A 72,089-nucleotide genomic window follows, 5' to 3' on the forward strand; every position below is an offset into this window, starting at 1 on the left:
ACACACAATCCTATCTTCTTCCCGGAGCCGGTGTTTTTAGTGGAACAGACAGGCAAATATAGACCAGCCAGGCCATGAGGACGTTGAGGCTTCCTCTAAGGGCAGTGACAGAATCCAGCAGGGGAGGTGACTCAGCGGTTAACTGAGGCTGGCCGTGTTCGTCAGGGTCCTCAGGACAGCCCTCTCGGAGCCGCCGGGTAACGAGTGAGCCCTGTGCAGAGAGAATGAGGCGTGTGCGTGGGAGACGAATTGCGGGAGGCCAGGTCATTCATCCTCGCTGTCCACGGCGCCGTGTGTGGGGTTCAGTCCACCCTGCAGGGGGCTGCGGAAGCGCTCCAGCAGGGAAGAGAATCCGGATAATTCACATTTACGAAAGGCCACTCTCACCGACGTCCGGGCAGGGGAAAGCTCGGGCTCCCAGGGGACCAGATCAGAAGGCGAGGACCGCGATCCAGGCCAGAGACGGCGCGGCCCGGGGCTGACGTGGGGGCCGTGGAGAGGAGAACAGGGCATAGAGGGACGATGTTTTGAAGTGAATCAGTGGATCTGGAAATAAAAATGTGTAGAAACGGTTGAGGAGAAAAAGGTAGTTATGATGACGCCCGTGAGTTTTGCTCGAGCAACTGACGAGTGGGTGATGAGATGTACACAGAGGGGTGAAGGCCAGAGGAGGGTCAGGAATGTCGGGCCATCGGGCCTGCTCTTCCGACTCTGTTCCCTGGGGTCCCTCCAGAGCTGCAAACGGCAGTGCCAGGTGGGGGCCTGGCCTGCGGGCTGTGCACTCGGGAAAACACAGGAAGCCGCAGCCGGAACATCTGGAGTCATCCGTGCACAGGTGCTCCTAAGCCGTGGGGGCGGCTGAAATCACCTGTGGAAAGCCTGTCACCCAGGGACGACGCAGGAGGCCCTGCAGGACTAAACCGAAGATGAGCTAACCCTTAGAGGTCAGGTCAAACCGGAGCTCTGAGGACAGGGACCGAGGAGTGGTCCGTGGGGAGGGCGGACGCCAAGGCGAGGGTCTGCAGAATCCCTACGGGAGAGACGGTCAAGGAGGGAGTGCGGAAGGCCGAGACTGTGACCATTGGATTCAGCCGCATCGTGAGTTTTATCAGGAAAAGAAAAAAAAATTGTGGCGTCATCACTCTGAAAACGGGTTGGAATTGACTGACAGGAGAACCGGGATTGAGAGAGCGCAGAAAGAACACATGAAAAGTCCCCGGAGAAACCGTGTTGTGAACGGGAAGAGGAGGAGGGGGTCAGATACGGGGTGAAACGATGCGTCTGCATGTATGAGGTGTGCGTGTGTATGTAAGTGGTATCGTTGTTACATACATGTAACGCACTTGAGCATGTTCATACAAGGATGGGCTTTCACCATCACTTCAAAACTGGGAGACTTGTGCTGGGAGTGGAAGAGGAGGTAAATAAAGTAGCAGAGTCTTAAAAAAAAATGATAAGAGGGCATTTAGAAGCAAGAGGATGTGTTTCAAGTTATAAAACTAGAGAGGGATCTCAAGTGAGGCAAGACTACCCGTCTCTTGATTTGCAGAAGAAAATCTATTATACTGGAAAGAGCCTTGAGATCAGTGGAGCCCGCACTTGCATCCCTCTCTGACACTCGGGAAGTTATTTGACATCTCTTAGTTCCCGTCTCTCTACCGCGAAAGGAGGACAGTGATACAGGCCTGGTCCTGTGAACACGTTCCCACGATTCTTCTACTCCTCTGTGTCCGGGCGACCGAGGGCTTACAACATTATTTTGCTCTTAAGTTACTTTGCAAATTGCACCATCCCTCTGTTTCCCACCGTGCTTGTCTCAGCAGAGGCTCAAAATTCTAGAAGTGATGTCAGCTTGGTCAAGAGATTCCACGTTGTCTGGCCTTGTGACTCCACTTTCTATAGCAACAACTTCATATCATTACATGACATTTCTAATCAAACATGCAATTATTTGAGACAATTATCTCCTAACTCAAAGCTCCTGGGTGATATCTTTGTATCACTCCCTGGGTTTGTCAGCACATGGAATTAGCTTAATGAATAAGTAACAGACCTGAGAAGAAAGGAGAGGCTCGAGCTGGGTCACGTAGCTGTTTGAACACTGAGTAGCTTTCCCGTTCATTTCAAACACCCTCATCAGCTGCCCGTGACCTTCTGCGGGGTGGCTTCTGCCTTCCGCACCTCCCGACAGCCTTTGCTTCAGCGTGGCCAAGCCCAGACAGTGCCGGACAGCCTGCTGTCTCTCACAACCCCCGAGCTCTCAGGACACGGATCACTTGTGCAGAAATGTCCCCTTTTTCCTCTGCTGACTTAACTAAAATCCATTATCTTTTAAAACAGCATAGAAACTGGCCTGACCTGTGGTGGTGCAGTGGATAAAGCATTGACCTGCGAATGCTGAGGTCGCCGGTTCAAAACCCTGTGCCTGCCTGGTCAAGGCACATATGGGAGTTGAAGCTTCCTGCTCCTCCCCCCTTCTCTCTCTCTCTCTCTCTCTCTCTCTCTCTCTCTCTCCTCTAAAATGAATAAATAAATAAAAATAATTTAAAAAATAAACAGCATAGAAACCACTGCGTCTGAGAGGCTTCGTGTTTTAGTGTCACCTCAGGTCACAAAGAGGATTTGGGGGCGACCTTCCTGAGTCTCCCGTCGTCTTTGAACGTGGAACAAAATAATGTATATGAATCGAGGAGAATCCTCTACATGAAAGAAAACTGTTTATTGAAGTTAGAGCTGAGGCTGACAGGGGGAGCAGACTGGCAGGAAGAATTGGGGGAGGGGTGGGATTATTTTTATCTCGAGTTTGGTGAGGGGGACACACTCGATGCGTTTTTCAGATCTTCTAGAACTGGACAATGAAAGGTGTTTGTCAAATATCATAGAACTATTCAAGCAATAGCATACATTTTATCATTAAGTAAATTATACCTCAATCTGCCTATTATAAAAAAGTCAACTGTAAAGTTTTCGGTTTACGTGTGGGTTACGAAGATGCTCTCTGCATGCTGACTTTACGGGGCAGAAGAAAGACTTCCTGGATCCCTTCCCCTGACCTGTGCCCGGACACATAATTATATAATTATAATAATAGAGGAATACTCTACGCTCATTGGTTAAGAATATAACAGGAACTACTAGAATTAACAGTTAACAGCCAACCGTACATACTGAAGGTGACTCCTCTGTGAAACAATTTCTGGGGGTACAGTAGAGGGGGCTCTTTGAGTTCCATCATTCTGGTACAGTTTTGGATTCTGAAACTATGTTTATTGCATGGCATTAAAAATAATAATAATTAGCCTGACCAGGCGGTGGCGCAGTGGATAGAGTGTCGGACTGGGATGCAGAGGACCCAGGTTCGAGACCCCGAGGTCGCCAGCTTGAGCGCCGGCTCATCTGGTTCAAGCAAAAGCCCACCAGCTTGAACCCAAGGTCACTGGCTCCAGCAAGGGGTTGCTCGGTCTGCTGAAGGCCCGCGGTCAAGGCACATATGAGAGAGCAATCAATGAACAACTGGGGTGTTGCAACGCGCAATGAAAAACTAATGATTGATGCTTCTCATCTCTTTCTGTTCCTGTCTGTCTGTCCCTGTCTATCCCTCTCTCTGACTCACTCTCTGTCTCTGTAAAAAAAAAAATAAATAAAAGTATATATTTAAAAAAAATAATAATAATAATTAAAAAAAAGTATGGATGGTGAAAATAAAAGTCAGGTAACTAAAGTATCCTGATACCACACCGGCCAGTGCTTGTTAACTGCTTTCTCATTTTCCCCTTTTGTGAAGTCTTTGAGGCAGGGACCCTGTCATCTTGACCTTTTGTGGCCACAGGCCTTGAACGCAACTGACGTGAGCACAAGCTCAGATGTGCCTCTTTGCTTTTTAAACAAATAACATGAAAGAAAGAATGAATGGTTTGTGGCCATTGTGCTCTTTCCTGTGTCTCAAGATTCGTTTTGTTTGTGTTTGTTTATTTGTTTGTTTTAACAATAGCTTCTTTCCATGAAAGCGTGAACAACTGTGTGATATGTGGCCCGATATGGGGCTATCAACTGGTCACTGGCCTTGGAAAACATTTTTTTCTCTTCCGTCTAAAAACCTATCTTAAGTAAAATGTGTGTGAATTGCTATCATGCCCCACAGCCCTTGCACTGATGAACATACTCCCCCCCATGTTCTTATCCCCAATAGCCATATAAAAGTAAGGTTATTACTTTACAGATGAGAATGCTGAAATGGAAAGATGTACAGTGACTTGTCCGGGGTCCCATGTTCTTAAGTGGCATATACAAGATTTACAGCTGTTAAAACAAGACAGCAGGCCCAAAGTGGAGCTGCTCATGCTAAGCCTCCTCATCACCAAACCGACACTTAACTTATAGTTTGGCTCTCCCAGAAATGAAGTCTCGAACCGAACCGGTCAGTAGGGAGCCATCTGCTCAGCACTAAGCTGGGTCATCTGCCTGCCACCCCCTGCCACCCCCTACAGAGGAATCTTGCAATGATCAACTTGCCTTTTTTGCCTGTTTACCTCCTTGTTCCCAATCTCTTCTGTCCATAAAAGTCTTTCGTTGTGTACAGCTCCTTGGTTGGAGCTCCTTCCTGTCCACCAGATTGGATGCTGGCCGATTCAAATTGACTTTTGCTCAAATAAAGTCCTAACACTTTTAACATGCCTCCGTTCACCTTTTAAGAAACTTTACCTCATTGGTCAATTTTTTCCACAGTCTGAGGAAAATTTTTAACTATCATTTCCTTTTTAGTAACTCATGGTACATTGCCTAAATAGATAGCTAGAAGAAGAAAAAAAAAGAATAAAAATCAGTTTTATTCTGCTAATTTTCATCCGTTATCTATCCACGAGCCTCCCCCCACAAACCTATCTACCAGTGTTGGGCAAACAGCAAACAGCCTTCATTAGACATTTTGAACTCTAGCGTGGATCTCAAAATATGTGATATGACCTTGGAAAGTCTAATGTATCATGGTTTTTATTTCTGACTTTTACCGGCCTAAAAAAAGAAATCCTCATATAAAAATAAGCATTTGGGGTCATTGAAACCCTCCTCTTATGATTAGCTATAAAAATATGCCCATTTCAAATATACCCTGAAATAGTAACAGAATCAGCATGTCGTTAAGTTCCAAGAATGCCAAGGGTGTTTTGCTCCTTTCATTAAAATGCACTGCAATGAGGAGATTATGTGAATATCATTTAAAGCTTTACAAGGAAGCTCTTTAAAATTGATGATTATAAGTGTTTACAATACAAATTCAAGGTGATTACATGGTGATTAGCACTTGCTTATATGTCTCTTAAGAAACCACACAATCCGATTCCAAACAGGGATCTCTTTGAATACTTGACCTTGATGAGCTGGATGCAGATGATGGTGACAGAACTTTTAAAATTAAGATTTTGTTATCATGCTGTGGCTTGGCACTAATGTTGAGGTGTCAGGGCGGCGATAGAACGCCTACCTACTGATAGCCTGATGGCTGGTTCTAGAGATTGAGTTGGTAATTTCAGAGGTACCAACAACACCTAAACATCTGTTGAGTGCTTAGTCGGTGCCAGACAATGCCAAGAAGCACTTTTGTTGGCATTGATGTTAGTAAATTCTGTACTTTTTCAATAGACGTAACTGTAGTGTTCTTTAAAAAAAAGGGGGGGGGGGAACCCACCTCGGATCAAAGTTTACTGATTGTTTTGATTTCTACACAATTCCTTGTATGTAAATTCCTCACTCCAACCTCTAGATGGAGCTCAAGTCCACTTCACCCAAAGGATGTAGAAATAGGATTTGGGTCAATAATTCATGTCCAGACTATGGAGGACAGTCATGGAGGACGCTCTGCTGGGGTCACTATTATTGAAAATGGCACCTGGTAAGAGGAATGAAGATTTCTTTGACACTTGTATATTGATTATTCTCTCTACTTACCCTATTTTGGCTCAACCATTAGAATCAAGGGGGACCAGGTTAAGGAGAAAAAGACCACAGGGACTATTTTTTTAATGCACAATGTAAACTGGTGGTGTACAACAGGTTTGGATTTGGATATGGTCCAGCTTATGTAACAACGTATTAGAGAGCGATATAGCTGCTAGTCTAGTCATCAAGTATTTGGTTCACACCTAAAATACACTCGCCCATCCCCCACGCATCCGTACGGAGAATCAGAGATTCCATTCAGTTGTGACATCAAGCCTGGCCCTCAGAAGGTCGTCTGTATATTGGGTGTGGTTGTGACTTTGCATTGTAGAGACCTGTGGCCTGCAGGGACCAGCTATCCCCATCGTGAAAACCCAGCAGTACCAGAGAGATAAGAGAACAGGAGTTGCGTAGCAATCCCATCCAGGAGGAGAACCATGGGAAACAGGGATCACATATCACTCGAGAAAATTACTCATTTCCCATTATCTGATTCCTCGGCCCCATCTGAAATGGGCATCAGAAAGTGTGGCTGATAAGCTTTCTTAGCTTGGTTCCCTACTTCAGAAAGGTTCAAGACACAGAAGAGCGGTTTTAATCTCCAATAATCTCTCTCTTTTTTAGCCCGGGCTGGCGACTCTTTGGGCAGTACCCACTCTCTCAGCAGTTAGCATTCTTCTTCCTGTGGCTGTTCTTTTTACTGCGTTTGAATCCTGTTCATTTCATACGGCAAAGATCACATGCCAAATTCTTTTGAGACCCAATTCTTGTATCTGTGATATTTATTTGTCCATTTGCTCCACTACTTGCCTTTGATTTTTCTATTCAATGACAGATACATTCTCAAGCCTCTCGGCTTTGGTAGGAAAACCATCCCCTCACACCTATGAGGATGGCTATTACCGAAAAGACAACAAGCAACAAGTGTTGGGGAGGATGTGGAGAAAAGGGAACTCTTGTGCACTCTTGGGGGGATTGTAAATTGGAAAAGGGTGGAAATTCCTTTTAAAAAAAAGGTTAATTAATTAATTAGTTAATTAATGAAAGAACTACCATACAATCCAGCAATTCCATTTCTGGGTATTTATCACAAGAAAACCGAAACGATAATTTGACAAGATATATGCACCCCGGTGTTCGCTGCAGCATTCTTTACAGCAGCTGACACACGGAGGCAGCCTGGGTGCCCATCAACGGACGAGCGGCAAAAGGAAATCTTGCCATTTGCGACAACACGGATGGACCCCGGGAGTATTGTGTTCGGTGAAATAGATTGGACGGAGAAAGAGAAATACCTTGATTTCACTTTTCTGCAGAATCTTAACAAATGAAGCAGGCTCACAGATACAGAGAACCACCTGGCGGTTGCCGGGGGTGGGCTCCCGTCCTCAGTCCCATCCACCCTGTCTCCTCCAGGGTGCCAGGTCCCTTTGTCTGATTCTTTCTCCCAAGTACAGAATAAGATTCATTAAAAGGGGCCCCCTGGGCGTCCTCGAAATCAGATGCAATTCTCCCTCAGCTCAATTTCCTCACAGTCCCTTTGACAGCCCTCTATCCCTCTCCAAGTGTCAGAGGATTCCAATTTCCTTGCTAATCAGAAGGGAGGTCTTTGATGGAACGGCTGTGTGTGGACTCTATGAATGGCAGGTAAACTTTTAATGGCCTCCCCTCATTTCAACTTTCCTTTCAACCACAGGCTCTTTGGCATTTCAACACTGTGTTTTCCTTCCTTCTCAAAATAGAATGTGGTCTTTCTGGATATTCAGAGTACTCAAATATAAATTAATGATCTTAAAGGAAGAGAAAAACTAAATTATAGAGAGAAAGTAGGAAGGTGGCTACAATTACACGATTTGAACATTTTCTGTAGAGCTGACATAAAGACTTCCCTACTGGGTTTACTGGAAAGTTACAGCCTGTTTTTTTCTTCTTATGAAACTCTTAATGCTTAGATATGACATGAATTTGAAATTCTTCTGTGATAATGATTCTTAAGAAATCTTTCCAGGATCATATGGATGTTGATTGATATCACTAAACTATGATATTTTTCAAGGACAAAAATACGTAATATTCTAGAGCAAAATTTTCAGGGTTAGGGTTACGGCTACGGTTATGGTTATCTGCAATAACCAAAACTATTGACCAGGTTTGCTGATAATCCCTGACCTATCCCCCTCCTTTATGTTCTCCCTCAGTCTGTTCATATTCTCTCCCATTAAGTTAAAAAAAAATAAATCCTTCCTTTATGCCTTTCTTTCATGGGGCTGCTCTATCTCTCTGCTCCTTCTGGCCACACGTCCAGGAAAAATAGTCTATTCTTTCTGATTCAATTTCCTTCCCAAGTTTTCTTAATAATAATGATCCTGTCTCGTTCATATTCCTAGCATGGAAAGTTACATGTGCTGAACCACAGCCAACACCCGCCCCCGTCCCTCCTGTGTGTCCTCTGTGGGACCGAGGCTGGGTGTCCGCGATGTGGCGGTGGTTCGTGGGCCAGCTGTGCGCCAAAGTGACTCCGAGGGCAGGAGTTCGAAGGGCCACAGCTTCTGCCACGTCTCACAGCAACTCCATCCTGGAACCTCTCCGCTTTCCAGAGGCAGCTATTGGTGCCACCTTCATGCTGTTGAGAAGCAGGGCCTGAGGCTGCCCTTGTGCTGGGGCAGGCCACAGGGGTGCAGGGCGGTGGAGTGCAGTGTGGATGTGGGTCCCCAGCAAGCAGCTCCAGGGACAGCATCCCAGTGGGGCCGACCTTCAGACCCTCAGGGACATGGCGGATCTCTCAGTAGCCCAATTCTAGGCTATATCTAGAGTCTGTTCTTCTTTTCCTCTTTTTTTTTTCTTTTTTCAGCCCTAACAATGGCTTCATAATCAATTTAATACTCTGCAATAAATCCTTTATGTTTAAAATATACTGCTCATGCCTGACCAGGCGGTGGCACAGTGGATAGAGCGTCAGACTGGGATGCGGAGGACCCAGGTTCCAAAACCCCAAGGTCGCCAGCTTGAGTGCGGGCTCATCTGGTTTGAGCAAAGCTCACCAACTTGGACCCAAGGTAGGTGGCTTGAGCAAGGGGTCACTCGCTCTGCTGGAGCCCCCCAATCAAGGCACATATGAGAAAGCAATCAATGAACAACTAAGGTACTGCAACAAAGAATTGATGCTTCTAATCTCTCTCCCTTCCTGTCTGTCCTTATCTGTCCCTCTCTCTGTCTCTGTCTCTGTCCCTGTCACAAAAAAAAATAAAAAATAAATAAAATATACTGCTCACAAAAATTAGGAGATATTTCAAAATAAATATGAAGCGATGAAAAAAAGAAGCATTTGATTTTTTTTTTTATTAAACAAGAACATTAGAAAAGCAAACAAGTCAAAGAAAGTTGATTGACTATGCAAATGAGATGCAAACCAAGTTGTATTTCATCATTTCATCAGTTAAAATGCTCTATGCAAAAGGCTGAAAGTCCCGGAGTACCTGCACGTTCCCTGGTCCCCTAATTTCTGTGAGCAGTGTAGTCAGAACGGATTCCTTCTCTGCAACTGAACTGTCACAAATTTGGTACCACTTTTTTTAAAATTTATTTTATCACCTGCCCTTATTCCTCAACCTTGTGTTTGAGTGCAAAATTTATACCTGTTTAATGTCATTATCATTTCTTCTCCCACAGCCTCACAAGAATCCAGTATCTTAGTCACAGAAGATGCTCCATGAATGTGGATCTGGTGTCAGGAAGATGCTCAGAAATAATGCAACAGATATCGTAGGCCCTGTAACAGCAATAAAACCTTACACCCCAGCCTGACCAGGCGGTGGCGCAGTGGATAGAGTGTCGGACTGGAATGCGGAGGACCCAGATTCGAGACCCGAGGTCACCAGCTTGAGCGTGGGCTCATCTGGTTTGAGCAAAGCTCACTAGCTCGGACCCAAGGTCGCTGGCTTGAGCAAGGGGTTACTTGGTCTGCTGAAGCCCCATGGTCAAGGCACATATGAGAAAGCAATCAATGAACAACTAAGGTGTCGCAACGAAAAACTAATGATTGCTGCTTCTCATCTCTCTCCATTCCTGTCTGTCCCTATCTGTCCCTCTCTCTGACTCTCTCTCTGTCTCTGTAAATAAATAAATAAATAAATAAATAAATAAATAAATACCTTACACCCCAAATCCCTACACCCTCCCCTAGAAAAGCGAGGGAACTCTTCTCCAAATATTACGTGGCAGGCGTGTCCATTGCTTTTATACTTTCCGTCTTCGTACAATTTTCCTACTCTCTCCCCTAGAGTTGTCTTTTGATTGAAATATGAATGAAAGAAGATATTTAACTTTCAAATAGAGATCCTTAATTCACAGGCCTGGTACGTGGTTAAAAGAGATTATACAAATAAGACTTTGAAACTAAATTTCTAGCTTGATCTCTCTCATGTTTCCTATTTCCATGTGAGTGAAACGGAAACATCGCCACTTGCCAAGTTTAGAAACTTCCAGATCATCAAAGACAATAGACTTAATGTGTTGTTTCCTTGCAACTGAAAAATTCAGGATTTAGAAAGATTAACTGCTATTTTCTGTAAAAAGCATTACAAGTAAAATCAAAATTTAATTCAAGCTTCTCATACAATGAATACATAATTAATGTTTTATTGTATATTTCCTTATATATAGTAAATTCATTTCTATTCATATTTATCTATGTGCAGACTCATATATATATTTATAAATATATTTTATTTAATAGCCTATGTGTAAGTAAATTTATTTATATGCAATAAATATTTATTATGTAATTTTTAATATTATCTATTTTATTGTCTCCTACCTATTTATATAATTTTATCTATCTGACATATATTTTTGGAAATATTTTGAATTTTTGGTAGAAATATTTGGCATTACTTTCAGGTATTTTTCCCTGCTTTATTGAGGAATAATGACATATAAAATCACAAGATATCTAAATACATCATACACTTTCAGTTTTAAATAGCAAGAACTATTAAACATACATCATGTATTTACCCATATCAAATTGACTTAGATATTTGTAGATCGTATTTTTGTTTCAGTATAATGATGCAAATCATATTTGACTTGGTTATGATTATGAAAGCCTACCTAAAAGGCATCCTTTGGAAAAATCAGCTGTGAACATGTTAATGTTAAATGGAAAACTGAAGGTCAGAAGGAGTTAATTACTATATGATCCAATGAGGGTAAAGAGGTCAAACACCTGGTGAGGGAAGGAGATTAGACCTCAGGTGGAAAGCAGAAGAATACAGCGTGCAGACGTTGTGCTACAAAATTACACACCTGAAATTCATGGGATGTTACTAATCCATGTTGCTCTTACAAATTTAATGAAAATAAAAGTCAAAATAAAGTTTTATAGTTTTAGCTCTTACAAAAATGACGTAATAAAAATGGAACTGAAGTCATCACAGATCCAACAGCAAAAAAGACAATAAACAAAAGAAGGAAAATTGTACCAAGCATTTTTTTTTTCTCTTTAAAATTATGAGTCCCGCTTTACCTTATCGTAGCTTGATCCCACTTGGCCATTAATCAGATGTTTAAGGAAACTGTTTTCTAAAGAGAAGGGGGTTTTTTGGATCTCATTAGAGCAAACACTAGTTTAAAGAGAGTACACTGTAAGACTACATACAATTTCGTGGAGCAAGAATCTTTAAACTCTGTTGCTTGCTAATCAAGAAATCCCAGCCCAAGGAGTCCAGAAATGTGTGCGCTTTTACTTCAATTTTAATTATATATATTTTTTCTCTTTCACAGGAAGAATAGAAGAGGCCTGATATTCTCTATAAAAATTTTATTTTTTTCCGTAAATAATCTTTATTTCTCCATTTGGCCTATAAAGACATCAGGATGCTGAGATGCTAACTGACCTTCACCACCACGATGGTGTGTTTAGTAAGAGTTAAGGCTGTTCCTAAGTTATCAATACCTTCTCACCAATATTATTCCCCTATCTTTTTTTTTTTTTTACCTGCTGGCTAAGAAAAGGAATGAGTGGGTAAATGAGTGCGTGTGTATATAACCCCGTTGCTTTTCGGTAGAACACATCAGTCATTTTTTCCTCCTGATGCTAGGCCAAACTATTTCAGGCCAATAACATCTCTGTTCACTTTATCTTCTGACATCTGACATCTGTTTTTTTCCTACCCCCACTGGAAGGGTCATTTAAACTTTACCCTCCCCAACCAACAACATCCATTAAAAGAGCAAATGCAGCTAATTCTCAAAGTCAAATTTAGTTTAACCAGAGGAGCAGTTACCAAGGGCTTTTTGTAATTGATATGTTTTACATGAAAGCAGCATTTCATCTATTCACGGGCTCTAACATAAAAGGCATTGCATTTGTATGGAGACTACAATTTGCCTGGTAATTTTTCATCACAACTGGAGTCCTTTATCTTCTGTCAATCAACGCTGGGAAGCCCAGTAGGGCTCTCTCCACTTTCAGTAACAGAGAAGGGGACCAGGAGCAGCCCGCAGGAAGACAACGCTGGAAATGTCTGTCTCCTCCGTTGTGCACCCTGTCTAGGCTAAACTGGTTTTTCCCAAGGGTGGACAATCTGTTATTACGATAGATAATTATACATTTTAAGTCGCAGAGGGTGGGCTGTCAAAAGATAGAAATGTGATTTTAATTGTGCATACTCACTCTCTAGTCAGACTTCATGCTGGAATGTGGCGGCAATTAAATTACTTAACCACCTATCAATAACCTTCGCTGTTCAGCTCTTCATTGTCCTTATCCTGGAAAATGTATGTATTCAGAGAGCTCTCGACAACCATAAAGCGTGATGCCTATGCCATAAGAATAAAAGTTAATCGTTGATCTTTCCACCATTAGTTGTACAAAATAACATTTCTGTGCTCTTAGAATTATTCCATGGACTTGTTTCTTGGACATGTATGTGATGAGATCAAACTGAGTCACCCAACTCTCATTGTTTTATAGCTTAGAGAAGACTAAAGATACAGACAGGTGAGGTAACTTCCTCAAGTGTCCTTCGTACCATAACGAGCAAGGCGAACATGGGATGTTGACGTAAAGATTATTTGTATAAGTGCTACATTCATTCTACATCAATTAAGTCCTACGGATAAGTATCATTCCCTTCCATAATCTTGAAGACAGGTGGGAATTAACCAGGAAGATGAAAGGGGGAAGAACAATGGACTCAGAGTTGAGAGGATGTGTAAAGCCACACGGACATGCAACAACAGAGTGTGTTGCAGTACACTGGGCTTGTTTCTGCAGATTGAATAAAGGGGCAGTGGGTGTGAGGGAGAGGAGTGGAGGACAGTCCCCAAACAGCACTGCACGCTCTGCTCAGGAGGGCAAACTTGACCCAGAGTTCTAGACGAACACATCTGTGGACCTTAAAAAGATGACATCATTTATGTGTCTGGAGGGTGGATTTTATAATGACGTGGTGAAGACCGTTGTTACAATGACCTTGAGGAGTGTTTATAGAGTTCAGAGCCATGTGAGTAGCAGTGATTCTAGAGAGGATGGGTGCTTTTTCAGGATATTTAAATCACAACAGTAGAGTGACATGTGCCGAATGTCAGGGGAGAAAGAGGAAAATCTAGAAAAAAAATCTAAGGTTTCGCACTTGGATCACTGGCTCAGATTATTATTAACTGCAATAGCACATACTGTAGATATATAAGACACTTGGGGTGGGGGTTTAAAGGGCATTTGTTTAGTTTTGAACATGTCAAATTTGTGGTATATTTAGAGAAAAGTACTGGCATAGGGCAAGTACTCAAGAAATGTTTGTTTAGTGAATTATGGCCAAAGAGTCTGGGCTGAAAATAGAAATATAAGAAACACTGGAATAAGGATGTTAGTAATGAGAGTCTCTCAGAGAGAATTTATGGAGTAAGAAGGAAAGAGAATGGATGAGCCCTAAGAAATGGCAACTTTTAACAGAACCGGACTCCAGGCTCAATCTGGGGGTCACGGAAGATAAGGAGAGAGACTTCCAGCAGTAGACAGGTCACACGGACAGGGAAAGGCAGGCCCAGGAACAGAACTCGGGGTCTTGGTACCTCTATGACTCCGATTTTTCACAGCAGATGACCTTTTACTTTGGCCAGAATTTTAATATCTGTCTCTCAGAAATTTAATTTGTCCAGCCATTCATTCATTTATTTGTCCAGCAAACATTTATCCCAAATATTTAATCCTTGCCGAGGCTCCGGGGTCATGAGAACAGTAAACATTTATGAACTATTATTAGCAGATCTGCTGCGACAAGCCACTGGATTTGATGAAGGATGTGAAATGGACATAAAGCTTAATGTCGCTAGTGCCTTTTTTCTCTGTGTTACCAAGTGATATTCATGTGGAAGGCCGAATCGAGCCACTTCTAGGATTCCCCATCTCCTGTAACAGGGTAACACAGAAAAAAAAGGTCTTAAGTTAAAACTAAGTTTTTCCACTACTATGTGCACAAACAATGTGCACTGCTTTCTTTCCTGACATCATATTAAAGAAAAGAAATGTCAAATTAGGAGCATCATAACGCTCTTCGACTTCACTGGCTGCATCTGACATCGTGTGCTAATGTAGCACTGATTTATTCTATTGGGCCATTCATGCACTTTCTCATTCCGCACACACGTGCTGAAGGCCCTTTGTGTGTCACTGACTAGCCCGTCTCCAAGGGAGTCACTCTGGGGAACTGAGGAAGAACAGGAAATTCCTGGGAGACAGCCATGCTTGACGCTGGCCTTTCTGCCTGAATAAGAAGAGATCAGAGTGAGGAAAGGGGCCCTCCGGGCAGGTAACACATCCAATGTGGAAAAGAAGGTCTGATGTCAAGAAGGTGGAAAAGCAAAGGGTGTCTGTAGGTAATGGAGAAAGACGATGTTGCAAAGAAAGTTTGACCATTAAGAAAGATCAGGAGGGAGCCTAAGTGCTGAGTTAAGGAGGAGGGCACTTGGGCAGGAGGGGCGGGGTGTAAGCCTTCAGGGACGATGAGGTGTCATCTTCCTACCGTCTCTCTGGCAGTGGGAAGAGAGGCTGGCCCAGAGGCAGCCTGGACCACAGTGCCACTGAGAATTTCGTTATGTTGTCATATATCCAGAGGGGCAAATTACTCTGAATCGTTAGCGTAAACATCGTTGTGAGTTTTGACAATGACATTCTAATCATAACATAATTAAAGAAATGACTTTTATTCTGAGTTCCTGGGAGATTTCTCTTAAGATCTCGAACTTGCCTCGGATATTTGCTTCCGAGTGATATTTTTTCTATTTTGGAAGACACAGTAATCACAGTTCAGATTTTCTAGGGCGAAGAATAAACACACACACACACACACACACACAAATGATAACATGATAGGAAAGAGGCATTAGATGACGTCTCCAGGGGCAGAATTAGAATACATCACTCTGCTGGCAGCAGTTTAATCTATAGAAAGATGCCCTTGTGTGCTTAGAGCAGCCATGGCACAATGAATTAATTCCCTTTCAAATCTAAAATGCACACACTATTATGTAGAGCAAAGAAAACAGGATTTGAAAGATGCCTGTTCCAAGGGCCTTTGCGATGACAGGTACCCGCATTAGCGATCACGCTGCAACCACTGTGTTGGCATCTTCCACTGGTACCTACAGGTTCCCTAAGGCTCTTTCACAGTTTGGCATTTGATATTCCCAGTTTACTCCTAGTTGGTAAACTGCGAAGGTGTTACACAGAACATTGGTACCGCTGTGTTAAAACACAGCCTGGGACACAAACAGCTCTCTGAGCTTGATCAGACCTGCCTTCCTTGCCTAGCCGTGGGCGAACCTGATGTCACGCGAGTCTTGAACCTTCCGGCTTTGCCTTCTCGCTGCTACTCTTTCTCAGCCTCTCTACATCCTTATCGCTACTCTGCACAAGTGCATCGCGTGCTCCGGGGTTCTTCCTTCGCTTCTCACGACAGACATGGAGTTAGTGGAGCAGGTTGACGGGCCGGCTCCCTGTCAACCAGACTGCTTTAAAACAAACCAGTAAGGTTATGAAGCAAACTTGATTATTTAATAACATCGTGTACATCAGTGGTAGTCAACCTGGTCCCTACCGCCCACTAGGGGGCGTTCCAGCTTTCATGGTGGGTGGTAGCGGAGCAACCAAAGTATAAATAAAAAGATAGATTTAACTATAGTAAGTTGTTTTATAAAGATTTATTCTGCCAAACTTAGTGAAAATCCGACATAAAGTACTTGGTAAGTAATTATTATTATATGCTTTAACTTGCTGTAACTCTGCTTTATAAATTTTATAAAGTAAAGTTACTTCCCTACTTTATAAATCACCATTACTGTGGAACCAGTGGGTGGTTAGAAAATTTTACTACTAACAGAGATACAAGAGTGGGCGGTAGGTATAAAGAGGTTGACTACCCCTGGAGTACATAATCTCAGTGGACCTTTCTAATAATCCTATAAATAAAGATGGTATTGTTATGACCTTTTGATAAATAAGGAGTGTGTGACTCAGAGAAGTAAAGCAACTCACTTTAGGGGGGCACACCTGTTAAGGGGCTGGGGGTGGGCGGGGGGGAGAGAGCATGTGCCCAAGTCCTTGAACTTCCGCTTGGCTAGCTGTGGAAACGTGAGTCACTCCTTCTTCCCCGAGACTCATTGCCTCAACCCACAGTATTCATGATCACCAAGCATCCTGTACGGTCCTAATGCTGGATGTGCAAGCAGCAGTCATTGAAAATCTGAACCACGATCGTTTCAGACAGAAAGACCCCGGTGGCCGAGGCTCGGGAGAGGGTATGGAACTGCAAAGACAGAGAACATCCTTGGAAGTCTTCCATGAAATAGGAGCAGAGAAATCATGCGGACAATTTCGCACCACGATCCAAATATATCTATGTTTGCAGCAATAAAAAAACCCAAAAACCTCACACATTTATACCCTATGTAAAAAGACCAAACAAAGCCAGCCAATGGGTGAGCTAGGAGGTGATGATCTGTCCTGCAACGGTCAGCTGAAGAGGAAGACACACAGCTCACGGAGGGGAGGGGAGTGGGCCGCGTCCTTGCACTGCGCCTTCCTGCCTGAGTGAGGAGGACATGACAGGACACAGCAACCTCCCTGCTGAGGACACACTAACAGAATTTCCCCCAAGTGCTGAGGTCACAGATGCCTGCAATGTAAAAACCATTGTTTTGCTTTATAACAATGATCATACCCACTGTAGGACAAGGTGTGGTCATTTAAATGACACAAAACAAAAAGAAAAACTTTATTTTCTCATGGAGCCCTGCCACAGGTAAGAGATGTGAAATCATTTCCTTAATTAGTCAGGTGTAAGCAATGATGCCTGTCTTGTCCATCGGCAGAGGCGGTGAGTGTCATTGCTGATACTGCAACATGGTGTCGGATTCTAAGAGAAAACAGCAGTTGTGTATGAACCTGTCTGGAGACAAATGGCCTCAGTTCAAATCTCACTCTTCTATCTCACTACCCGCCAGGCTGAGAGTCAGGCAAACCATTTCTTCAAAGGTCGATTTCCTCATTTGAAAATCAAGATAACAATGTCATCCTCTAACGGCTTTCTCCATTTAAAAAGTTACTTTATTTTGAAAACGGGCCCTCAAATAGCTCACAGTCTAATGGGAGAGGAACTTGAGTTAAAAACTAACTACGTCTGGCCCTGGCCAGTGGCTCAGTGGATAAAGTGTCAGTCGGGGCATGTGGACATCCTAGGTTCAATTTTCTGTCAGGATACACAGGAGAAGTGACCATCTACTTCTCTCTCCTTTCTCTCCTCCTCCTCCCACAGTCTGTGGCTCAGTTGATCTATCCTCTGGCACTGAGGATAGATCAGTCGGAGCACAATAGCCTCAGGCACTAAAAATAGCTGGGTACTGGAGTGTCAGCTCCAGACAGGGGTTGCTAGGTGGATCCTGGTTGGGGCACATGCAGGAATCTGCCTCACTATCTCCCCTCCTCTCACCTAAAAACAAACAAACAAACAAACAAACAAAAACTAACCAAATCCATGGCAGTGCACAGAGGTATTCCACCTAAGAGAGAGTTCAGCGTTCAAGGGTGCTCCAGGTCCAACCAGCAGAGACACTTCGTCAGCTCTGGATTGTACATGCGGTGGCCTCGCATTGGCACCGCATTCGATTTGGTCAAAAGTGCAGAATGATTTAGGGAGTAGTCACAGGGGGCTGCGCCCACAGGAGTTCATTTGCATGAGAAAAGGACAATTGGATCCTCCAGTGGGTAATAATGTTCAGGGGGCTGTTTTCCTGGAGCCTCATTCTTGGTTTGTTTTCACTTGGGAGGTAATCTGTCATTTTAGAAATACCTGTTGTGGTCACGTGACCACTGCAGGCAGGGAAAGGTTGGAGGAAACAATTTCTGGCCTTGAATTACTTCACGTCTGGGTAAGAAGATTAAGTTGCCGGTGGCGTTTAAATATGTATGTCTGAATAACAGTCTCCCACGGGAGCTACATTCATTCAGTAATTCTCACGGTCTGATGAAATGAACTAAGAGGTAAAAGCATAAACCAGAGAGAGCAGCCTGGGCAGGGGCCTCGGTGACCGCCTGCAGACTTGCTCTGCAGGACACCGAATGGACACTTTTTTTTTCTTTTTTTCTTTTTTTTTATTTATTTATTTATTTATTTTTTCTGAAGCTAGAAACGGGGAAAGACAGTCAGACAGACTCCCGCATGCGCCTGACCAGGATCCACCCGTCACGCCCACCAGGGGCGAAGCTCTGCCCACCAGGGGGCGATGCTCTGCCCCTCCGGGGCGTTGCTCTGCCGCGACCAGAGCCACTCTAGCGCCTGGGGCAGAGGCCAAGGAGCCATCCCCAGTGCCCGGGCCATCTTTGCTCCAATGGAGCCTTGGCTGCGGGAGGGGAAGAGAGAGACAGAGAGGAAGGAGGGGGGGGTGGAGAAGCAAATGGGCGCTTCTCCTATGTGCCCTGGCCGGGAATCGAACCGGGGTCCCCCACACACCAGGCTCTACCGCTGAGCCAACCGGCCAGGGCCCGAATGGACAATTTTGACCCAGCGTGACCTCCCCATGGTGGTGATAGTGCCCGAGTCTCCAGTTTATGATTTTATCTCAACTAGCACTAGTCCGTCCCTGCCTTAATCAACCCAGGCTTCTTGCAATGGAGGGCTTGACAGCACTGATTTACATAATGTCCTTAAATGGTCTCCTCCTGGTGTCAATACTTAACACAAAGTGTGAGCTCCTCCACCATCTGTCCCTTGACCTCCCGCTAAGCCCACCAGTTTCACTCTCCTCTGTGTCTGGTTAGAAGGAAGTGCTCGCAGCTCACGCAGATGGGCGGCTGGATCCCTGCCTTCACTTCCCTGCCTCCTGTGCCGGGTCGCTGCCCTCCTCCTCGCCTGACTTCCTCCCAGTGAGGCAGGTGCCAGCCCCTGCGGGCAGCCTGTCCCCGATTCCGGCTCTAAAGTTTCTCCAGCCTGTCCGACCTGTGTCCCGAAAGCACCGTGTTCCCATAGGCACCGCCATGACGAAGTTGTTCGTCCGCCACATGTGGAGAGTCACAGATACTCTGGGGCATCTGCTGACATTTATATGGGTTCATTTAAAGAACAAACAAACAAACACAACAAAAAGAAACACAACCTTACATATATACAGCCTGGGGGTGTGTAGGGATTACCCTGAAGCTAACTCACCTCTGGATGGATTGGGGGAAATTCCCCGGTCTGGGCTGTGAGCTTCTTAGGGTCAGGGACTGTGATTTGCCATTCCTGAGTATGGCACAGAAGTGCACCTATGAGAACCTCCCTGTCACATGTACTGAAGTGAACCAAGTTAACATGCCAAGCAATAATGACAGGTACCTGCCTAATTCATGTCAGACACACAGGATGCCGGCGACTCTGAGGACAGCATGGTGAAATTCGTAACTGTGTTTGCTCTGCTGCGACACTGCCCCGGGTTTGGGTTGAAGGTGAGAGTGTCCGTGGACAGCTCTGTGCTGCGGACTGGGCGGGGGCAGTCAAGTCCTTAAGTGAGACCTCTTCTCTGCTCCTCACTTCATAGGCTCACCCTATGTCATTAATCAGCGTGGTTCCATCACTAAATTCTTTATGCTCATAGCGTCTGCATTCTGTCTTTACCCCCGATCCATCGCTCTCCTTAGCTCCCGATCACCTAAAATTCCCTTTTACGTGTTTAAAAGGCACCTGGAACTAGAACGTACAAAATAAAATGTATAATCGTTTCCACCAGGTCTTCTTTTCCACGGGCTCTGCTATTCACACGGTTGACTATAAGTACAAATCAAGACTCATCTTTGATATTTCCTTCTGCCTCGTGGCAAGATTAATCTATTTTATATTGATATATATATTCATATATCTGGATGTAAATTTACATAAAACCTAAATACTTTATATCATATAAAATCAATTCATATAGAGTTAGTTTTTTCTCACTCATGTTGTATGAGGGCCTAAAACAGTGCTTGGAACTGGAACCCAGAACACAGGCACACACACACACAGATATGCACACACACACAGACACCACACCACACCAAACAAATAGACAAATATACCATCTGTGTTTTCCCTCTGCCCTCCTGTCCTTTTGATGGTTAGGATTCAGATCTGATGGTTAGGATGGGGTAGCCCTTTGGCTTACCAAGCTGGGAGCTATGAATTGAGGATAACAGAGCAGTGACGTAAAAGGATCTTGGGTCTCTGATAATTAGAAGCACAGTAATAGACTGCTTACCTCTACGACACTGGTATACTTATGTGTACCAGAATGCTGTTACATGGCTCCTCTCTTGATTGTTCTATTACTCAGAACCAACGTTAACTGTAACTAATAAAAGTAACTTGTTATTCACCTATCATGATGTCTTCTGGATAGTTCCAATATGTCTCATGTTTAGTTTGTATTTTATAAACACTCAGACTGTCTGAGATGGAAGTGATCTAGTTTCCTTGAGAAGACTTGCATGTCCTCTGGAGCCTTTCTGGGTTTCTGATGAGGCAGGAACTGATCCGACTGCCTTGCTCATTCAGTCCATCATACGTATGCCCAGTGTTCCCATTTCTTTGTTCGTGCTCTCTCTCTCTCTCTCTCTCTCTCTCCTTCTCTCTCTCTCACTGGAAACAGACTTCCCTGCTTCCTTTTATATACTTGTTCTAACTCTAGCTCCTGATTGATCGCTGCTGATCTTTTACTAATCCATCTTGATCCAACCCTTTCACTGGGGGCTGCCATCTTGAATACCTGGTGCTGCTGTTTGTTTACATAGAACAATCCCCAGAGTGGAAATATTATGCAGCTAATTAATATGTATTAGACCAATCTACACTTTCTCTTTCTCCCCAGTAACCACTCACACGATCTATTAATTAAATGCAATTTATTAGCAATGATCATGGCGCTCTAAATTTCAACACAACTTAAATGTAAGTGTCCTCAAATCATTTCCAAAACTTGAAATCATTCTCACCCCCTGGTGTATGTAAGTAGGAGGTACAAACACATTTAACAATCACACAAAACAAACATCAAAATTCTTAAATGCAACCAGGCCTCTAAATTCTAATTAAGAAGACACAGGTGAACATCAGAAAGTCTTCTACTTTCTGTTGTTATTCTGAACAACTTACTTGAACTCCCAGGGCCTTGGATTCTATAAGAAATAATGATAAATATTCATGGTTTGATTCTTTATCAGAGCTCCCCAGTGGAAGGCTAAATTCCTTGAAAGCAGAGCCTGTGGCTAATTTTACTTTATCCTCAATTATAGTAAGGGTATTAAGTTTATAAAAAGGTATTCCACTGATATGGAGTGAATTTTCACTGGAGTAAGTTATATAAGATAAATTTGTAAAGACCACTGACGGAGCAAGTCAGGAAAACCTACAGGAAAGGAAGAAGATGAAAAACAATACCTCTTAGGTGTCCCCAATTCAGTGATCCCCAAGGCCCCTCAGTGTTTGTTGGCAATACTCCCCACCCAGCAGTGACACTTTATCTGTCACAGGAGCCCCACGGTTCTATTTTTCTTCAGCGTAATATTGATTCTCCAAGCCAACCACAGAGACTGTTACTGGCTATGTCTGCTTCTGCAATTATTTTTTAAAACCGTGTTTTCTATGACAGGTGTGCCCTCTTCTAACTTTATATATGTACGTGTGTGTGTGTGTGTGTGTGTGTGTATATATATACACACACACATATATATATACACACACACATATATATATACACATATATATATACACACACGCATATATATAAAACATACTGCGATCATAGCTTAGAATTATATAAAGTCTCAATGTTAAGATTCCCTTGCAGTTTTCCATATTAGAGCAAAAAATAACCAACATTAGTACAACTTTACATATATTTGTGGGACCAGAGCTTATTAAGTATAGGAATAAGGAGATGATTTTAACTTTTGATTTGCTAATAATAATAAAGAAACATTGACTCAGTTTGAAATCTAATTATTTTTTGCAGCAATTCTTATCTGATAACAACAACAAAAAAAAGCCAGAGAAAATGAGAAAATGCCCTATCAGTGATGTTACATAGAAGAGCCGATGCCAGTGCTTCGTGAGAGACACTAATATTATTCTGTCCACCCAAGATTTTCCCAAAATGGCCTGCTTGTCTTCATCCCATACTAAGAAAAAAAGAAACAAACAAAAATAGTAACACCCCAACACACCTATTCCTACATAGTTGCTGTGCCCTCGCCACAATGAAACAACAGTAATGTGAGGTCCAGAGAGTAGGGGAAGAATCACAGGGAAAGTATCTGCAGCAAAGATAAATTCTTACCCTTGTTTTTGTAAAAAAATCCATTTTCTAGATGGAGAAATTGTTTTATTGAACCATCACCGTGAACCCTGTTACTGGTTTCTGGCTTTTCCAGCCCTTCACTCTGTCTTGGTTCCCACTCTTTCTATGGCTCCTGCTTTCTCGGGTCCGTCACAGATATGTCACCTCGTTCTTTATTGTGTCTCTGTCACCTTCCGTTTTCCTATCGTACTCTGACTCTTAGGACCCAACTACTGTATGCGGATTTGTGGAGTGTTCAGGAGAATAGAACCGGAGTAAAAATAGATCAAGTGTCAAAGCAAAAACTGCCCTGGACACTGTTAAATAGTAGATGAAGGCTTTCGTCAAGGCGATTGCAACAAGAGAGACCGGAACTGGGTGTGGACTACCACCTGCTGGGACCCACGGCAGGAGGGATTTCAAGGACTGGAGTGGGCTCACTGGAAGACATTAGAAGGGAGGTTGATACTGGAATGTGCTTAACATATTGAGTATTTTCTTGATTTTTTAAAAAATGAATTTTATTGGGGGGACACTGGATAACAATTGTACAAGCTTCAGAGCTACAACTGCCCTGTTCTACAACACATCTCTGTCCACCGTATTGTGTGTTCAGTCCCCCAGTCACGTCCTCGTCCATCGCCATTTAACAGCGCTATACCTCCTTCACCTCCCCACACCTGCCCTTGACAATCTCCACACTGTTGTCCAGGGGTGTCCTTTTCTGTCCTCTTTTGCCCTCCACCTCCCTCACCTAAAACCTAAATAAACTGAGAGAAATACCATAAACATTGATGGGAAGATTCCACATGATTTAGATATATGTTTACCCCAAATTTATCTTCTGGTTAAATGCAATTCTTAACCAAATCCCAGTATGAAGTTTTGCGGACACAGACAGCATTATTATAAAATGGACCTGGAAAGGTTCTAGTCTAGAATACTTTAAACCAGGGGTCCCCAAACTTTTTACACAGGGGGCCAGCTCACTGCCCCTCAGACCGTTGGAGGGCCAGATTATAAAAAAAAAAACTATGAACAAATCCCTATGCACACTGCACATATCTTATTTTAAACTAAAAAAAAACACAAAACGGGAACAAATACAATATTTAAAATAAAAAACAAGTAAATTTAAATCAACAAACTGACCAGTATTTCAATGGGAACTATGCTCCTCTCACTGACCACCAATGAAATAGGTGCCCCTTCCGGAAGTGCGGCAGGGGGGCTGGATAAATGGCCTCAGGGGGCCGCATGTGGCCCACGGGCCATAGTTTGGGGATGCCTGCCTTAAACAAACTGGACAAAGAAGAAGGAAGTGAGAGGGAGCCCTACACTCAGAATAAAGGCTCAGTCTGGAGCTGCATAATCAGGACCCTGTGGTGGTGATGCTGGGGACTAACAGAGAGAAGGGAAACAGAATGGGACAGAAATAGAACCACATTCATATGCTAATCTGATTGCTCATGGAGGAGCAAAGCCCATGCAGGAAGGATGCCATTTTCAACCAATGGTGCTGAGACCACTGGGTATCAGAGGCCACACACACAAAAAAAGAATCTCATCCTTATGCTCCTGCTTTATATAAAATGACCTAAAATAGATCACAGATTTCAAGGTAAAACGTACAATGAAGCAAGATTTTAGGAAAAAATAGGAGGAATCTTCAGCGTTTATGGTTAGGCAATGGTTCTGAGACTTGACCCCAAAGTGCAATCCATAAAAGGAAAAAAGTGAAAAAAAAAAAGGTGCGTCTCAAAAATTTTATTTTTAATTGTTCTGTGAAAGTCCACGTGAAGAGGATGAAAAGAAAAGCTACTGAACGGTTATAAAAGGCCAAAATGAGGCACATCTCTGGTGATAGAAGTGTGAGAGCTAGTGTACAGTGATGAAAGTGTCGAGTGCTAAGTACAGGCGAGCACATGCAAATGAGTCTAGCAGGGCGCGGGGCTGAATAATGCCCTTGCTTTGCATCAGGAGCATGAATTCACACAATCTGGTAGCAGCATCAGTATCCCAGACCTGACTGAAGAAAAAGGCTCTGGTTGGAATGATGGAGCTCCAAATCTCAGCCACTAACTGCCCCTCACTTCAGGGAGAGACAGGGTGAGGAGGGGGTGGCAGGAGCTCATCTGGAGATCAGGTGCAATTTGGGTTCTCATTCTGGTCACTAATTCACTGAATAACTTGTGCCAGTCATCATTTCTTCCCCAGGGTGCGTTTCTCACATGAAGTCAGGGGTACAGCTTCTGCTCTGAGGCAGACCCGAGTTTCAATTCTCTCTCTTTGACTTTGGACAAATTACTTGACCTTTCTGATCATTCTTAACCCTCGAGTTCATTTTCCTTAAGAAATGTTATTATATGTTAGGGAAGATCACACTTGAAATTGTTTTGTTCATCATTTGGGACATAGAAAAACATGAGATATAGCATGTTCCCCATTGACCCCAAAGTACAATAACGGAATTACAAGTGAACCATTTATCTTTGATTTTATGACAGTTATAAAATGAATAAATTTTGACTCTGATATACAGCATGGTGATTATAGTTAATAACACTGTAGTATACACTTGAAAGTTGGTGAGAAAGTACATCTTCAATGTTCTCACCACAACAAAAGAAATGGTCATTATGTGAGGTGCTGGAGGTGTTTGCTAGGGCTATGCTAATTGTTTTTGTTTTGTGACATATAAGGGTGTCGAATCAACACGTTGTTCACCTTAAACTTACACAGTGTTATATGTCAGTTATACCTCACATGGCCAGGGGAAAAGAAGAAAGTGCAGACACATAAATCATGTGTTAAATATCATCAAGTCAGTAAGCTGCAGGACCAAGCTGACAACCAAGTCCATGTTCAAGGGGCTGTGTCTCCAACAACCCAACAGAACCTGCCCCATCAGTGACTGGAAGGAAGGCGGTTGTGTAACCCTTTATGGGACAGGTCAACAGCAAGAAAGAGAAAATTAAAACTACTCATGCCAATCCCTGCCCTCCTTCAGAGGCACCTTCTCTTGTTGGGAGACCTCTGAGCTGGTGCCCATGGGGTGTTTCTGAAGCACCTCACCGTCTGGTATGACTGGCACACACTATATGGAGGAGAAAGAACTCGAGGCCAGATCATACAGTGCCCTCCACACAACCACAGGCATGGCCTGTACTAAGTTCGCAGACACACTCGCTCACATACGTGTGCATACAGGCACTCAAGATGGTTTTGCGTTCAAAAGTGTGCCGCTACCCAGGGGTTCTTAATTTTGCAGGTGTTCAGAATCACAAATGGAGATCTAAAACATCGGGTTACTGAACCAGATGGGCCTACGTTTCTACTTATGTATTTTAAACTTATAAAAGACCATTTTAGCCTGTGGAGGGGAAGAGCAAACTGTGTGGAGACGTGCAATAGGAAGACGATGAAGAGCCAACCCCAGGCGAGAGGCACACGCAGCTGGCGGAAGGAGAGAGACATCGTCCAGGGCGGAGGACAGCAGAACCCTGAGGACAGTGCGCAGGCGCCCCGGGGCCACGCGCCCCAGACGGACGCTTTCTGCACCAGCCTGTCTCCCCAGCCTCTTCAGGACCCCACGGATGACATGGGGACGGACGGGCAGGGTTGGCACAGACAGAGCTTTTTCCGAGAAAAGATGTAAATACGCATGTTCATAAGGCTGCTGGCATCTCTGTACAGTTCAGTTGCACCTCGGCAAGATCGCGCCTGACCCAAATTGCTTTAGAAATGGTGAGACTTATTGTGTACTATGATACTCTGAATTACTTTTCCTCGTTTTTATCTTCCTTGGTCCTTAATCATCAGGGGCCTCACTCCAGGAAGGTTTTCCATTTCGTGCGTGGGTGTTCAGTTGAGATGACGTCAGGGTCTGACCTTCAGAGGACGCGTCATTCATTTCCTTCTGCATCAGTCATTCGATCCCTACGCCCCCGGGTGACACTGGGCTGGATGATCCCCTGAGCTGGGAACTGCGGAATCAGGGGCCAGACGCGTGCCCCCTGCACCGGCCAAAAGTCCAATGAAGCATATGGCCGAACCCCTCAGGCCGTAAGAAATCTGAGGTTTAGAGGTAAGGTGGCTTCACCCAAGTTTCAGAGCACGCGGATGGTTGAATAATGATAAAAGTATTCTGTGTGTCCTTTTCTGTTTTGCCTCGGTATGACGTGTGTTAGGGACTACACATGCCTACTCTTGCAGAAGACGCTGTCTGGTGACCGACTTCCACAAATTTTCCCACTCCTACCCGACGGCACGTTTGCCAGACTTCGACCTCCACGCGATCGTGCCTTTCTGTTGCCTGGGACCCACGCATCGAGCTTGAAATGCAGGCAGGGCACATTTTTCATTACTTGCTTCACATAGGAACCCTGTGACAATCACTCCTCAACCTCCTTTCACAGGCTTTTCTCCCGCTGTCTGTGGCCTTCACTTGTACTTATGAAATTAAGTATTTCGCGGATGTCTGATGAATGGCACTGGGACATGCCACCTGCTTTTGTAAGTATCCTTCTGCTGACCTGACCTGGCGGCCCAGTGGGCAGCGTTACCTCTGGGGGTGTACCCATGTTACTTCAACCTCTCTCCCCCAACCAACCTCCTCTGAAATATCCCGAGTGACATCTGAGAGGGTCAGGCTCTGCTCACACGACACACACACCCCTTGAATATTGGGGGTCAGGTCACCCTTCTCTGCCCCACCCACCGCCGCAGCTGTCCACTATTATTTCTGTTTTTCTTCAGCTAATCAAAGAAAGAAATTCTAAGTGTTCTCCCCCTATTTAGTAGTTATTATTAGCAAGCTAACATAGTAAATAAACCCTGCCACATGTTTTGTGTGAAACGACAGATGTTTATTTTTGTTCATGTAAAAGTTCCGCGTGGGTGAACAGTAGGTCGGCAGAGTGGGGTGCTTACTGCAGGCTGCCCTCCTCCTCACATGGCTTCTGAGGTCACCCTTGGGGTTGTCGCCAGGCGGGCCAGCTGCCGCAGGTAAGAGCATGAAGGAGCATGCGTGAGGTGTATAGAAACAGACCCCATCACTCCTGTGCAACTCTCCTGGCCAGAATTTGGTCGGAGGCCACACCTGAAGGCTGGGGCGCTGAGCTGCACAGGCTGGCTTCTGCCAGGAGGAGAAGGTGAGGTTCAGCCGGAAGCTGTCATCTCTGTCACAGTAGAGCTTTCTGCTCAACACACATTCATCTTTATCTATTTTCCTAACCATTCAACATTGACTCATCCTTCTGTGGAGCCGGCCGGACCCCCACCCCTGTAATGATAGCCAACTACATATCTAGGACTCTGGTGGGGGGGTGTCCCTTTTAGGTCCAGATGTGGCTCTTTGTGCTGTTGGAAACTATGAATAGAAAGGTGAGCAATCCTCCCTCTCCAGGCACATGATTTTAGAACAGAAATAGGTTTAATCCATTAAAATAAAAAAGCACCCAGTACAAAAAATAAAATCTATATACAATAGACAAAATTAATCTTCTTTTACTTGATATAACATGTTGTGTGTGTGTGTGTGTGTGTGTGTGAGAAAGAGAAAGAAAGACAGAGAGAGACAGATAGGGACAGACAGGAAGGGAGAGAGATGAGAAGCATCAGTTCTTTGTTCTGGCTCCTTAGTTGTTCATTGATTGCTTTCTCATATGTACCTTGACCGGGGGGCTACAGCAGAGCAAGTGACCCCTTGCTCAAGCCAGAGATCTTGGGCTCAAGCCAATAAAGTGTTTCTTAATATTCATACACCAGAGTTAAGTTTGTAGCATCAGGACACAAGGTTGGGCTGGCCTTTCCTTCTTACCTGGCAACTGTCTTCCTGTCCGTCGCCAGGGGGCACAGTTTTGCACCGAGACACGAACCCGAGCTTGTGGCCCGCTGTTCCTTGTGGATCCCCGTGATCCAGCTCTCTCCTCTTCCTGTAATTAGCCTCCTGCATCTCTGCTGGCTCCTTCTTGCCATTCCGTTTTCCAGACTTAGCTGTCGCCTTCCCCGGGACACCCAATTCAAGGTCATCCGACACTAACAGAGTTTACACAACACCCAATTTACTCTCAGAAGACGTCTTGGCATCTAATGTGATCTCTCTCGTGTGTCTGTTTGCTGTCAGTCTCCCTCCAGCCGGAGCCGGCTCCACGGCAGCCAGGACTGTGCCTCGTCCATTGTGTTTATACCCATCGGCTGGAAGAGTACCTGGTATGTTCCTGCCACTCAGTGAACATTTATTGAGTGAATCAATTCCGTAGTTAATAAACCACTCCTTTCTTTCAGGCTGGGCAACTTCGCTGTGGCTCTGTCACCATGTATACAACATACCGTGAAGTCTGAAAAAGCCCAGAGTTCAGAGACAGTGGTTAGGGGACGCATTTTCTTGTCAAGTTATCCGTGGGTTAGACTGCCGGCTGTCACTTGTTATGAATGGCCCCAGGACAAATCCTTTTTAACCCTTACCTTCATTCCTTATAAATTTTGAAATAATTTTTAAAAATATTATCCACAGTGGTTTGTTACATGAAATAAATGTCACAGTACACCTGACATACTGAGTTGTTCAACAAAGGTTAGGTCGGATATTACCTATAGTTTTAATTTCTGTATCTCTTGGTCCCAGTGCCTTTTTATTACAGGAAAAAGGGTTTGGTTGGTCGAATCTGAAAATAATAAGGTAGCTGATCAAGCGAGGCAAGGGCCAGCCATAAATGTGTCAGGAACTTTTAAAAAATAATAATTTAAAAATGTATTAAATTTTAATAATTAATTAAACTTTAGATTTCAATTAAAACATCATTATAAAAGTAACAATAATCATGTATCCATTAGCACCCACTGGTCTTCTCTCCTGCAGGTCAGTGACTGTCCATGAAGACTGCATTTTAATGAGGTCACGGACGCTTCCATTCCGGGGAGGCAGCCCGATGCCCCTCGGAGTTTGGGCACCCTAGATGTCTGAAGATTAGAACCAGAGGGTGTTCTGTCTCATTCATTACGAGTTTCACTTTCTACTGAAGGAACAGACGACTAATTGTGTTAATAAGATTCAATTGGCTGTGTGCTTATGAACTTGAGATACTTTTACTGTTGGCGTGGTTTCAAGCCCTGACTCAGTACCGGGGAGGAGAGGAGCAGCTGTGCTTGGTTGTGTTGGTTTGTGTATTTTCTTCCTTTTTAATTTGGGAGGGTCCTGACTAGGTGGTGGCGCAGTGGATAGAACGATGGTCTGGTACGCGGAGGACCCAGGTTTGAGACCCCAAGGTTGCCAACTTGAGGTCGGGTTCATCTGGTTTGAGCAGGGCTTACCAGCTTGAACCCAAGGTCACAGACTCGAGCAAGGGGTCACTCCATCTGCTTTAGCTCTCCGCTCAAGGCACATAAGAGAAAGCAATCAATGAACAACTAAGGTGCCACAACACAAAATTGATGCTTCTCATCTCTCTCCCTTTTTATCTGTCTGCCCCTATCTATCCCTCTCTCTGACTCTCTCTCTCTGTCTCTGTCAAAAAAAAAAAAAAAATTGGAGAGGGCCCGCAGTTTTTTAGATCTAGTTCTGACCCTTGCCTAGTGTTTTAACTATCAATGCTATGACTTCAGGCTAGTTGTAACATTCTCTTTGAGACTCAGTTTCTCATTTAAATACAACTAAGTAGCAACAGTAGCAAAGCATTCTGTGCTAAGGACTTGCTAGCACTGTCCTAAGCTCTTGACATACACTTACTCATGTAAAGCACGTAGCAATCCGAACAGATCGGTTAGTGTCCTCCCTTGCTTTACGGATGAGGAAACTGACAGGGAAGGAGTGACTTGTCTAGGATGGCACTGCTAGTAGAAGATAATGCCAGCATTCAAAGGCAGGCTGTCTGCTCTGAGAGCTGTGTTTTTTACCCCAGTGACATAGCGACGATGAAATAAAGCAATTGCGGAGAGGATACATGAATTCTCGAGCCTCTGAATAAAACCGTTCTATTCTACTGACTTAGCTGCCATTCTTGTAAGGTATTTATATAAAGCTTTAATGGAATGTCCTATACAAAGAAGGTTACAGTGCCTTGTTGGCGACAGACCCTCAATACATTTCTGTTTTTTCCGCTTCTGTCCACCCTGTGAGCCAAGTGACAGACTGGAGAACCAGGCGACTCCATCAGAGGCGTTTGAGTCCTGCCCAACGACTGAGCAGGAGTGCAATAATGGATTCACAGCTCCTCAGACGCGCAGAGAGAATTGCTGGGACGTGCGTGCATTGTGTATTCCTGAAAGGACACTTTCCTCTCTAGAGGTCTCTCCTTCCAAGGTATTTTGGGGTGAGGAATTGGGAACTTAGACAACTCTGGCGTCAGCAAGCCATGGAGATCAAGGGTATGTGACATCAGAGCCCAGCTGCACACACCGTGTGATCTGGAGGACCTCGTTTGGAAAGAGTTTATTAATATCCATTGTTTAGCTGGGATCTGGACAGTCTGATGCTAGGGGTGTGATATCACCATTATCTGTGACACATCAGCTGGGCACTGGCTTCCAAACTTACACTGGGCACCATTAATTTACCAGGGGACACACCTTCTAGTACATGACATAAGTCTCCCTCATTTAATTTTCACAACAATTCTATGAGTAGTTAATATGATTTTAACCAATTTTACACCCAAGGAAACTGAGATTCAAAACGTCAAATGATTTAATCCAAGGTCCATAGTGCTACCAAGGGGTAGCCTGGAGATTCGAACTTGGGTTTCTCTAACTCTACATAACCTTGTTGGATTTCTCTGTTTACCCAGTGAGAATCATTTGTGGAGGCAGAACTTTCCTGTGTCTATATCTACACCCATATTTACATGTATCTCTCTCTCTCAGTATGCATCCTCCCAGAAGTCTAAGCCTTGCTTCAGATGTCTTCCGAAAGAAAAGAAGATCAGAATTGATCTATAGCACTGGCTTCCCTTCTCCTCCTCGCTGACTAGCCTGAGAGGGAGGCATCAGGCTGGCATTGGCAGGTATTGAAGGAGGCGTGATTTCTTCGGTGCTCTCTATAGAGATTCTCATTATCCCTGGATCTAAACAAGAAGGGAGCCTAATACCAATGTTCGCCTTGCCTTCAGTCCCAGTGGAAGGCATTTAATTTTTTGGCTTAGTCCACAAAATCCACCAAACACATCTTTCAATACTTTAAGCTGGAGACATGGCTAAGGAAATTGTTCACCACAGGTGCCGGTCCACGTGGCAGGAGAGGCCGTGCATTTCCTTAGAAGCTGTGTTTTACATCTTGTTCTATTAATCATGCTGCCTCCCGCAAAGCGCTGCTCAGTGCACAGTCCCAGTAGGCATCCGACAACTCTGGACACGGACAGAACGCTTAGCAGTTCACGGGCTTTGTGCCTTATTGCCATTGAGGCTGATAACGTATGCAAGGTGTATAGTCAGGGGCCCGCTTCCCAGCGGGGCTGAGACAGGGAAAGGAGGCAATCGTGAACTACTCAAGAGCGGAGATGGGTCTCCATCTTAGGTCTTCTAACCGCAATTCCAGTTTTCTCTCCTGAATTATCTGAAAGTGAGGTTATTTTGCAATCCGGTTGAGGGGTATCTATCCTGAAAAACTTAAATTCACAAACCATGTACTTAGAGAAAATATTAGTGATGGTTGCACACTAACCTGTATCCAGGGACTGGCGCATAACTGTAGTAAAGGAGAAGTCCAGCATTCCTGACCCTGCCTTGAGGGCCTTTGGCGTCTGTGCAGGGCAGGGAGGTTGAAGGCGGTCACACCGAGTAAGACTGACCAGCCAGGCTGCCGACGGCTTCCAGATTCAAGATGCTCTCACATTCAAACCCGGATTTCTCAAACTTCCTAAGTGTTCCACAAAAATAAGGTTTCAGATCAAACACACTGTAAAACCCGGGATCTACACTGTGCTCATACAAATTCAAAGTGCAGTTACCATGTTAAAACCTCCAATAGTCTTTCCATTACAGACTAAATTTTAAAGTGTTTATTTGTGCTATAAAATTTACTGTTGAACAATTTCAATGAGGTTTTTTATTTTTATTTTTTTTGTAATCTAGTTTGGTGCCCATGACTCTCTTCGGTGGACAGTTCGAGGTGGCGTGCCTAAGACAGCCTATCAGTTACCGAAGGGCACTGAAGGTTAAGAATTTGTCATTTTTAGCCCTGGCCGGTTGGCTCAGTGGTAGAGCATTAGCCCGGCGAATGGGTGTCCCAGGCTACATACTAGGGCAGGGAACACAGGAGAAATGACCATCTGCTTTTCCACCCCCTTCCCTTCTCTTTCTCTCTCTCTTCCCCTCTCACAGCCATGACTTGGTTGGTTCAAACACATCGGTCCCAGGTGCTGAGGATGGCTTCATGGTGCCTGTGTTTCAGTTGCTAAAAACAGCTGGGTTGCAAGTGTGGCTCAAGGTGGGCATAGCGTTAGCCCCAGATAGAGGTTGCTGGGTGGATCACAGGTGGGGCACATGCAGGAGTCTGTCTCTCTATCTCCCCTCCTCTCACCAGGAAAAGAAGGGGAAAAAAAAAGAATTTGTATTTCTCTTCGTATTATTTTAGTTTCCCTTAAATTCCATGGACAGAAACTGCAGTAGTAAATCTAGGATCTATTGTACAAACACAGACTGTACAGAGACAAGAGCAACAGCTCTCTGCCTGGAGCACAAGCTGTTAGGGTAAAGAAGAGATGCGCCGTGAGCCCTGATAGGCGTTTTTCGATTCATACCTTCCATTACTTGTTTTCCAGAGCACATACAACCGGTGGAAACCCACGTGGCGTGAGGCGCAGTCTCTCCTGCTGGCGCACCTGCTCGGCAGGGGGGTGCCGAGACTGCGAGTCCAGAGGTTGGAAGCACGACTTTAGAGTTTGCGCACTAGTGTGGGTGGCGGTTTCAAACTGCGCCCCCATTTCACAGTCCTGCCCTCAAAAGGCGGAGTCGGCTTTCCTCCCCTGGGGTTGTCCCAAGAGACTCAGGAGGCTCTGACACACGGAAGAACACCTAGCACGGTACAGTGCACGGTGGAGCACCTGTACGTCCTTTTGGACAAACTATTCAATTCTCTGTGCTTCAGTTTCAATGTCTGTAACATAGGACATAAAAACACACAACCTACTTCACATGATTGGTGGAAATATTAGTTAATATATATATCAAGTGCTAAATGCAATGCACACATGAGATGTTGTTCGCATTAGGTTAGGGTTTGAGCCTTGTCCATCACAGGCAGACACAAGACACCAAGAAGCAATGAATGGAGGAGAAAAGACAGCTGTTTTGACCAGTGCTGAAGGACAGCAGGGGACACAAGGCAAAGCGTGCTTCTGATGAGCACAGGGGGGAAGCAAATTCCTGTTCGGGGTCTGACTCCAGGAGGAGAAACTCCCCACGGGCTCTGACAGTCGGTAAGACCCACCACTTTCCCTTGAAGTGAAAGCGAACAAGTAGAAAAGACAACGGCTCCTCGCTGGAAGAACTCCTCCAGGATGAATAGTACAGCACTTTCTCTCGTGATTCCAGTTAGCACACGTGTACATGATGGAGTCTCAGTCCCCAGCAGTGGCAGAAATGAGGCTGTTGTTGCAAGATAAAAATATACAGTAGGTTAATTTGAAGACATGTACCGTTTCATTCTCTTTTCGGCTTGGACACTCGGTGTGCAGAGCCATCAGACGGAGAGAGATAAGGAACTAAAAACAGGTGTTACTTGTTAAACAGGAGCGTTAGCTTAAATTCTAGAACAGCCTACAATATTCCTTGGACAAAAAAAAAAAAAAAAGAAGTCAGTGATGCCTAGAGAAACAGAGAGGGGTAATGAAGCAGTTTGGAACACCTCAACTGTGGTCAGCGTTCTGCAGCCGCGAGCCAGGGCGGAGAGCTGGGACAAGTCCATCCCCCTCTGTGCTCATTGGCAGCTTCAAGCTGTTAAATAAGGGAGTGACATAAATAGCCCGAGTTCCTTTCGGGCCGGAGCCCAGTCAACGCAAAATGTATCTGGGAGACACTTCCTGGATCTTCTAGTCTTTTGGTTTTGTTTGTGCATTTAGTCAGGAACTTGATAGAGTCTTCTCGGCTCTTTTTTCCTTCGGAAAATCGCACCAAATCCTTCTCAGCCTCAAAAAAAAGCCTCTCAGCTGATGTGGTCCACAACTTCATCAGAGGGATGTGTGCATATTCGAAATTACTCGGAAGGTGGGCCAATCGCCCGCAGCCCTGGAAATTTTGCTGGAACTGAAAAATGAGCACTCTTTCTCTGCTTCTCTGGGGGTTTATTGTAAAAGGAATAGTGCTCCTAGGACCTCCCAGCGCCTCCTCTGCCACCAATTTGGGTGAATATTTCCAAGAATGAAGATACAGTCTCCAAATTCTATTGTCTTCTCACCCAGATGAAGCCATGCCTGAAGTTATTTGTAACTTCAGTTTCAGGTGCACGGACTAGTGTATTTACCTATCTTGTGTTACATTTTTAAAATCTGACTCTCTGACACTTGTAGCCAAAAGCATTCTGGCTAATATTGACTAACAGAAGAATGTATTTTGGAGAGTTGATATTTAGTCTCCAGACAACACCATTAATACACCAATGATCTATACTTGCTTGGACAAGTCATTTAACCTTAGTAAGATTTGGTTTCTAGTTTTACAGAACGATTCCTTGTATCTCTCTGAGTTGTTTAAAAAATGGCGACTAAACATTTTATTAAATCCCCACTACCTCCTTTATGAAACTGTCATTTCCTAAGGATGTGAGTGTGCTTTTTCAAGGTTTGATTGCTGCAGTGCTTACTGTCTTGCAGACCGGGTATGCAGAATGAACCGGTCCACTGAAATTCCGCTTACACTAGATCTTTGGGGTATTTGCCTAGGCCGCATTGTCTGCCTGAAATTAAATCCTTTTCCCATCTCCCCTTTTGCTTTCCTGAACATTCTGTGGCCAGAAACCGAGCCTGACAGCTGCTCTCCGCTACAGTGCAGACATTCGTGCATCCCTCACCTGTTACCTGTCCAAAATTGAGTGTCAGTTCACAAAGAGCCACGTAATAACTCTCAACACGCCGTCCATCCAGAAAGCTTCAAATCAACTTGAAAAACATATCCGCTCAGCCCGCCCACCGAATAAGGCAGCTGGAGGAGCCAGAGCCTTCCGGAGCCCCTTAGTGTGACCTGGAGTGACGAAGACGGGTCAGGAGCCCTGCTGGCCCCAGCTTCTCAGGTCAGAAAGAACGCTGCTGAACGCAACTGCGCACGCGCGGGTTGCCATTCGGGCTGGTTTCCCCAACCTCCGCCCTGAATCAGAGCCATACCTGTCACCTGCTGATGCGTCCTCGACCCTACCCTACGCGCCTCTCAGGCCAGTCGGCAGCTATATGAAGCTGGTCACAGCAGCAGGTGGCAAGAAAAGACAGAACCGAACTGGCCACCTGTGGCCAGCCCTGAGTTCAGAAAATGAACAGTGGAAATGCCTGTTAGGCACAGAATTGCTCAGCCCTTGAAACCACACGGGACAGTTCCCGGTGCCTGAGCGCGGGGAGCGCCTGCGGAACGAGGGGAGGTCGGGGGCGCTGGAGACACAGAGAGGACCGCCGGGAAGGGGAAGAAGCGCCCTGGCACTGGGTGCCCTGGGCTTTGTTCCAGAGCTGGTCTCCGATGTTGCTGCTGCTGCTGCTGCTGCTGCAGGTGCTTAAGCTGAGTCAATAAATTACAGAGGGGTTAATTAACATCAGCTTGCTGCTGGCTCCCTGCGGCTAGTTCTCAAACTCTCCTTCTCCGGAAGGCAGGGGTGGTGATGGGCTCTCAGGAGAGCATGTGTGTAGTGAGCTGAGGCTGCAGAAGGGGTGTGGTCACTCTGGGGGAGACATCTCAAAGAATACAGCGAATTTTGGCGTCTTCAGCCCGCAGCTCAACAAAAAAGAATCTGTAAATCTTTTACACGTGGGGGCTTCTTGTCAGCTTTTATTTGGATTAAGAAAGGGGCAGGGGATGGTGCAGATAAATGAAACTCACTCTTCTAGGTCAGGTCAGGACCAAGGGACAACAAGCTTTCCGACCATGACAATAATACACAGGCAAAGAACAGGTGTCAGAAACACCCATCACGGGAGGTTTCCGCACCCAAGAGCACAGGGAGATGTGTGTGCTCTGAGAGAGAGTTCTACAAAGCGAAGTTAAAAGGCTGCGGCACTGAGCAGAGGCGAGGGGTGGAGGGGTGGGGCCTGCTGAACTCCAGGCCGGGGGCTGGACGGTGGTTCACCCCTTTGCAAGGACAGACGGAGCAGCTGCCGGCCCACCTCCCTTGGCTGAGCGTAGTGCAAAAATAATTTCTGAAAAGTTTCTGTGTGGTTGCTTTCTGAGACTCCAGTACCATCGATCCATGTCCTTCTGGCTCATTTGCCCATGCAAAGCCGAAGTGTGTGGGGAGAGCAGCTGAGGCAGCCCAGAGACAGACTTCCATCTGGACTCCTTTCTGGGGAAGTTTCTGGCTCACCGCCCTTTTCTACAACAAACTGAAATCTCAGAATCCAGGGGGGGGAGGGTGTGATTTTTGATTTATTCCCCTCCTCTTTTGCTTCTCGCTCTTTTTTCTACCCTACCCTGTCCACTGACCAATAGAGCGTATGCGTAAGGCATGGCCCCCTTCTCAGGAAGTTCGGAGTTTGGTGAAAGCGACAAATGTATATAACAGTAGCTGCGAACTTGAAGACACAATGGGTCAGAGTCCAGGAAGATACCAGAAACCTTGAACATGTTTATAGCGTTTTGTCTTCATATGTTTTCTTTAAGATGAAAGGGTCCATAACACATTCTATTCTCAACTGGATCCATGGCTTCACAATGGCAGAAAACCACTTCTCCAACTGATAACTCAAATCATTTTCAAACTCAGTATTATGTGTCTATGACATCATCATCCATACTGTGTTTCCGGCACAGGAGGGAAGAATGACTAAAACACTAAGGGAGTTTGGGGCGGTGAAATGCTCTGTACAATTCCATACTGATTGACACATGTCATCACACACTTGCCCAAACCCATAGAAAGAACAATACCTAAAGGGGACCCTACTGTAAACTACGGACTTTGGGTGGCTGTGATATGTTTAACGTAGGTTGATCAGTTATAATGCATGTGCCACTCCGGTTGGAAATGCTGCTAATAGGGGAGGCTACACACGTGTGGGAGCAGGAGTTACCTGGAAAGTCTCTGTACCTTCACCTCAATCCCACTGTGAACCTGAAACTGCTTTTAACAAACTCTTAATTACATACATATGTACCTATCAAGCGCACACCGTGTGACAGGGGATCGTCAGAACAACAGACAGCAGAGTAAGCAAGGTAGCCAAGGTCCTCGTCTGAAGGCACGTAAGCTCTGAGAGGAAATAAGACAGTTACGTAGAATGGAAATGAGGCCGGATGATGTTACGGTCGGGGCGCTAATGGGACCCTAAGGACGCTATGGCCAGCCAAGTGCCAACGTGGGTCAGGTTAGATCAGCAACATTCTACATGGCAATTTTAAGACTTGGCCAATCGTATTGAGCTGTCCAGGCTGAGAATCACACCGTAACAGGTACATTTACATATAGTTGCGATGGGAACGGCCTTCCCTTCCCTGGAGCGCACAGAACAGGGTGGCCTTGGGCCTCGTATAAATAGTGGAGCCACTGCTACAGACCTGGACCTCTCTGGTTTTGGTGGACAAAAGAGAGAACAAGTGAACATCCCCCTCTTATCCTGCAGCTTCAGTTCGAGTGCAAACAAAATCCTGACTGGAAAATACAATTGCAGTGAAAGTTACGGTTTGTGACTAAGATGAGCATATAATTTATCATCAGAATGAAGATACTCTGAAGAGAACACAGGGCGCTTCGTCATGCCGGAACACAGGTGTTCTGCCTGAGAGGTAGGAGTAAGCAGGACTGTCCCCAGAAGCCTAGACAGGTGGTCACCTCGTTGTGATGGGCTATTAGGGTATCAAGCGCGGAAGTCAACAAGAGGAGGAATTACTCTCTCGGAGGAAGCGTTAGCTAAGGGAGTATCAGATAGCAGAGGGAACGTGGCCCAGGTAAGCCGCCGCGCCACAACTGCCGATGTTTCCCCTGCTAGTAAAAGAGTTCCTCATCTGGAGGCAGGAGGGGCAGCCCAAGGGCTCCACCATGGAGTGGAGCCACCCACAAAGAGGAAACACTGTATCGAGGATAATGGATCCTGCAGATGTCCCGGCGTCCGTTCTCAGTCAGCCCGTGCTGGCACAGCAGAGCCGCAGTGGCTCGGAGGACCACCGTGCATGGGAGCAACGGCGTGAACTTCCTCTCACCAAGACCCATCACGCCTTCCTCCTGCTGAGTGCGCCTGCGGCCCTTACTGAAGCTGGGTTCAGCACTGCGGGGGGTGACCCACCGAGGCATGACTTTTCTGCCCACTGATTGGAAGAGAACTGCTACCCTTTCCCTATGCCTGGCCCATCAGTGAGTACTGTGTGTTAGGATGATTCAAGGGAAGAAAACCTACCCCAGCTCTTAAGAGGAAGAACCGAAAATATTTTAATCTCTCGGACTTTGTGCTTTATGACTTTGCACAAGGTATATAGAACCTCCCTAAATCTCAGTGTTCTATTAAACGTAGTTGAAATAGACAATGGTCATACCTTACTGTGAAGACACAGAGTCAAGAATCAGTCGATATTATCTGTGATGATAATTATATTAGCATGAAGAATATTTCAATTGGTTTGTATCATCATAAAAGCAGTTGCATTGTTAACATTTTAGACATAGTTATTTTCTGATACGTGCTTTCAGCGGACACGAAAATCCTTATCAAAGAGACTAAAAGTCTATGGAACTGTGGGTGGGCAGCAAATCTCAGTTTCTCTGGGGACATAATTCTATACTTTGTATTCATTTCCTATTTCTTTTCCATTGATATTTAGCATGGTTTATAAAGTCTCAGCTGGACTTTATTAACACATTGTTCATAGAGATGTGCTACAAAAATATGTCCCAGATTCCTAACCTAAGCAGGAAAGCAAATCAAAAGGCATGGAATTCCAATAGATATCAACACATTTGCCACACACACACACACACACACACACACACCCTTCACAGGTTAGGAGAGTAAGTAGTACCACAGGAAATCTGCTACAGTGATCATTTACTACATGTGTGAATAGGGGTGCATTTCTGGGAGGAAGGTGTGCCCCGTGTTAACTGCATGGTTCCCAACCTTCTCAACTGCATGTCTGTGTATTGATGTATACATGTGCGGGGCAGACGAAGGCTTACGGTTGTGAGTAGGCGAAACACAGTTTATTCTTGTATTATTATTTATTAGTTACTGTTTTTTCCAAACAACTGTAAACCTATAAATATATGGAAAATGTAAACATTTAGTGTGCTCTAGGGAGTCTGTGAACCCCCAGTTCAGTGAAAAAAATGCTGCCCAACCTACAGGACACAAGGCTGAACTCAGCAGCTTATTTCTGGCCCCACTGCAATTCTAGCACAATGAATAACAGTGATGGCGTGTGTGTGTGTGTGTGTGTGTGTGTGTGTGTGTGTGTTCTCAATGGGAGAGCCTTCACACTAAGCCACTCTCCTTTTGAATCACAGCCATTCAGGGAAACAAGCTGTGGTAACAAGCAGTTTGTCCGGGTTTGCAGGATTCAATGCACACTCCATTTTCAATGATGCTCGTTTTCCCAGGTGTGCCGGACATTTATTGGGGCTTAATCATTTCCTCTCTTTTATGAAATTAATTTTCTGATACATGTGTAATATAAATGAGGCTGTGAGAAACAGGTGGCTATTGCTCCCTGTCAAAAGGGAAGGGGATTTTTTTAAAGATGCATGATTGCGAAAGAAGTCAGAAACCAGGCACTTGTAACCTGAATGGTTTACTTCAGTAACTATTTGTCTTAAGAGACAAATAATTACAGTTAAACTTTTAACAAATATATTTAAAATCTATTTTTCCCAATGTTAGACATCAGAGACTCTAAGGTGAATAAAACACAGTCCTATTTTTCAAAATATCAAGTGTAGGAATAAGAGTTTTTTAACAATAGATCTTAACAACTATCTTATTTTTATAATAGTGGTGCTATTAAGGTTTTGAATTTTCATTAACACTCTCTTTCTTGTAATAGACTTTGGCAGATAAGAGTAAAAGACTTCGGGGTTGCATGTTGAAGAACATCTATGGCGAAAAGACATGTTCATCATGCAGGAAATGCAGGATTATGTAAACCCTGTATCTGAGGTACAGAGTGCAGTTGCATTTCTGGTACCCTTGGTTGAGTTGAGAATGGGGAGAGGGTTGACCTTAAATAGGGAGAGAGTTGATGTTAAATACACTTCTTTCTAATCTTCCTTCCAGACCCCATCACTTTCTTGGGAAACCTGTCAGCATCCCTCTGTGTAGATGGCTCATAGCAGCACTACTCCTTGAAGGGTTGTCTGATTGCATTCTTCCCACCCTGCAGCCTAGTGGGAGAAGTTATATCAATTTAGTGCTAAAGGCCACTGAGGTGATAAATGCCATAAAAGAATGACATAATCCAGTAGAGAACTGGGAAGAGGAGTCATTTTAGACTTGCCATAGCTTTGTGTGGGGCGGTGAACTCACAATCACATCTGCTTATGAGGACTGCCAGATGGCTCCTCTAACAACAAAATGGTGACTTTGTTTTTATCTCAGATGACAGCTGCATGGGTACTTGGCTGCAGCATATAGATCTGTTGAGGTAAGATCATAACATTACAATCGTTGCTCTCAATATAAGGCCAACAGCCCTCTCTAAATTCTTTACTTCTCTAGTAATCTTAGCAGATCATTCAAAAACAAAAAAGTCTAAGAAAGGTTGTAATCCTCTTTGGTATTTGTCATTTAACAGTAATGAGCTCACTTTTGGTACAGCTGAGCAGAAACCCAGAGTGTCATTTAGTAGCTAGTTAGCTTCCCAGGGGTCCTGGCTAGAGTGTTCAGATTTTAGGAAGGCATGCCAATTACAACAAAACTCTTTAAAATAAGCACAGATGAGAGCATTAAGATTCTTAATATATCATATTAAAATCATCTTGTTCTTTATTCTTGAAATGTCAGGAAGACCGTTGACAGAAGACAAATTTCCAGATTGAGGAAGTATATGCTGAGATAGTTCTCCATGTGGAATTCTCAGGAATATTATGTGGTGAGGAACGGCCACAGTCAAGACACTGTTTAAATGAATCTATATGCCATTAAACCACCTGCTAGATCCTTAAAAATATTAAACATTAGTTCCTTTTATTAGTTCAAGAGTTCTTGGATGAACCCAGTTTTGTCAGAAAACATAATCAGATGATAAAGGACATGTCTGGGAATAAAGATGAATGCTGAGATTAGGATTCTCTAATTTTACAGCAGTCCCCTGTGGTTAAGAATTATTTTCTTCAGATAGTTTATGTCACATGAAGAGCCAGTGGTGAAAATATATTGATATTTTGTTTTAAATAACTGATATTTAAATATATCAAACCAACAACCATTTTTTGTGGAGTTTTATTTTTTGATGATATCATCTGAATTTAAGAAGTTATCCATTGTGAAACACGGCTGCAGGATTTGAAAGAATGGAGACTGGCAGTCTGGAGACCTGTCAGTTGGCTATTAAAACCCTGTAGGGAAGAACCAATAATGGGTCCATCTAAAGTGACAAGAGATGGGACAAGAAGAGACAGAACATGAAAGGAACTTCCAGGGAACAGACAGACCTTAGATACGGGCTGGAGAACTGAGGTGGAGAAGCAGAGTGAGCAGATAGTTCACTGGTTATGTCGCTGTCGCTGGTGGACAGGCAGACTCAGGAAAAAGAGTCTGCTTGAGAGACCATAGGTGGTAAATTCCTTGTATGGGTACACAGATTTTGAGAGGCTAAGGCAACCAAATCATTTCCACAGACATTAATGGTCTAATGCCACCCAGTCACAATGCCGGACCTTCAGAGCAGACCTCTCTTCTGGGAGCCAGATGTTAGTCAACTGCCTGTGCAACTGTCTCACCCAAAACTATTTAGGTGCTTTGGAATCCAGTCAAACTGGATTCAAGATTAAACTTCTGGTTCAAATTAAAATCAACGACATGGCCAAATTTTTCAGTAGCATCATGTCTGTGTCTAAAACTCCAGCCCATTTTGCAACCCTACTCCCACCGCTGGGATCCCCTTTGTCCCGCCTTTGTGGTGGCCAGTTGTGGTTGGCTGGGTGCATTGCCCATCTTTCCTTAAACACAGGACCTGGAATTTGCTCACCTACCACAACCTTCCCCCCCTACATTCCTCTTTTGTCTCATTCTCTCCTAAGTAATCTTCAAGTGTTTGGTTCAATAAAATGTTATGAAACCCTGGATTAATTGTATAAACTTGGATAGCTACTAATCCCATCACTGATATTTTCAGAACATCCTACAGTTTTAGCATCTGTTGGATTTTAATTCTGGGTGTTGAATTGTAAGCTCCATTAAAGCAGAGACAATGTATACTTTGTTTTCCTTTGAATTCCCAATTTTTAGCAAAATAACTAACAGTATGTATTGAACAAATATTTGTTAAATGATAAAAATAAAAGCTCACAAATTTTATTTATAATCAGTCTTAGATGTAAAAACTGATAATGGGATATTTGTCAACTCATATCTAGTCGCACAGTAAAAGAAGTATTCAACATAACAAAGGAAACATATATAAATATTAATGTCCACTCTAAGTTGAAAAGCCTTTATAAATGATGTAAGTAGAAAGTAAAAAAAGTATCTATGTGTGATAGTTATTTACAAAAAGTAACGGAAAACAGAATTAAGTAATAAAATATTAAAGCCTTTGATTACTGTGAAAACAATCAAGAAAATGTGTACTGTCACCACTTAACATTGTCTTGGAGGTTCTATCTAGTAGCATGAGAAAACAAAATCTGCAACATAAATATTGCAGAAGAAAAGACAGACATGTCTTCGTGTGCAGTTGTGTCAACTGCACAGGGAGAGAGTTCAGAAACCTTAATGACAATAACTTAAATCAAAGGAGAATTTGTTGACGTAAATTAAAGAAAACATAAAAACAACCTCCATCATAATTATAAATAATTAAACTTATGCCCTGTCTTAGTGTGTTAGGAGACTCACTCTGTGCATCTTGGATTTAGGGCTATAGGAGATGAGGTCAAATAAATCATCATTAGAAATATCATCTGTTGTGTGCTGACTACGAGTCATAAATATTGCTCGTTGCTTGGTAACGACTAGCTTGTTCCATCAACACAGCACTTTTTGACAGAAATTATCTACCTTTTCGAGTAAAGATATCAAGCCCTCAAGTGTTTAAGCAGCTCAACCAAGATCACAAAACTGTCTGAGGGCAGGAATGCAGAGTTATCTCCCAAACTCTCATGCCCTGTCGGTAATGAAATGAGATTCCGGAGCCAGGACAGACTGGGAGGGGAAATACATTGGCTTTGAGGACTGCCAGGTTCTCAGGGTCTAGTGTCATATTGTCAACTTAGATGGGCGCCAATTGGGTTCCGGTCACCTCTACTAGAAATAAATCTCACCCAACTGCCTCCCCCACCCCGAGGATCCATCACTTCTCAACAGGAACGCACCAGGGCTGTGGTGAGCAGCAGAGGCATTAGTTAAGCAAACTAACGTGCTGGCACGGATTGCAGCCCGCTAAATAGACCAGAAACATTAGGAGCTTGCTGGTGAAGGACAGGCATAGAAAGAGCAGCAACACAGTTTTCTTGTTTTAATTTCTCATATTCTTCCTTTCCCAGAAGCCTCTTTTGGCCAGGGACATGTCCTAGATGGATCCATGTGTTTGTGGTTCAGCTGCTTTCAGCTGGTCTTGGACAAACTGGGCATGTTAGGCTAAAGTCCAGGATTTAATTGAGAGTCATAGCAGCACCACAGAGCTGTGCCATTTTGGGAACTTCAGCAACTGGGTTCATGTTCTTCTTATGGTAGAAAGGCTAATGTGCAAGGAGCCCAAGCCAAACCATGTCGGTAAATACTCCATTAGAAAAAGTGAGTCACTTGGAAAAGCCCAAAATCATTGAGAAGAGGACATATATCCCGCTTGGAGGAACTGTGAGGTCACATGGCAGAGGAAAGGATTAAAGAACTCAGAACAATAATCCAATCTGCCACTCTTGATTCAGATCAATGCTGTAGAAATGGAAAACTGCCATTTTGCCTTTCCAAAATTCATCCGTGTCAGTTTTACCTACAAGAGATTTTCCCATACCTACGTTCCACCCACATGCTTACTTGTACTGTTTTTATTTTCATTAATTGCTTTGCAAATCTATAGAGATTTACATTAAAGAGGGACTTTATCCATCTTAAATTAAAAAGAAAACTGTTTCATTAATGCAAGATCATTATAAAAATAATTTTCTTAAAATTATAGCAAGACATTGGGGCTGAACTTCTTAGTGTTAACTGTGTAATTAACAAGTGCTATAGAAGAGTACATAATAAGTCTTTCTCCCTGAAGTCATAAAGAGAATTGAAAGGACAAGGACAGTGAGGATCTCATCATGCCTTATTTCCTACTGTGTCTTAGCGCCACCTAAAACCAGCTCCTGGGCTGGTAAAATTATCTTAGGGGTCACACATTGGGAAGCATTTTTCTAGGACGAGCCTATTATTTCCCATTAGACACATGGAGAAAACAGCTCAAACACTGTGACAGACAAGGCCAAGTTCCTGCAAATAACATCCGGGAAAACTAAAGCCTCATCCTTATCCCAGTGTTCCAGATCACAGCTCAGTGTGGCAGACTGCCTGCAAGTACTTCAGGATTGAGTTAACACTGCTTAACGAGGCAACATTTAGAAAGAAAAGGAGAAACAGGGCCAGAGTTGACATGAGGGAAATCCAGGCTTTGTTTACGGCCCTGGCGCTGATGCATTGCTTGTCCTTGAGTAGCTCAATTAATCTTCCTGTGTCTCTTGTTCCCATGTGTAAATGAGAGGGACGCGTGGGCCTTACAAAAATAACAGGCAGGGTTAATAGTAAGGTAATGCATGTACAGTGCTCAGGGCCCCTCAAGCAAGTGGTTTTAACTTTATAAGTGTAGCACGTTGCTCTAGTAAGGCAGGCGATTGAAAAGGAGAGAGGAAAAGATGGGTAGAAAAAGAGCAAGTGAAATAAAATGAAACAGAAGGCAGTGGATTAAGACAGGGGAGGAGGAAAGAAGAAAAAAGAAACTATGTAACAATGGAAGATAGACTTATAAAAAGTAAGACTTAATTCACAGAGATTTGGGGGCCTTGGCTCTAATTACTAGGTGAGGAAATATGTAGATAAGAAAATAGCACAAAAATATGACAGAGGCGATGTGAGTTGTGGGCTAAGCTGGTATACAAAGCAAGTTTCTCCCAGCTCCATAGCTACCGGAGATTCACCTTCTGGTCTCTACTGTCCTTACCTGTGAAAAGATGATATTGGAAAGCTCTGATGTTGTATGTATCTAGGACATTAAGAAAAGCTAAAATGGGAATACTGGCAAAATTTACTTTAGGAGGAAAAGGAAGGAAGACAAACGACCAAGCATGAAGAAGTCATTTTAATTTTTCAGATTGTAACTCAGAATTCTAACCACCTTCAATGCAGGGGGAAAATAGCCCCATTGAACCCTAGAGAAAACCAGTCTTTGTCACTTCACTGTCCCCCAAAACAACAATAAGAACAACTACAAAAAATTCTCTGGCAAAATTATTAGTGCCTCTTTCTCTCTCTTCATTTCCCCCTCATCTTAATGTATTTTTCATTCCATAAGACACACCTAGGGTTTTAAGGAGGAAAATAAAAAATATATTCTGAACCAAATGATGTGTTAAAATATTTAATAAAATACTGTATTTTTCTCTCCATAAGACACACGGGCATTTCCCCCTCCACTTTTTTGGGGAAAAGGTGTGTCTTATGGAACGAAAAATAAGGTATATAAAAATTGAATCTTTTATTTTCCTAAAACTAATTTATTTAATGAAAATATTTTAATAGAACCAAAAACCAGTACACTGGGAACCTATGGGAAGAAAAAGTGAAGAAAGTAAGAAGGAAGGAAGGAAGGAGAAAGGTAGGAAGGGAGGGCCTGAGGGAGGGAGGAAGGAAAGATGGAAGAAAACGAAAGGAGGAAGGAACTCCATTGTTGCTCATAAAGATAATGTTCTCTTGTGAAGTGGTACAGCGTGCCTGGCCTTGGCTCCAAGAAAATTCTCTCCAGAAAACTGAACTAAAACAGACGTTACCATTTACCAGTTTCCAGGACTGATTCTCTTTATTCCTATTCACTCATAAAGTTAGCACCATTTTTTTTATCACTACATTGGGCTTTTCCCTCTTTACTACAGAGAGTTCAGAGTTCTAGAGACAAGACCCACTCTGTACCCCGTGTACTGACTTGCCCAGCACTTCAAATGCAAATTTGGAGCTTTTCCTGTGGCTGAAGTCCTGCTCCCAAGCTCAGGCCTACTGGGAAGCCTACTTTTCAACCTCTACCATCCTCTTCAACTTGCTGTCACTGTGCACTACCTTTCTTTCTATACTTTAAGAATTGGTGTTTTTTTTCCAGCCAAACTGCCTAAAGACCAGACAATAATAGCTCACTCAATAACTGTGGGGAAACTGTGGACCAGTCACGCAAGGATGCAGTTTGGAGAGCCCTTGTAGAGCCATCAGGTCATTCAACAGTAAGGGTGCACTTGGCTGACAGCCGCCAGTGGCAGAGCGTTTGGGGTACCCTGCAACACTTGAGCTGAGGCCAGAACATCAGAAGGAAAAGGGAGATTCCTCACCTTGGGGACACTTTCTTAGGTTATCTCACTGAACACGCTGGCTTGCGGATGTTTATTAAAAGAGTAATTTATCTATCTTCATACTAGACATTGGCCTGTAACTCTCCAAGTCATGTTATCCAGTTGGTACCAGTTACGTTGCATCATGAAATGAATTCGAGTACATTCACCTTTTCTCCAAGAGTTTGCGTAAGGCTGGATTCCTTTCCTTTTTCAACGTTTGTAAATATTTCTTACTGACAGTATCCAAGGAGTGGCACGGCAAGCCAGAACTGACTTTGAACCTCCTCGAGGAGACTGAGGGAAGTGCCCTGGGGTCTCACAGACTGGGCTGGGACACACTGCATGACGCAAACTTCAGCGCGGTCAGGGTGGCAGGGAGCCTGACCTCAGAACGTTCCCAGGTGGGGGACTCACAGAGGCCACGTGGCGCTTTCGACCAGACGGTGCAGAGAGTGGAGGGAAAGGGAACGAGAAGCAGTGAGAATGCAGGGCAGCGGAGCACATCTCCTGTGTACCCGCCCACCGGAAGTCCCAGCCTCCAGCACCCTAGCCTTGCGCTGCAGCTTCACGCGTCAACCCAGCGCTCTCGCCACCTCTAGACCGACCCCATCTGGGACCTGAGCACAGGGCACTTCCAAGACACGCTGAGGCTCCAGGTGGACCGAGGGGATGACCTGGCACAGTTCGCTGTTCCCTTCTCGGGGGTCCCCCGGAGGACATAGCCCGGACACTTCCTGTTGGCCCCGCCCCGGAAGGGCGAGCTCCTTCCCTCACTTCCTCTGGGCATGCGCGCAGGGACCCTGAGGAGAGCCGCACGTGTAGCTGACGCCCCTGCCTCCTCAGGCGGCTGCCTGGAGCTCGGGGTCCCCCGTGGGTCCTCAGTGCAGCCACAGGGGCCCGGACACGGACTCCCCGTCTGTGGGAGCAAATGCACGAGGCCATGCGGTGCCTCGGCCCCTGGAGGGTTCCGGGAGAGACAGCAGCGTGGAAACAGAGGGGAAGGCGAGCGAGCCCACGGAGAGGCGTGAGAAAGCCAGGGGCGCCCCTTCGCGGGAGAGGACCGTGGGCGCTTCGCTGTCCCATTGGACGTTCAGGGAAAGCCAAAGACAAGCGCCAGCCCTTAGCCCTCAGAGAGCCACGTGCCCGAGAATGCCATGTGGTCCATCAGGGCGTCTGTGCTGGGCCCGGGCAGGACCCCAAGGGGAAGAGAGAAGGGCACGCTGACCTGGTGTGGGGGACACCGGGCTGGAAGCTGCGAGGACCGCGCCCAGCTGGAAGTGGCCCCCCACGTGCTGCAGAGTGAGCACCGGCCCCCCTGGCTCCTCCTCAAAGATAATTTAGGCGTTCCCAGCCTTCAGTGCGACCCTCAGGAAACATTTGTGCTACGGGACACTAACTCTACTGAGTGGAAGCCACGGAATGACCCAACTGGGAACGTGCTGGGTCTGATCCAAGGAGCAGTGGACCGTACACACCCCAAGGAGGGCGAGATCTGCACAGCATGGCCGACCGCCGCTGGAAGGCACGTGCGGGGTTCCGGATTCTGAGGGTGCTTACGACGGGGGATGGGGACGCAATACTGGATACTGAGAGTTTTTCTGAGGGGGGAAGCATTCTTCTAAATTCTATTCACACACAAGTATGTGAAGGCCATGACCAAGACCCCAGGAAATGGTTCGACCCTCATACGAGGATAATTCCCAGAGCATTTGTAGAGCAGTGGCCCAAACTGTGTGCAATTCAGGTATCTGACTGGCATAGCAGAGAAAGTAGAGAAAGGAGGTGCAAGTCCCAGGGAGATGGTCACACCCCATTTGGGCAGCCTTGCGTCAGGGGATGGCAGCGCAGATATGAAATGCTCAGCCTCTGTGGCACCACAGGGGACACGTTTGCTGAGCCATTTTATCCCAGAGCTCCGCACAGTTAGCCAGTGCTGTTATTGGAGCCCCGCATAGAAGCTCAGGTTTTCACTTTGTCTATCTTAATTCCTTGCTTTACTTTCCATAGGAATTGATCCCAGTTGCACTTGTTCATAAACACCCTGCACGCTCATCTCCATCTCACAGCATGCTTCCCGAGGACGCCAATTTGTGACGGGGGTCCCAAGCTTCTGGAGGCCAATTCATGGGTAAGTGCTGGGCACTAGCGGCTTGCCGATCACCATGCCAACACTCCTGTCCCCTTAATGTCATCATCCCCATGTTACAAATGAAAAAAATTGAGTTTCAGATTATATGACTTGGTCGAGATTAGCTCATAAATTACAGTGAAGTCTCGTATTTCCCTTACAGAAGCTTTCTTCTGCCACACAGTTCTCTACAGAATGGTTTCTCCAAAGGAGATCTTCAGAAATCCAGTGGTTACACAAATTCATCACGTTCTTATTATATCTTGGCATTCGGTGTTTTTACTGAAATCATTCTTGCCTTCATTTAAGCGTTTAAAAGCATTTGATTGCTTGCAACATGATAGGCGCCGCATAGCGTTCCCAGGGTAGAGGAGAGCAGCATCCAGATGTTTTAGCCCTTGATGCTTTCGCTCTTTCTGTGGCGAGCACTTGGCTTCTTTCAGAGAAGCAAACTCCCACTTATCTTTCCGGATGCAAACATCTCTATGTGATTATGTGATTGGGTATTTCTTACATACATCAGAACGGGATACTTGTCTGATTTATTTTCTATTCTAAACACGAAGAAAACGGTCTGAAACCAAGTTGTCATGAAGAAAAATTACTTGAATAATGTATTTAAAGAAGAATGAATGGATGGACACATAGGAGTGGTCCATGCTGTTTAGGTTGTGAATTGCCGAGCATGGAAGGAAGATGGCTTTGTCATCATGTGGTGTGTGCTCAAATTGAAAAGGAAGAGCAAAGAGGTAAGCACAGATTAACATAATATAATGCAAGGGGCCATGACCTTGAATAGCGTGGTTAGGGGAAACTCGGAGGAGATTGTTTTGGCTATGCTATGTGATGGAAAATTAGGAGTTAACTGGAGAAATAAGGACAAAGGCATAATTGAGCAGAAAAACAGCTTTGAAGTTTTTTGTTTTTGTTTTCTTTTTTGCATTTTTCCGAAGCTAGAAATGGGGAGGCAGTCAGACAGACTCCCGCATGCGCCCGACAGGGATCCACCCAGCGTGCCTACCAGGGGGCGATGCTCTGCCCTCTGGGGCGTCGCTCTGTTGCATCCAGAGCCATCCTAGCACCTGAGGCATAGGCCACAGAGCCATCCTCAGCGCCAGGGCCATCTTTGCTCCAATGGAGCCTCGGCTGCGGGAGGGGAAGAGAGAGACAGAGAGGAAGGAGAGGGGGAGGGGTGGAGAAGCAGATGGGCACTTCTCCTGTGTGCCCTGGCCGGGAATCGAACCCGAGACTTCTGCATGCCAGGCCAACACTCTGCCACTGAGCCAACCGGCCAGGGTGAAGTTTTTTCTTGTTAACATATTTGGGACTCCCGGACTCGTATGACAGTAAGTCTGTTTTTCTATTCCATTATTCTGCTGCACCTCTGACACAAACACCCCTGGATTCTGTGAAGAATAGCCACATTTATTGAGCACTTTGATCATATGCCAGATAAAACATGTTTATAGAGGTTATATAGATAAGTGAGGACAGATAATAGATGATTAGATACATGCATCGATTATAGATACATAGACAATCTGTTTTAATCCATATGCCAATTTTGCATTTAGAGGTCAGAGGCCCAGAACATATAAGGTCTTTGATTATACTTATATTTGCTATGTGAGCTCCCTGAAGATTGTGTCTTTGTGTTGCTTACAACAAATCTTCTTGGAAGTAGATACAGTTATACATTTAAAATACACTTTAAAATCCAAATTGGATTTGTAATCTGAAAAATATATTTTATTAACTGCCAAACCTGGCAGCTTATAAAAATAAATAACTTTATTTTGGCCTTAACCACTACTTTATCTGCATCATTAAAAAGTATGAGGTGACTTAGACTATTTCTTAGACATTGCAATAACACTTAAATCACTTGTTATTGAGGTTTAAAGTATAATATTTTCTAGCATCCACTGGTACGATTAGCTGAGCTGACTTAAAAAACTTATGTAACTGCCACACAAATTCTTTAATCTCATGTACTGTGGACTGAAATAAAAAACAAGAAGGTATCTGGAAGACATTCTTATTGCTCTATATCAAGATATTCTATAATAAAGAAGAAATTTAATCTGTCCATGAAAATGGTCTAAATACACAGACTTTGATGCATCTCTTGAGTGCTTTGAAACTTAGAAGAATAAATTAACACCCAATGGGACTTAAATACATTAAAGATGAACAACAATAAAGAATGGCATTTAATAAGAACAGCAGATCACTAAGATGAAAAGAAATGTGAAAACAGCAAGTCTAATTTTGATTGGGGCACAATTTCTGTTTTTGAGGTTATGATTTGAAGAAAATTATAATTAGAGTTTTCAGAAATATACAAATAAAATAATGGCACTAGATAAAAGAGCACATTCACATAATAGTAAAAGTTCAATGCATTTAGAAGGAATAATTCTAGAAGATAAGCAAAAGGTCAAGAAAAATATTAAAGGAGATGTACTGTAATGGAACAACCAATGATCTGTTGACCTTATCAGACAATATCGACCCTATCAAATAGCATAAATCAGGAATTAAGTAATGAGATCTAGTGCTTGGCCATTGCACTTCACCAGAGAATAGATTTTATATTTAGATATATTTCTCAGTGGTAATTTGATTTCTCCTCGGAAAAATAGTTGAAGAAAATGCAGAAGAGAAATTCTCTTTTATTTACTGGATAAGTCCATTGAAAATGATCAAGTTTCCAAGCTGTAATGAGATATGTTGGTCCTGAATCACAATTATGTAAAGTTATAACTTGGATTTGAACCCATTTGTAGGAGTTAAAGAAGAACTATAATCCATACTCTACTATATGATTTGTTGAGTTCATTGTATTTTATTTTTGCTTTTAGAAACTTTCCTCACAATAGCCCCAAACTCAAAGTCACCCAGAGGTCCATCAACAAAAGAGTGGCTAAGCCAACTATGATGTATGTATTAGAATATTATTAAAGTCACACAGCCACTTATTGGCTGAGCAGAGATATGAACGTAGGCTTATTTACACTACTTCTTACCTTCTCTCAATTCCACAAGGTGAGTTTTCCAAATCTCAACTAAATCTATAAACATTTTTCTGTAAAGACAGCTCTATGACCGGGGAGACACAGGAACTCCCAGGCTTTCTCTATTAAAATTCTTTCTTCCCTCAAAGGGACTTCCCCATCACTTTCTTCCCTGTAACCTCTAAGAACCTGCTACCTCACTGTACAAGAACTAACAGAGTAAATATTCTTACTCTTAGTAGGAGAGGATCTGAATATTCAGATGTCCTAGTGTTCCGGGGTCCTATCTTGACTTAAATCTTTTTATAAATGGTATATTTAAAAATTTCACACACCAGTTTTTCATTGGTGATAGATAAGAACTGAATCTCCTTTTGTTTCATCAACCTTTAATTTTGTAACCGGACTACATTTGCTCATTAGTTCCAGGAGCTTTTGTTGTTGTTTTTGTTGTCTCTTGGATTTTCTACATGGACAGTCATATCATCTGTGAAAAAATACAGTTGTAATTCTTCCCAATCTGTATGTTTTATTTCCCTGTATTGCCTGACTGCACTAGCTAGGACTTTCTTAATGGTATTAAACAGGAGTGCTGAGAAGGGGCATCCTTGCCTTGATCCCAATTGTAGGGGAAGAGTATCTAGTTTCTCACAATTAAGTATGATTTTAGCTATAGTATTTTATATGTTTCTTATCAAGTTGAGAAATTTGGTTTTATTTTGCTGAGAGTTTTTATCATGACTAGGTGTTGGATTATGTCAAATGTTCTTTCTGAATCTAGTAATATGACATAGTCTTTTTCACTTTGCCTTGTTTGGATTACATTAGTTGTTTTTCAAGTGTTGCACTATTCTTTCATATCTAAAATAAATCCCACTGGATCTCAGTATGTAATTCTTTTCATATATTGTTGATTGTGGAATTCAACTTGCTATTATTGGTTGAATATATATTTTTTTTTCTGAAGCTGGAAACAGGGAGAGACAGTCAGATAGACTCCCGCATTCGCCCGACTGGGATCCACCCGGCACGCCCACCAGGGGGTGACGCTCTGCCCACCAGGGGGCGATGCTCTGCTCCTTGGGGCGTCGCTCTGTCGCGACCAGAGCCACTCTAGTGCCTGGGGCAGAGGCCAAGGAGCCATCCTCAGCGCCCGGGCCATCTTCGCTCCAATGGAGCCTTGGCTGCGGGAGGGGAAGAGAGAGACAGAGAGGAAGGAGAGGGGGAGGGGTGGAGAAGCAGATGGGCGCTTCTCCTGTGTGCCCTGGCCTGGAATCGAACCTGGGACTTCTGTACGCCAGGCTGATGCTCTACCACTGAGCCAACTGGCCAGGGCCTGGTTGAATATTTTTAATCTATGTTTTGAAGCAATATTGGTCTATAGTTTTTCTTTCTTGTATTGTCTTTATCTAGTTATATGATTAAAGTAATTCTGATTTCATAGAATAAGTTGGAACATTTTTTTTCTCTGCTTCTATTTCCTGGACGATAAGAAATTGAAATAATTTTTCTTTAGCTTTTTAGCATCATCTATATGTCGAGTAATCTTATAAATTTCTTCCCGTAGTGAAAAGCACGTAATTGCTGGTATAGGACTCCCTGCCTCAGTGAGCCTCCATCCAAATGCCTGATGGTTGCCCTGGGGCTGTGAGTTCAGCAGGTGCAGCTGTTGGCACAATGAGCTGGGCACACAGAGTAGAGGAAAGCAAATCCGCCAGGAGCCATCGGCCCATCTGTGCCTTTCTGCCGCTGTGTCTGATCTTTACAACCTCAGAGAGCAAGATGTCTGCTTCTTCCTTTCGAAACATAAGTATGTTCCTCTTTTGGCCAATTCTAACTAGACTCCTATTATGGCTACAGAGAAGGAGAATCAGGAAACATAGTTCCTGGTCTTAGATAATTTGATATCACACAATCCAGCCCAAGAAGTGAAATAACTTGCTAAAGTTTCCCTAGTTAATATTCCACATTTCTCCTAGTTTATCCTGAACAATGAGGCTTTCTTTCTATGTTTATGATCTACCATTCAGTCACTCAGAGAAGGAGGAAGATGGCTGTTATGTGTCAAGATCAATACAGTATTGGGCCATGTATTAAAAGGTATAAATGTCACTTTAAGGCCCTACGTTTCTATGATTTAAGGGAAAATAAACATTTTCTTTACCTTGTTACACTATTTAGCAAGAACTGTAGGAAAAATTAGGTTTTGAACTTTGGAGAATTCCAACATTTTTTTTTTTTTATTAAGTGAGAGGTAGGAGGCAGAGACAGACTCCCACATGCACCCCGACTGGGATCCACCCAGCAAGCCCCCTACTGGATGATGCTCTGCCCATCTGGGGCCGCTGCTCTGTTACTCGGCAATTGAGCTAACTTTCGCACCTGAGGCGAAGCCACGGAACCATCTTCAGCACCTGGGTCCATCTTTCTCAAACTGAGCCATGGCTGTGTATATACAGGTGGGGGGGGGGGGTTGAGATGGGGAAGGGGAGGGATGGTTGCTTCTCCTGTGTGCCCTGAATGAGAATCAATCCCAGGGCTTCCATAGGCCGGACCAGTGCTCTACCTCTGAGCCAACCACCCAGGTCCCAACTTCTATACTAAATTATTCTGTATAGCCCGCTCAAGGCTGATGGCCACATGGCAAAGGGGATAAGGTGGACGAGCAGTGCCCAAACTTTACCCCTCTTTAATACTGCACAAGGGGTAGCCCAAAACAGCAACTCCACCTCAAGTTCAAAAAGACATATTGGGCCAGTACTTTTAGAAATGAAATGTTTAGGGGGAACACATATCATTACGTATTGTAGAAAAGGCCCTTTACGTCTCTTTTTTCTGTAGCAGTCAGCATCAGGGTCAGAGGATAAGTCTGTAACAGAGGAGGCCAGACATTTTCACTCTGAACTCTGATCTAGGCCCCCAGGCCGCAGGGTGTCTGTCCTGGCTGAGAACGGGTCTCAGAAGGCAAGCAGCCATCGTCTTTCCTGAGGGTCTGCTCCCTGACGTGTGTGTGTGTGTGTGTTTCTCTTCCTCGCAATGACACGTCACACTGTCTGAACTGGGCTGTGAGAAACCTGTAGAGTAGGACTTCTGAGCGCCTTCGTGCTGGGCCATTCATGCTCAGCTAACTTAGGACAGACGAGCGAGCTTTGGTTATTAGAGCCTTCAAGACTGCCTGGGGCCACTGGCTTAAAATAGTAACTATTCATGTAGTGTGTTCTTTGACTTATCTAACTCTTTTCTGTGTGAGATTCTGGTATTTTTTTGTTGTTTTTTTTAGCAAAATTTTCATCAGTAGCTCTGTTAAGGCACCACATAGGGTCATGAAGCCAAACGTTTTAGTAATAAATATATGAATTTTTAAGCTTTTGTGTCTTTGCGTAAACTCTCTAAAGAACTTGCAGAAGTAGTGCATCAGGATCAGATACTGGCCACCTCTTCACAGCTATTAATGGGAATTTTCCCAATTAAGAAATTAGGAACCTGAGTCTGTGAGAGAAAATCATTGCCTTTTTTTCCAGAACTATGAAGTGTGGTTTAACCAGGATCTAAATGCAAGTCTCTGTCTGGAGTGACTGTGAGCTTTCAAACTTTTAATATTGCCTCCTCCAATTTAATTGATGGCTCAGGAACCTCTAATCCATCGTTCCAGATTGGAGTTCATAAGGGCACTCTTATTTACAAAGTGGAAATCTTAATATAATTCCAGACTTTATGTAGCCATGGTTATCAGAAATTACTTTTTGTATAGGAATACATGATTTAAAGAAACTCATACTAAAGATCTAAGAGTTGAGTATATAGAGATTTTAGTAAATACTGTTACTTAAGCTTTGTTTCTAAGCCAAGGATGAAAAATCTCTTCCCCGTGTTATGCTTTTAGAAACTTCTGGGCTTTATACAGGCATTTTCTTACTTTATTTGGAATCCACCCAAGGGCTCTAAATCTCAAAGTCATGTGAGGACGAAAGGTTGAGTGCTCTGATTTGAATTTTTAATTTTTGGTGATGCAGAACCTTTCATCTGAAAATTCAAAGCTATCCCGGAGAAAATGTATTCATTATTTCCAGACCCCTCTGAGGCTTCTAGAACCTACTTAGAGCCGGAGAAGCAGAGGCATGAGCAGGGAAAGAGAAGGACTGAGGGTTACTCACGGAGCAGAGACCCAGTCCCACCGGACACCCCGGCTCGCCAGGCATCCCTTCTGCTGCCATTGGAGCTTGCTCTGCCTGGAGTAAGAGGGTCACAGGAGGAGGCACAGTGTCTCCAGGAGCTCGTGTTCGACGTCTCAGTTTCTGCACACCCACGTCTGCTATTACTTGATGCTGGAGGGAAGGTGAGGAGGGAGGAGTGAGCAGCGCGCACAGCATGGATTGTCGGCAGAGAGGAAGTGTGTAAGCAACGAGGAGGTCTCTATCTGGGACTCCAGCGCCTCATGCCCAGTGCTCTGGAGACACTTGTTGCTTCTGCTGAAGCGCTGGGCTGGAGCCCTGTCCTTCCTCCACGTCATCAGTCAGCCACGCACGCTTTTCCCCTGGACTGTGGCCCCTGCTTCCGCTCCGGTTCCCCAGCCTCAGTCTCTCCCCTCTCCAGTCCAGTCCTAACCTGCGGCCAGAGAGACTTTTAGAAACATGTTTCTTTCCACTTGACCTCTTTCCAGATCCAGGAGGTGGCAGATGCCTTTGGTTGAGACAGAGCCACTCTAACTAAAGTGACCTGAGCGTGAATTTCAGTCCATATCAACTGACATTCCTGCCGCTTATGATCCCCAGCCCTACTTAGTCTAGTGTTCCTTGTTTGCTGCGAGCACTGCTGTTGCATAAACTTCTCCTTCTTTTGCATGTTCTGTTCCAACTCGGCTTCCGTCCTGGCAAACCGCCGTTCAGAGTTCAGGAGGAGCAGGAAGCATCAACTCCCATATGTGTTCTAACCAGACAAGCCCAGGGTCACGAACCACCGTATCCACTGTGCCAGCCCAGGTCAAAACCTGGTTATTTGTTCACAGGCTGTCTCACTGGTACAGCACACTTGGTTGTTGCTGTGTGTGTGCACGCACGTGATGTGATGTGTGCATGTGTGCTTCTGTCTGTTCCAGCGTTTGAATTCTGCCGTTATTTATAGTTTTGCATGATGACCTTCCCAGTTAAGTGTTTTGGGGGAGAACAAAGCTTTCTTTGACCCTCTTAGGGTCCCTGGTCTGGTCTGTAAATTAATCTGACAAAGATAAATTAGTAGGAGAAATGTATACAAGTTTATTTATTATAAGTTTTACATGATGTAAGCCTTAGTAAGGAAATCAGACCCAAAAAAAGGGTTAAACCTATTTTTTTAATTTATTTATTCATTTTAGAGAGGAGAGAATGAAAGAGACAGAGAAGGGGTGGGAGGAGGAACAGGAAGCATCAACTCCCATATGTGCTCTAACCAGGCAAGCCCACGGTCACGAACCACCTTATCCACTGTGCCACCAAAGGTCAAAACCTGACTATTTTTGCTCAGCTGTATGAAGAGCGGACAGTCATGGAGAAGGGAGTTATGTCAGAGACTGTGGGCTAAGTGCAGTGCACTGAGGGAGACTTGGCTAGATCTATTCATTCGGATTCTAATCAGAAGCCCTTTGTCTTCAGAAGTGAGGAAGCTCTTCTTCTCCAAGTGTGGAGTGGGCAGCTCTCACCTGAGGGGGTCGAGTGTGGAGTGGGCAGCTCTCACCTGAGGGGGTTGAGTGTGGAGTGGGCAGCTCTCACCTGAGGGGGTTGAGTGTGGAGTGGGCAGCTCTCACCTGAGGGCTTCATGACCTGGGTCGGGGAGGTCACAGTGACCTTCCTGCTCCTTCCCTTTGCTCAGGTCCTCCCAGCTTAGAGTCTTCAGTATGCAAGGTGCCACGTTTGGGGGTAGTGTGTTCTGAGCCTCTTATCACAAAGCTCTCCTGTTCCTCATGGCATAGCACGTCTTATTTACTTTAGTATCCTGTGCATGGGTCTCAGTGCCTGACACAAGAAAGGGGTAGATTAGTGTATGGATTTATTAATGTGATTTGTCTATTAATATGTATAAATAACTCATTGCCTTGAGAAGTAACCAATCCAATAATCTGTGCTTATGTGTCAGATACCGTTTGTTGGGACTAGCCAGCAAGTTGCACGTGGGAAGAAGCACACGTGTGCACACAGACATTCATTTCTCCAAAGTCAGTGATCCTGTTCCCTTCTGTGGTACCTGCAGCTCTCTGCCAGATGTCTGTCTTGGTCATAACGACATGCTTAGACAGTGTTTCAGGCGCTGACAAGGATATGGCTCCTGCAGGAATAACTTGAAGTCATTGTGAGTTCAGATTTGCTGTGTAAAGACTCCAGCCTCCTCTCCCTTTCGTGGGAGTGATGCTGTCTGCAGGAGGTTGGCGGAGGGTTTGAGTTCCTGCTCTCTGAGCAGTAACCTGCCCCCTAGTGCACTCTGCATTAATTGCACCCTTGCTGTCTCCCCGCACGCCTCCACAGCAGAACGCACTAAGTTCCTCTCCCCCGATGACTGCTTCCACGGAAATGCTGGTCTGGTTGCCTGCTTCTGGGAGAGCCCTCCCTAAGGCAGCCGCTACTCTTTATCCGTGGCCTTCACCAGGGGCTAAATGTCAGTCACACTGGCCTGAAGCTGAGGGTGTTGTCAGGGAGGCCACTAGGAAGGTGTTCTGACGCCATGTGATGGGAATCTGTTCTGAGTTCGAACTTCAAGAAAGAATGGACTCTTCTGGTCAAACAGATTCTAAATACCTCTCTTACCGCCAAGTGCGCATAGTATCATTCAGGAGAGAACCCGGTGATCCAAGAGGATAGTGACCAGGTCGAGCACGTGCTCAGAGGAAAGACGGATGGGTGGAGTCCGTCGGAGGTGTTTCTGGCCCTAACACAGAGAGCAGGGAGCCAGCACGTCAGGAGCAGACTGGAGGGCAGGGAAGCGTCAGTAGCAGCCCATTGACACGGATGTTCCGGTAGAGTTCTTCCTGAAGCATGGATAGGAGTAGTTCTGAGGGGAGGAAGGGACAGCTTCCGTCCCGGGAAGGTCGGGACTCGCCAGCAAGGTGCACGTGGGAAGAAGCACACATGCGCCCGCAGACAAATGCACAGACGGATGTACCCAGGGCCTGGCCCGTATCTGGCCTGTTGTTGGCAGGCAGTAAGTTGCGGAAGTGAATGAAGTTCACACTACACCAGGAAAGAGTGTATTCATGAGGCTGTGCGAGCTAAAGCTCACTTGTCACAGTGCCATCTCAGAGGTCCCTGGAACAGGTTCACCAAGAGAACTTGTTTGTAATGCAGATTATGAACCTCACCCAGAATGACTAAATCTGAATCTTTCGGCAGAGGCCTGGACAGGAACGGCTTAATCATTACTGAAAATGAATAGCTGACATTTACTGAGTGTGGGCTAATCGCCAAGCAGTGTTCTAACCACCCTGCCTGTATTAATTATTTTAAAATCCATAAAAATCTCCATGGAATAAGGAATAATATTAACACCACTTTACTAGTGAGGTCCCTCATGCAAGGAGAGGTGAAAGGTCTTTCCGAGATTATGTCAATAATAGAGAAAAGGCTGGGATCTGAACTGAAGATGCCAGGTTCCATTAGACTTGCTCTAAACCGAAAGGTGGCATTGCCTCTCCCTTACAATTATTCATTACAGTACCGCGTCTGCTTCTGTCTCAGGTGGTGGTGAGGGACTCAGGATACACCTGTTAAAATGCAAACTCAGCGGAAAGGCATTCCCTTAGGCACACATCATCATTAACTCTTTGGTGAGATTTATGTATCAGGGCATTACAAAGGAAAGCCAGTGAGCGGGAAAGGGTCTGAATATAACCGCGATGAAGTCCACAATAACTGCAGCCTGTGCTCATTTACTTTTATGACCACGAAGGGCACTTTGCTCTAGTGCTGAGCACATCCTGATCTTTTGTACCGCTCTGGCACCCACAGGGGCCGAGTCCGTGATCGTTCCGTGTCACAGGTGTGAAAACGGGATCAGTGCAGTGTGTGACCGCTCCTGGCTACGCAACTGCTGTAGGGTGGACCCAGAATTTAAATCCTGCCCTGACCTCCTGTGATTTGCCCACTGAAGGGTAAAGGGAAGATACGAATGGGTCAGAGAGTGGGAAAGAGTAGGGATGTTGAGACATCTTCACTGATTTGCACTCAGTGTTGCATTGCCCTTTGCCAGCAGTCTGAGGGACACTTGTTGATGGGCCCTTAGGGATGGTTACAAAGAGTGTGATGGATACATGGCAGGGCTTTTGAACTGTTGAGCCAGTCCTTTATAAAACTGATGGGGCTTTGTAGTTTATTTAGTCTACCAGGAGTCATGGTGCTGCTGCAGTCCATACTTTAGGATCTGATCACAAAGTTTTCAAAGTTGAAATGTTTTAAGCTTGCAGACATTGAGCCTGGGCATACTCACAGTATCCATTTTTTAAACTAAAGCTAAAAAGTCTTGATATTCAGTCAAATTTAGCTCTTAGAAATGCAATAGTCAAAGGTGTCCATGTTCATTTTTCCAGTTCAGAGATAGGAAAACCCTCATTTATCATGTTAAAGTATCCCAGTGTCTTTTCCTTCACACGTTTTTACTTAAAAAAAAAAAAAATTAATTGAATCTATTGGAGAGACGTTGGTTAACAAAACTATAGGTTTCAGATGTCCAACTACACCCGGGCTGTGGTGATGGGGATGACCCTGTTCCCTTGTGTCCTTAGTGGGGCCCCTGGGCTGTGGTGGTGAGGGTGACCCTGTCCCCTGTGTCCTTAGTGGGGCCCCTGGGCCGTGGTGGTGAGGGTGATCCTGTCCCCTGTGTCCTTAGTGGGGCCCCTGGGCAGTGGTGGTGAGGGTGACCCTGTTCCCCTGTGTCCTTAGTGGGGCCCCTGGGCTGTGGTGGTGAGGGTGACCCTGTCCCCTGTGTCCTTAGTGGGGCCCCTGGGCCGTGGTGGTGAGGGTGACCCTGTCCCCTGTGTCCTTAGTGGGGCCCCTGGGCCGTGGTGGTGAGGGTGACCCTGTCCCCTGTGTCCTTAGTGGGGCCCCTGGGCCGTGGTGGTGAGGGTGACCCTGTTCCCCTGTGTCCTTAGTGGGGCCCCTGGGCCGTGGTGATGAGGGTGATCCTATCCCCTGTGTCCTTAGTGGGGCCCCTGGGCCGTGGTGGTGAGGGTGACCCTATTTCCCCCTGTGTCCTTAGTGGGGCCCTGAGCTGTGGTGGTGAGGGTGACCCTGTCCCCTGTGTCCTTAGTGGGGCCCTGAGCTGTGGTGGTGAGGGTGACCCTGTCCCCTGTGTCCTTAGTGGGGCCTCTGGGCCATGGTGGTGAGGGTGACCCTATCCCCTGTGTCCTTAGTGGGCCCCTGGGCCGTGGTGGTGAGGGTGACCCTATCCCCTGTGTCCTTGGTGGGCCCTGGGCCGTGGTGGTGAGGGTGACCCTATCCCCTGTGTCCTTAGTGGGCCCCTGGGCCGTGGTGGTGAGGGTGACCCTATCCCCTGTGTCCTTAGTGGGCCCCTGGACCGTGGTGGTGAGGGTGACCCTATCCCCTGTGTCCTTAGTGGGCCCTGGGCCGTGGTGGTGAGGGTGACCCTATTTCCCCCTGTGTCCTTAGTGGGGCCCTGAGCTGTGGTGGTGAGGGTGACCCTGTCCCCTGTGTCCTTAGTGGGGCCCTGAGCTGTGGTGGTGAGGGTGACCCTGTCCCCTGTGTCCTTAGTGGGGCCTCTGGGCCATGGTGGTGAGGGTGACCCTATCCCCTGTGTCCTTAGTGGGCCCCTGGGCCGTGGTGGTGAGGGTGACCCTATCCCCTGTGTCCTTGGTGGGCCCTGGGCCGTGATGGTGAGGGTGACCCTATCCCCTGTGTCCTTAGTGGGCCCCTGGGCCGTGGTGGTGAGGGTGACCCTATCCCCTGTGTCCTTAGTGGGCCCCTGGACCGTGGTGGTGAGGGTGACCCTATCCCCTGTGTCCTTAGTGGGCCCTGGGCCGTGGTGGTGAGGGTGACCCTATTTCCCCCTGTGTCCTTAGTGGGCCCTGGGCCGTGGTGGTGAGGGTGACCCTATCCCCTGTGTCCTTAGTGGGGCCCCTGGGCCGTGGTGGTGAGGGTGACCCTATCCCCTGTGTCCTTAGTGGGGCCCCGGGCCGTGGTGGTGAGGAGGCAGAGCCGCTGTCAGCTCCCCTCTTCACTGACGAGCGTCTGGCCCATGTGTGACTCCATCAGAGGGTACCGTCCATACATGACTAATACGCAACGAATTGCTCACAAGCGAACCTTGCTTGTGTCCGTTGTGAATTTTGTAACGTGTGTGCAGGTGACGCTGTCAGCCTGCAAAAGCGAAGGCACATGTAAAGCACAGAGCTCATGGCATCATGCCGAGTCCAGAGGGGCAGCCCCACGCCGTCACTCACGCCCTCTGACTGCTCTCTGCGCGTCCCCACTGCCCAGCCTTGCTTGGGCTCCGTTCCCTGTGGACCGCCCTGTGGACCATCCCTGCCCACAAACGGAGCCCTGCAGCGTGCTGCGTGCTTAGACGTGTGCCTTTAGAAGGCGAGGTGGGATGTAAGAACGGTTAGAAAGGGAGCCCAGGGTGGCCGGGTCACACTGTCGGGGCCATACTGAGCCGCAGCCCCCTGAGGCAGGGGTCTCATTTCTTCCCAGCCCTGCCCTGTGGCCTCCCGACCTTCACATGTCACAGTCACCAAGGTCTATAGCCTCCAACAGAGAGTGGGTACATGAAGGATGGATGGGAGCAGGACACAGTGTGGGTGGGCTCCCGGCTAACTGAAAGGTGTCCGCCCAGCCGGAGGGCAACCCCACACTGTGCGGGTGCCACATGCATCCATGCGTCTTTATTTCGGGACAAAGACTGGTTGCCCGACCTAAAATGTTTCCTAAAAATCTGAAATCAAAAAGAAAAGAGATTGTCATTGTCTAAAATGATAAGTTAAAGAGGGTTTATGTAAATGAATTCAGATACGTTGTAGGTCAGCAAAGGAAAGTGAAAAGAACAATGTAAAAAATAACCAGAGTGCACATTCTGTGATTTTTCTTACAGTTGCTTTTGCTGTTAATTACATTTGTTATTAATTACCAGGGGGATAAACAAAAGACACATGTATAAAATGCACGTGATATTTTTTAAATTATTATGAAACCATTCAGTTGGAAAACAGTGTAGCCATTAACTTTAAAGTCCCAGTCTAGTTGTCTTCTGCCGTAGCGACTGCCCTGACCTCTCTTTGTGGTCACTTCATTGGTAGTTTATGTATTTAAGCTTCCATAAATGGCAGCACGTGCTATTTGACAACATGCTTTGCTTAACCTGTGCTCCTGATAATCATCCATGCTTTTAGTGTGCCTGTATTCCTCCTTTTGTTTGCTGGCTTTATAGGGTAGTATTTATTCATCACCTTGGGCTACTGAGAAAAATACAAATGAAAGCACCTTGTCCATGACTCCTGGTGCATTTCTGCAAGACTTTCTCTGGGATGGCTTCCTGCGAGGGGAGTGGTGGTGGCACAGGTATATTGTCCCCTTGTGCAGTGCTGCACTAACTCTTGGTCTCAGTGATGACTCCCAAAATGACTCTGATCAACAGTCTCTTGAAAGGGGGCCTGCTCCACAGTCACAGAGCTCCAGGGAAAAGCAACCTGGTCTCAACTCTCCAGGCAGAGGAGAACAGAAGCTCCATATCCACGCATGCTGCAAATGGCTTTTTCCAGTCTACCTGAATCATTACCAGCTAGAAGCAGCGGTCAGTGGGACTTGGACATGAGCTGCAAAGTATAGAATGGTGACAACAATTCCAGTGCCATACGGACTTTTCCTGTGGGGAACGTTCCTGGACTCCTGCTCCCTGTGACAGCTCCTAACAGACTGAACTGTGGTTGGGTTGCATTTTTCAGGGATTTGGCATGGTGAGGGGGCCAACTTGGACTTGGGGAACATGTTAAGGACACTACTCATTTATGGATTCTTGCTGTATTGGCCAAGAGTTTGCTTAAAGGCTTTTAATCACTGTAAAAAAAATAGAGGACTAGATGAAGAAGATGGGGCACATATACACCATGGTAAATTATTCAGCTAGGAGAAATGATGACTTTGGATCACTTATAGCGGAATGGTGGAGTCTTGGTAGCATTGTGCGGAGTGAATGTTTTGACATCACAGCATTTTAAAGATGTGTCACGCATCTCTCGTGTCCTGCCCTGGGCTTTGCTGTAGAATCAGTAGGAGACACCCTCAGGAGCCCGCTCAAATACTGACTGTTGTCTTCTCGCATGCATGCCCCTGTTAGACCAGCACACCCACAACTGCACCTCACTGGCTGCCAGACCAGGGAAAACTGTTTTCAGAAGCTACTGCACCAGTTTACACTGTCGTGGACAGTGCTGAGGATGCTATGTCCTTGCCGGACCCAATAGTGTCAGGCTCCCCGCCTTTCAACTTGACCAGCCAGAGAGCTGTGACATGCTGTCTCAATGTGATGTCACCGTTCATGGCCTTGAACAACAACGGGCTGACGACGTGTTCACACACTTGGTATCCAGTTAAGACACTTCCTAAGTGTGAAAGGTCTGTGAAGGTGTTTGTTTTTGTACTGGTTGGTTGTTTTCGAATGCAATTCAAGTCATTGTTTATAAGTTTGGAATGCATATGTTTTCAGGTTTGTATTATACAAAACAATCCTCATAGTTTCCACCTATATTTTCTCTTTTGATGTTTCTTGATGAGCAAGTGTATTTACTTTATTGTCACGGGAATTACTAATATTTTCTATTACTTTTAAAATATTCTTGCTCTTGATTAATTTTCCTAGCCTGAAGTTAAAAGGTAGTTTCTGTATTACTTTTTACAAGTTGAGTAATTTTGCTCTCACATTTAGGTAGTTAAACATTAAAAATTAAATATTTTATAAAAATACTACAAATTTAAGAAATGCACACAGCATAGACAGCTTAGTAAGTGACATAATACCACTCATGTCCAAAAACGTAGCATTGCCAATGCCTGGGGGTCTCTATCACTGGGACTCCCTGGTGAGCCCCTCGCTGCGTCTTAGCCAGTCCCAACACTCTAACCCTCTACTACGCCTTGTTTAGTTTATTTAACTCAATGTTCTATTTGTAAAATTTATCCATTATGTGGAACTTTGAGCAGGTAATTCACTTTATTCTAAATGCTTCTTATGTGACTGCAGCACACCTTTACTATGAGTGGCCATCTGAGTTCTCCCCACTCTGAGGTTATGTGATTAGTGTCTGAACACGGGTCCTTGGGGGGGGGGTGTCATGTATATTTTCCGTTAGTTATATAGAGCATTGGCTGGCAGAACCACTGGTGTGTGTATCAACAGCCTCTTAGACGGTACCATCTTGTTCTAAAATACTACATGAAGCTGGGCCTTTATTGGCAGTCTCTGAGCAGTGTGTCATGCTCTGTGTCTCTGCAGCCCTCAGCGTTGACCCATGGACTCACTCATTCACTCGTTTTGACAGTTTGTTGAGTATGTGGTGCTATCTAGTTGTATTTCTCGGATTGCTAATGAGATCGACCACTATTTTACGGACTTATGTAATACAGGGGTCCTCGGGTTATAACACAGGTCTGGTTCTACAACAGTGATGTAACCCGAATTTTGGTGTAAGTTGAAACACACCCTAGCCTACGTCACTTACCTATCCTAACACAGTTATAAAATCATAATCTAGAACATAAAAACACAACTAAGCCACAGAAAAAGGAAAAGGACATAAATATACTGTACTGTACACTGTGCACTTGTGCTTTTAACAGTCCAAAATGGCATAGGTAAGCGTACGGGGGGACCCACCTCCCTCACTCACAGGCTGTGTTACTGCGTGTTCTTCCACTGAACACAGCCCAACTGGTTCGCCCACGTAGTCTGTAAGTACAGTGCTAACTGTGTAAGCCGAAACACTCACGTCTGTTTTTTAAGTTTTTATGGGTGTGAGCGTAGTAAACTCAAAACGTCATATGTTGAGACTGTTGTAACCTGGGGACCCCCTGTATCTGTTTACCCCATTTCGTGAAGTGCCCCTTTTTCGGATAAGTTATCTCTTGTTTTGTTTTTTGGTTTGTAATTTTATTTATAGAGATTTGTTATTCTTAATGGTGCCCTTGATTTGCAGAGGCTCTTAGTTGGACAAGGGCGAGCACATCAGTCTTTTCCTTTCTGGATAGATATCACGTGTTGTGTGTTGTAACATGTCCTCCCTTTCCTGAGGTCATAAAGATGTTGTCTTGGGTTGCACTGAGAGAGAGTGGCTAAGCCACAGGCAAATCTGAGTTGGAAGAGTTCCAGAGACTAACCTTGTCCTACCAGCAAGATGCTGGTCCCCTTTGAAAACACAGCCAAAAGTAAAACAAAACAAAACAAATTCCACCAAACAAAAACATATGCACCGGAAATATGGAGTGGTCACTTTTAGAGTGGTGCAATATATAGAGCATGAGTTAATGATTTGTCATTTCTAACTAATGAGTCAGCCCGAGCGCCGGCCGAGCAGGGAGGAACAAACGAGTGCTCCAGAGCAGCAGTGCGCCAGCCAGACGGAATGGGCTCCGCGGCCCCGGCACTGCGTGGTGTCCAGTACATCAGCCCTGCCCCTGAACTGAACGGCACACCTTCACGAGTGCACTCACCTCCCATGGATGAGCAGTTTCCATCAGCTCGCACATTCTTCACCTCCGTGGTCCTGCCTGCTGCTGTTATCTTGCCGATCCGTCACTGTCCTCTCGCTTGCGTTTCAGGACCGGACTGGGGAATTGGATGGCTTTGAAAGCCCAGAGTTTCCCTTTGCCAGTCCTCCAGACTTGACTGTGCATATGATGAACTGCTCTGTGGGGAGGACAGGAAGGACGGCCTAGACTGCTTTGCGGGTGGAAGGACGCCTTGCCTTCTTGTTTCATGTAGCCCATCACCAGGCTGTGCTGTGGTTTTGGGTTGCTGCAAAAACAAACAAAACGTATTTATAATTAGTATATTAAAAGTAGTAAGTTAAATTTAATGATATGTATTTTAAGTATCGTGTACTATATGTTTTAAATATCTGTATGTAATAGGATGCTTTAGATTAAAAGTACTCAACTTTTCTTTTGTCAAACATGCACACACACATATACATATGTTAATTTATTTAATCTCTAATGAACAGATGGTAGATATCATTAGCCCAATTTTAAATATGTCAAAAACTGAGGTTTTCAGTAATCATACTTGATTTACACAACTGGTAAGTGGTAGAAATGTACTTAAACCCACATTGATCTATGTTTTCAAACACTACGCTTGGGCAGTGGAACTTAGAACTTAATGGACTAATAACAGAAATGTCTCAGGTTAAAGAAATTCAGAAAATGGAAGTCAGTTTGATGCTTAAAAAATACAATACCGGTAATAAATTTCAAGGATAACAGCAGAATGAGAGCCAGTGTTGATGAGCCCATTTCAACAAATGAAAAACAAGTTCCACGCTTTTAATGGGTTGAACAGGTAGCGAATGGGCACTGGAGCAGGGTTTGGATTTTGTCTCAGTGCTGGCCTCCCTGAGCTTCACACTGGCAGCAGGAGAGTGTGCGCACAACAGCATCCGATGACTTGTTTTTGGATTTTATCTTTACAGCAAGAGCAGCAAGTTAGCAATCATATTCCCCAATTTACATCTGGGTAAGCTGAGGCATAAAGAAGTTAAGGTAACTTCCTGAGGTCATAAAGTCCCCGTGCAGTCAATGCGGAATTCGGTGTCAGTTTCAGGGATGCCCCGCTCTGCACCGTCCTGTATCTTTCTCAAGGTGTGGGGATGCTTGGTGGTTGGTTCTGAGACGCTGGATGAATTACCCATCTCTCAGGAAAGCTGGGCGGGAAGGCACCTCTACAGGCCATGCTTTGGCAAGGAAATGCTGAATTTGAAAGTTTTAAAATTAGATTCAAATTAATTAATGTATTTTAAATAGGAAAATGGGATAGACTAGTTGAGAAGTCAATACTGTGTCTTTGCAATGCTCAAAATTACACCAAAAAATCGCTCTCTAGTGTATATATTCATTTTGTTACAATCATCGTAATTCTATAAATGTGTATGAATTTCCATTGTTTTTGCAATCTAATTTGGACTTCCAATGGAAAGCAGATTTTCAAAGTTCTTTTAAAATAAAACTATCTTTTCTGGGAAATGTGAATCTTTTCTGGACTAGGTAAAACAGGCTTCCATCTTAGAATGGGTACCTGGCCATTGTTTCTCAGGAAAAGTCTGCTATGACCTTGAAAAACAGGGAAAGAAACCAGCTTGTGTGTTTGAAGTGATTTGCAATTCAGCCTTTGATTATAATTAAAATTTTCCCTGGCTGGTATTTAGAGCTATAATGGAAGAAAATAGTGATTTTTTTTTTTTTTTGTATTTTTCTGAAGTTGGAAACGGGGAGGCAGTCAGACAGACTCCCGCATGCGCCCAACCAGGATCCACCCGGCATGCCCACCAGGGGGCAATGCTCTGCCCATCTGGGGCGTCGCTCTGCCGCAATCAGAGCCATTCTAGCGCCCGAGGCAGAGGCCACAGAGCCATCCTCAGCACCCAGGCAAACTTTGCTCCAATGGAGCCTTGGCTGCGGGAGGGGAAGAGAGAGACAGAGAGGAAGGAGAGGGGGAGGGGTGGAGAAGCAGATGGGCGCCTCTCCTGTGTGCCCTGGCCGGGAATCGAACCCGGGACTCCCACACGCCAGGCCGACGCTCTACCACTGAGCTAACTGGCCAGGGCCAAATAGTGATTTTTAAGGAGGGTTTTGGTTCTAAAGTTGGGGAGGCCTGGGGGAGGGAATGTAGAGGAGGGCGGGTGCAGAGTGTCAGCTGGATCTGTGCCCAGGGGCGAGAGTCTCAGCGGGCAGGTGCTCTGGGGGGCTGCCGAAAGGGCCTGGGCAAGAGCGTCACTCGGGTGCTCGGGGCTGTGATGGATCAGAGTCCTGTCTCTGAGGGGTTGAGAGCTTCACTTTCACCCTGCCCGGGTCTTTGCTAGCTGACGTCACTTTTCAGGGGGTAGAGAAATGGATGCTACTGGTAATGCGCGTGTCCTTATCAACCACAGACCGATCACTTCAGGAGTGGGAGTGATGGCTGAAGGCTGCCCCCCTTGGGCCCCTCTGGGCACTTTCTGAGACTGTCTGTGCATCTTGGTCTTTCCCGATGTTAAAGATGTTTGTTGGAATAGAAGGAGACCCACATCCCTGTCAGAGAGGAGAAGGAATGGTTCTTCCATTGTGCGTGGCAATGCCGTGGGCACGCGTGAGCCCCGAGCAGGGCGGTGCAGCTGGAGGAGAGTCTGTGTCACCGGCACGCTGTAAGGACGGAAGAGGAACAGCTGGGATTACTGTACATTGACTTTGTGCCGGGCATTGCTCTAGTGACTCTGGATCTTTGTGTTTCTAATTCCCTCTCCTTTTTTAAATTCTTGAGATTATGTATTGAGGTAGATATTTTCATTTCCACTTTAAATATAGAACAAGCTGGTAGAATTGTGTACCTGAAACTGGTATAATTTTGTTAACCAGTGTCACCCAATATATTCAAGAAAAAAATAAAATAGAATGAGTTGGAGCTTATAAAGGTTATAAAACTTGCTTATGATCATTTGTGTAGCAAGGCCAAAACCAGGATCAATCACTTTGTTGGTCTAACATCAAAGCCCTCCTCCTCTCTGATGTTGTAACCCTATTTTTTGTGGTTGGTCTAATTCTCTGACTTTAGGCAAATCATTTAGCCATACATTAGGAAACGTGGAACAAAATTATTGTACATTACATTTTTTTTTGCAGGCTTGCATTCCAGTGTGGATGCAAGGAAGAGTGGGCCTCCTTTGTAAATGTTTTCCCATGTATGACACATTCTGTCATATAGTGTCATACGTCATTATCATAAGTCACGAAAATCAGCTGAGTGCGTGGAAGCCGTTGCACCTCTCTCTCTCATTCCTGCTTGCTGCGTGCGCTCTCCTCGCGTTCTGGGAGGAGGTGGGAGTGTAGCAGGGTTGTTGAAGCCAGAGCAGCCCTCCCTTCAATGTGCTCCTTGGATTAAAAGGAACTCGCTCTTGTCCTTGGTAGATAATGGAACTGTGATAGTTTGAAACCAATCCTTCTTTCACCGTCATTATCCAGAAACAGACAAGTTCTCAATGTGTTTAGGGGACGCCTGATTGCTTCCTCTCCATTCTAAGTGAGTCGGCTCACGGGTCATGGTTGATGTGGGAACAAAGGGAAGGAGCTCCTCAGGGTGCTTCTCACGGGGCGTCATGCCCCCTCTCTCTGTCCCCCCCCCCCCCCGCGTTATCTAGCTGGATTGATACAGAAGGCTTTATGAGTTAGAAAGAGGTACCCAGAGATGAATTCCTCAGCATGAGTAATGAGGCGGGAGAGGATGAAGAACCAACAAACTTGAATCCCATTTCAGAATCCGTCATCTGATTCGGCTCCTGGAAATGAAGGTCTCACAGTGGTCAGAGCAATGTACCAGCAGGCCCTGAGTAAGCGTTTCTCAGACCTTGTTAGTAAAGGGCAGAGAGGAATGGGCGACGAGCAAACATCCTTCACAACCCCAAACCCCTCTGCTCTGATGTGTCCCACTGAGGTCTCGGCTGACACACCGAGAGGGTGCATGTGGTGGACCCTTTGGAAGAAGTGTGATGGCACACTCAGGATGTGTGGTATTTGTGGAGACGTTTCTAGAGGACACGGTTTGTGTGACCTTGGTGTATCCCATCGGGCACCATCTGGCCACTCTGCTCCCAACTGAGGAGGTCAGGCTAACACAAAACCAAGCAAAACAAAAGCCTAATCCAGAACCTTGGCTCATGATAGATCCAGATAAGAGAGAGAGAGAGAGAGAGAGAGATGGAGAGAGAGAGAGAGAATGAAAATATAAATGTGTCCTTTTGGGTGCCTACACACATCTTTGAGAGTATCTGCAACATTTATGCTGACTTTGCAAAAAATGTGTAGTGTAATATGTAGGTTTTAGAAAGATCAGATGTTTGAGCTCAAATGCTGCCATCATGACATCATCAAATAGAAAATATAATTTAAACATTTCTGTTGTCATTCAAATAAAAAGTAGAGTGAACATTTGAATATTCTTTTATTTTTCTTATAATTCAGCCTTTATTTTTTATGGTTTTAAATATATACATATATATTTTTTTTCTTTTTTTAAAAATTAAGTTTATGGAGGTGACACTAGTGTGTGGCCCGGCAGTAGGACTCGGCCAGGCCCAGTGAGGAGCTGGAGAGAATGTGAA

Source organism: Saccopteryx bilineata, chromosome 3 (genome assembly GCF_036850765.1).
Source record: "Saccopteryx bilineata isolate mSacBil1 chromosome 3, mSacBil1_pri_phased_curated, whole genome shotgun sequence".
Lineage (NCBI taxonomy): Eukaryota > Metazoa > Chordata > Mammalia > Chiroptera > Emballonuridae > Saccopteryx > Saccopteryx bilineata.